The 71,281-nt window shown below is 42.7% G+C and overlaps 1 protein-coding gene across 2 annotated transcripts; it reads right to left on the bottom strand.

Annotated features, from left to right (window-relative positions):
• Positions 1-19,739: 19,739 nt before the first annotated feature.
• Positions 19,740-70,046, bottom strand: lmo3 (LIM domain only 3). Of its 2 annotated transcripts, none has more exons than XM_044022570.1 (4): positions 69,848-70,046; positions 63,406-63,619; positions 32,939-33,064; positions 19,740-22,001 (listed from the first exon to the last, which is right to left on the bottom strand). In XM_044022570.1, the coding sequence occupies exons 2-4, from the start codon at positions 63,609-63,611 to the stop codon at positions 21,896-21,898; spliced, it is 438 nt and encodes a 145-aa protein (XP_043878505.1). In that variant the 5' UTR covers positions 63,612-63,619; positions 69,848-70,046; the 3' UTR covers positions 19,740-21,895. The 2 variants fall into 2 exon arrangements, with proteins under 2 accessions (XP_043878505.1, XP_043878504.1); XM_044022569.1 differs by lacking the exon at positions 69,848-70,046 and adding an exon at positions 67,138-67,435.
• Positions 70,047-71,281: the final 1,235 nt, after the last annotated feature.

Here is a 71,281-nt window from a genome sequence, read left to right as displayed (position 1 = left end):
CTCAACACAGTCACTGTCAAAACGTACGAATCTGAACTTGTTTTGGCTCGTGCCATGTTGAGGTTGAGGTTTTGCAACTGGGAAATTCAGACGTTATTTGCGAACAGATTTCTACTGGACGACACCAGCTGTGATCATTCGTTACGGTTGCCAACCGTTCCGTAAGATGCATATTTGTTCCGCACTTGAAAAATAAAATACATATTCTGTATTGAACAGATAAGGAACACAATTAGTTCTTTATTTTTGATTATCAAGCCAGTGACAGAAAAATTACACTTAAATTGATTAATGAAGATTAGCGCGATTTATATAAGGGAACATTAAATCCTCCTCCTGCTGTCGAACCCTCTCGATCTGTCTGTCATTCATTCCTATACAGGAAAGGTCTACTTTTCATTGAGACGTGCCAAGATGTAAATGTAAAATGTAGACAGGAGGATACTGCTTAGGTAAAAAAAAAAGATTGCAAAAGTATAATAAAATTATTGTATCAATTTTTAAATTACATACATAGAATTACTGTTGTAAAACAGCAAAAGTGCCTATTTTACTCAACTGTGGAAGTGAAAAGGTGTAGGGTATGGGGATATTGTAGGGAAAATCAGGAAGTTCGCAACCCTACCACTCATACATGCAATACTTTTGGGAACTTAAAAAGCAAAATTGTCATAATTTCCTATTGAAGACCTGAAACTAGAAGAAGTAAGCTATTTCTTTCCATTGACTTCCATTCAAACAGTTAATTTTGCTTCCAGCAAAGTCGCCCCCTGGTGGATATTCAACATATTGTTACGTCCAGGTTGTCCTCAGCTATAGCAAACCATAGGAGTATGTTGACTTTCTATTTACGGTCTATGGTTTGCATGCAACATACTTCACATTTTAGGCAAGTTTATTAAATCCATGTTGTACACTACAGTGTGATTTACTGCTGAAATCGCTGAAAGTCTGTGGGCGATATCAGGCCAGCCAGTTTCATGACTCACTGAGTAAAAAAACAGAAACTCCTCAAATGGATATGCTAAAATAGTCAATGGCCTTCGTTTTTGCGTGTTTACCTGTTTATAAAAAAACCTGCGTAGACTTGCTTGTTTCGTTCGTACACGAGATAAAGTCCCAGGTAACCTGTGAATCCAGTGCTTATGGCGCTAATGGTGCAGTTTTTGACGTAGGGGTGATTTCTGTAGCAGCCTCACACTCCTTCTGACATCCCTCTGTTCTTGCATTTGGACGGATTTGAAAGGAAGCTCCGTCAGCCTCTGCAGGCCTCTGTGGGCCATCTTGGCCTTTCAGGTGGGGGCTTGCCAGGGTATTAGGGGTGTCAGCTTCTATGACGGGACGGTGAGCAGTAATTACAGCGAGGGCCTCGGCCCCCGTCAAGACAACCCCCACCCACCCCCAGCTTGGTGTCGGGAGGACAGCGCTGTGTTGGCAGGAGGAGCAGCAGCAGCCCCCGGGAGTCTCTAGAGGACCCATTAGGAACCGAGGCCCAGTGTCCTGATCAAGCAGCAACCTCTGTGCACCTCCACTGCACAATTACAGCTATAGGCCCACTCATTTCAGCAGCTCACCGCTGTTGTTAGCGTCTCCTCAGTCCACAGCCTCCTTAATAACACACTCAGAAACGAGAGGCAGCAGATCGGCAGTCAGCAAGGTGAGACGTGCAGGGTGAACTAATGATTAGGGGGGTGTTAAGGCTTCTGTGTGATGTTACATAAGATTTGATTGGACGAGAGAGATCCTGACCTTGTGCTGCACTAGACCTATTACTGAGAAAAAAAAAAAACAAGTCTGCAGGCTCTGTAATAACAGTAGTTTGGGTTAATATTCAATTCAGGTCACATTCTGCTCTGAATAGACATAACAGGTTACTGAAGGTTAGCAGGGTTTTTATTTATTTTGTTTGCTCACAGGGTTCCAGTCTTAAAGTAAAAGTGCATTGAGGCTGAAAATATGTAGAAACGAGTTCATGGAAGGATTTGTTTGTATTTAGCGATGTATTAATGTGATAATCACAGTTGGAACGATATTTCTCGATAGCTAAGGCTGATCTTTAAGACTCAGGGCAGCTGAAGGCTCATATAATGCAGATTATTATAGGTTTTTTTGTTAAAAATTAGAAGTTTATTTAATTAGTCATCAACGCTTTATTAACATGAATGTCTTTAAGTTTAGCTCAAACCAGCCACTGTGAGGATTGTTTTTTTGGTTTGTCCTGATGTCAAGTAAGTAGTACGTTAAAGGGACAGTTCAGGTTACTAAAGCATGGTTCATTCATTCGTTCATTGTCTACCGCTTTAGAGACAAACAACCATTCACTTTCACACTCACACCTGCGGTAGATTTAGAGAGTCCAATTACACACATGGGGAGAAAGTGCAAACTCCGTATACAAAGGTCCTGTGTCCATGGCATGAACCTGGGTCTTTTTGCTGTGAGGCAACAGTGCCAGCCTCTACTCCACTAAGTGGCTCTGAATCGTGGTTGTATGAGATATTGACACATCAACGCTAACTTTGCTGAGCATGTTGCCACTTATGTGCTAACCTGTGACCCAGACACAAACATTCAGTAAAAAAATGGCACTGGGAACACTATAAAAAAAAAAAACGTTGTTTTTGCCACTTAACCATAGGCTCAATTGATATAATCTATAGGGGAGACTGGGGTAAGATGAGCCATTTTTCATAGTAAGGATCACTACTTCAAGGCAATCATAGTTTTGTCGCTAACTAATATAACTGCATATATTTCAGGATACTGTGCAACCCTTCAAACAAACAAAATGAGTGTAAACTTAACTGTTTTGATAATATAGCATGTCCAAAAAAAGTGGTCTCGTGGCACAACTTACCCCGTGTATGGGGTAAGTTGAGCATAGGAGCGGGGTAAGTTGAGCCGTATGCCTTAGCGCTTATATACAGGAGGCATGATGTCCACTCTGTAATGCAGAATTTTGATTTAATATTGAAGACATATAGAATACAACCCAAAATAACGGTGGCTCAACTTACCCCAGAGCTACCATTTTGACTTTATTAGTCCCCACAGCTAAAATGGTGCACTTTTATGCTAGGTTTATGACCTCGTGTTGTAGAACATAGCGCCGTCTAATGGCAAGACTTAAACAGGCATAGATTAGGTCAGGCTTTTGCATGTTTTTTTTAATGTAATGTGTTCAGATCTATGCGTGGATTTGTAGTGTATGTGTTGTGCACAGATGGTGCTGAGGTTGAGCTGATGCTTTATGTGTTCCAGTATGACGGACAGATGTGTGACAAGAGCATTTGAAGTACTTGGAAATGTATAATAAAGTCTCTCAAGTAGCAACGATTAATAACATAAATAGTATCGCACTATCACTCACACAGCGCCTCCAGCAACCCCACTGGCTTGTTTATGCTTGTTTATGCTTGTTATAGCGCTTCATACTTCACTTGAAAACTTTATCTTTTTTTTTTTTTTTTACTTCTGCTTGATTCATGCAGAAACACCACATCCTCGACTGAATGGAAAATCCTTGATGACCTGAGTTTTTCTGACAGTAACCGTACACTTACTTGGTCTTGGTTCAGAAGGTATCAGTTTTAATAAAGGAGCAGTTAAATTAAATGTCACTGAGTTTTGTATTGTGGGAAAGACATTGACATACTTTTTTTGCTAACGTTTCTTTTTACTTCTCAAACCTGGAGCTTTTTGCCACAAGAAAACTAAATTCACACGGAAATTCACACCATCTCTATTTCTGTCATACTTTCGGTCAGTATGAAAAGGCAAGACAGACACCTGGCTGCATGCTGAGATTATATATTACTGCACGTGTGTTAGCTCAGCAAGTGAGAATGCAGAACAAACGGCCTTCATTTTGAGAAAGTATTCACATTGTTTTGAAGTTTTCAGTTGGAAGGACAAGAATATCACAGTGCAATGTACACTTTTATTTTCAGTGCTCAGACTAATGTGGAAAAGCTGATGCTCGTTTTGTTGACTGTAGAGTTGCCAACTTTCCGCAAGATCATCAATAATAAAACTTCACATGACTCCGTTTGTTTACAATACTTATCCACAGAGATCTAGCAGTATATTGCAGAGCTTAACTGACTGAATACTGTATCGCTGATCCTGATAATACCCCCAGGTGCTTTTCACAAGTATGGAAACAGCCAGAGCAGACATGATTCCAGACCTGCGGTATTTCAATCAACTTCCTAATACATTTTCCCTCAACCTACTCTGGAGAACACTTAGACATTGTAATAAAAGCACGTAAAATAAACAAGATATTAAAATTAGTCAGCTTTGGATTTTGTACCTCATCTGATGTGTGATCATTACACAAGTGCAATCCTTTCCTTCTTCCAATAGATTCATCTTCAATGCTTGTTTTGAGCATGTTCTAAGGCAGTGAGTAGTGATTTGAGGCACAATCTTTTGGTAATCCAGTAAATTCCTCTCCCAGTTTGCTTTTCCCCCCGACTGTTTTGGCATCCCAGGGCACAGCCGCTATTCAAAGTCTTCACTTTTAAAGAATACAGATGGCTAAGAGACAGTGCTGCCGTTTATATTGTATTGTCTATTGATTTGAACAGCGCAGCTCTCTACCAACATGGCATTGTTTTGGTTCACAGTGTTGCGTGACGGGATGACATGACGGCCACAGCTCGACATACTGTACATGTGATGTCTAGCAAGAATGGAGCAGTACTTGACGAAAAAAACAAACGCTAGAAACGGAGAAAGAAGATTTTTGAGTGCTTGGAATAAATTGTGAGTAAGAGTTTTATGGGCATGAACACACTGGATCCATCGGAATACTTTGCAGTAAATAACAGCTGCCAAGACATGCAGCATTGCATATATCATAGAGTTTAGAATGTTTGGCAAAAGTACACCAAGTTACCCTTCCGACAACACAATACAATTTGGTACTTTTCTGCAGTAATATAATTCCTTTAAAAAGTCAGTCAGTCATCATCTACTGCTTTATCCTCCACCAGAGGGTCGCGGGGGTGTGCCAATTTCAGCTACATCGGGCGATAGGCGGGGTACACCCTGGACAGTTCGCCAGTCCATTGAAGGGCCACACACAGATAGAGACAAACAACCATTCACTCTCACACTCACGGTCAATTTAGTGTGTCCAATTTACCTAATCCCCACATTGCATGTTTTTGGAGTGTGGGAGGAAGCCGGAGAACCCGGAGAGAACCCACGCACACACGGGGAGAACATGCAAACTCCATGCAGAAAGGCCCTTGTTCCAACCGGGGCTCGAACCCGGGTCTTCTCGCTGCAAGGCGAGAGTGCTAACCACTACACCACCATGTGGCCCTACTTTAAAAAGTATTATTCCCAATAACTAATATCTGAGGCTGACTGAGCAAAAGAATATAAATGAATGTACAATTGTTTACATCATTTACATTGTGTTTGTGTCTTTTTTTTTTTTCATTACAGTTGCTGCATGCCAGTATCTTTTTTGCTTAAACATTTTGAATGTCAGCAGTATAGTAGAGAACTCTCCACAGTTTTTATGGTAGTGGTGGTGAGGGTACAGCTTGATGGAAGGGTGTTGCTTCAATATACCAATGTTCTCCTATGGCTTCTCTTAGGAATAGAGGTCCGATCAAGGTCACAGTGCATTGTTTGCAAACTGTGCTCCTGTCAGCCTCAACTTACTTAGTTGACGTACATTTTGGAAAACGTATGCCTTTTTCCCCATCTCCAGTTGGAGTGCAATCGGCATCTCGCTGGCGTGACCAATGATGTCCGACATTGGCTTCCAAACTAAACTCTGCTGCACCTTGCCGCGCTGAACCTCGCACCTGACCCCATTCAGTGAACTTAGCAGAAGACGGCTTCATGCAGAGACTTTGAAAGCTGTCCTTATATCAACACCAGCCGTGTATTTCACAAGACCATACGTTTCCTTCACCTGTATGTGCATGAGAAGGACAGCCTCACCTCAGGCCTCAAGGTTCAGAAACGTGGCTCTCATTACCGCCCTGTAGCATTATACTCTTCTAAGCTGCCTCCTGCAGTGCAGGGGCGCTTGTTTCTAAGCTGTTGCAGCTAATAAGTAAAAAGTCACCCATTCAATGATTGGCTCCACATGTGCGGCTTTTGTTCCTCACACAGGCTCTGACCACCTGTGACACCCAGCGCATGACGGCTGCTTGTAAATCAAGCTATAATATGACCATTGTTTGAAGCCAAAACATTCCTCTTCATAGTCCTTGAATCTGGCAACGTTGCTCCGTTGCTTTAATCATGTCATTTTAGTTCAGTGTGATTGCAGGGCCATAGTTCAGTTGGAACGCAGCTGGGCCTGATTTGCGGACCCTTAAATTCACCACATCTTTCAGGTGATGGGGTTAATACTGGAATGTGTGTGCTCTGCTTTACCTTCAGGAGCATCTTCTCAAGAAGCTGAGTTGCATGCTCTGATATGTGCATTTATTTTGTAGGCCACATGGCAGCAAATTACTCTGGGCATTGTGTAATTTGTGGTAGTTGTGTGTTCTTTGTGCGCAGGTACATGTGTGGTTAAGTATGCACTATTTTATTTTATTGTTTTTTTCTGCATGTGTCCAAGACAAAATTGCTTGTGGACAATGAAGTCTATCTTAGTGGAAAGGGAACTTGGCTTGTAACCCGAGGGTTGCCTGTATTCAAATCCTGGCAGGTAAAGTGCTGTGATACCTCTGAGCAAGGTACCCAATCCCCATTGCTACCCAAAGATTGGGTTAATTGGACATCCTAATTGACCCCAGCCACAGTGGGGGGAACATGAATAGGAGGGGTTGTGTCAGGAATGGCAACCGGCCCAAATCAAATATGCAGACCGCACATGTGATTGTTGGCCACATGCTGGCACATTAGCCCAAAACCTAAAAAACGGCTTCATCTCACAGTTGAAAAACATGCATTGACTCAGCATGTAACTCTTCTTAACTGGCGATTATAAAATGTTTCCAAGGGCCCAAAATAATTCTTGCATTTGTGATGGAATTCCCAATCTTTCTGATTACAAAGATCAGATGCCAGTTGTTTTTGATGGTTTCTAATGGATAGTGATGGAGGCTACAGAGATGGTAGTCATTTACTGTTTTGTTGAAATATACAGTATAAATCATAGTAAATGCACAATTCTACCTGAACCACCATACTACATGCAGGAGAACCAATACTTAAAGGTCCAATGTGTAAACATTTGTCACGTGCACCCGAGAACTATGGCCTTCACCTATATGGATGAGTTCTTCTTCTTTTGTCTAATAAAGTTCTGTTTCAAGTCTCAAAATGCAAACTCTGTCAAACTCAGTCTAGTCAAGCTGCTGTAGAAGCATGGTGGAACAAGATGGCAGCCTCTGTAAGGCAAGATCTCTGCCTAAAGCAGTGGTTCCCAACCACCGGGGTCATTTGGTACCGCACAGTAGGAAGAAATAAATTATTTCATTTCCGTTTTAATTGTCTATCAGATTCTGAAAGAGGTTTAATTTTTTTTAAAAAGGATCCTCTTTTCATAGAATTAGATATTTAGAATGTTTTTATTTGAACTCATTGCACTTAAGAAACCAAATGCACTGTGACACCATCAGATCTATCAGCCATAGAAGAACCAGCCACACAAAACCAAAGTTGGTCACATTTCACAGGTGGTGGAATCCTGCTCATTCAACAGCAGTTGTTTATGGAAAGTGGATTGAATAAAGCAAAGAACAAGACTTTGTGTTTTGAAAAGCATGTTTAATCATTATCCTGGCCCAGCCGTGGTTTTTGTGGTTTAAGGAAGGATGTTCTGGATTGTTTAATATTCTGGTCCAATTTGTGTTTGAAGCTTTTCTTATATGAGCGTTGTGCAGTGCTGGATTTGAAAATAAAATAAAAATCCACTACTCATTTTTTTTCCTCCCTGCATATCATTTCAATACATGTAAGCTTGAGAAAACACAGGCCCGCATTCTGTATCTGCCTATGACTGCATGTACTTCGGTTCCTTCACCGTTTTCCTCAGTTATGTTGTCCTTCCTTCTCCCTTTTCTCGCCAGCTTTCATTGATACGCCCACATATTACGTAACAGTTCGGAAGAACGATTCAGGTTCTGTACCAATTTATTTTCAGTGAGGATTTTGGTTCGGGAATGGGAACCATGCTGGAGCCATGTCAGTGTGAGAGGGCTAAGCTTGTGCCAGCTCTAAACCAGCACTGACACCCTTTGGTGGAGAAGTGGGCATAAAAGAAAACAGGCGTACAGGTGTTCCACATACTTTAGTTCATTTATCGTACCTTTGATGCCCACTGCCTGCTTATGCATGTAACTTGAAACTTTGTGTGTGCAGGAGGCCTATTGCTTTCTGCAATTTTTTTTCCTTCTAAAACCTCCGTTTATCGCTGATACACACATTTCTACTCAGATCCCCATCTGCCCTGTTTGATTACACTCATCCTCTGGAGAGAGGGGAGGAGAGAGAGAGAAGGAGCAGTGCCTTTGAGTCTCCTCCGCCATTTCACACAACAAAATAAGATGTTTCATCACACAATGCTTCTCCGCCAAATGAGCTGGGCGAAAATTGCCTTTTGAATAATCCGCTTCTTGATTTTTTTTTTTTCTTTCCCTTTCCCTCTTTTTTTTTTTTTTTCTCCTCCTACTGAAAGGATTTCTGAAGGTTATTGTTGAGAATAATGCAACTCCTGCCCCCTGCAGATGACAATCATCTTTCCAATTTGTTTGAGATTAGGTCATATGGAAACGCCGCATCGTAAACACACAGCCGGCGATGGAGAATGGGGTGGGTGGCACCGATTTCCCCCCCTTGTTCTGGGCGCATCCAGCTCTGATTGCCATGACACTGGCAGTGGGAGAAACCAAGGCAACAAACAAACAGAAATCCACAGATCTCTGTCACTAACTGGGGGAAAGAGTGAATCCCCACAAACACACACACACAACCACCTCCACCCTCCTCCCCTTGAAGCAGCATGACCAGATTGGATGTTTGATTTGTGGCTGGATCAGTAAACACACTACAGCTTCAGCTGCTTCTTTTGATTCAACATAAATCATATCTGAACAAACAAACCCGAGTTCTCGGTGTTTGAGATACGGGTGGTATTGACATCAGCGGTGCCATCTGAAAAGAGCATTAATATTTCTCTTAGCACTACAAGGGCCTGACTTTTACAACTTGGACACTTAAAATAGCATTGCAGTGCGCGGCCTTTGTTGGTCAGCTGTGGTGTGTGTGTGTGTGTGTGTGTGGGAGGTGGATTGCAGTAATTTTCCTCGCATGGTTGAGATGCTAGACTGAGGCCTGAAAGGGCATCTGCTAGAGGTTAACCATCAAAAGACAGATTTCTGAGACCCGGGAAACTGGATGGCTACAGAATACTGACTGCATCGAGTCTTAATGGCAAGCAGATTACTCAGTGGCGATAACTCGCCTAATGCGCTCTCTGAATAGAATATCAGTAGCGACGGGGTCAGATTAGTGCGCGAAACATGTGTTCGAGATACAACTACACAATCAATGGGGAGCTAATGGTTTGTCACAGAGACACAGTTTGCTATCAGGAATGCCAGCAATCAGCGAGGTTGCTTTTTCTTAAGAAACAGCATGGCACCGCGAAGTATGTGGTTCTACAAAGCCCAACAATAAAGATGGGCCTGATGAATCCACACACAAGTACAACAACTCTGTGAGATGTAGAGTTGAGAAGCTGAGGTTTATATGTTACATGATACTTTCCTGTAAAGTGGGACAACTGTTTTTTTTTTTTTTTGAAGTGGCTTGAAAAACGATTATGGCTCACAGGTTGTTTGGACCACCAGCTTTGTTGTTTTCATTTGTGTCATACATAGACAGAAGCAGTGCCCCCAGTGGCTGAAATATATAACTATATTAAATCCAGACATGGTGCATTGTTGTGTTGCACTCCGCTGTACTTTCTTAATACAATAACCAAAGTACAATCCACATTGTCGGTTTAATGCTGTATACTGTGTGTGAGCTGTGCTTTGTTATTAGTAACGAGCATGCACTGGGGCCAGTTGTTAAGCTGCTGGTGAGAAAACATGTTTCTATTTGACCGTTTATCTCCTTTATTTAAATGATAAGCATTTCAATGAAAACTGCATTATTTGTGGTTAAATAATGGTGGTTGGTTATTTTTTTTTAGCAACACTTGATGTATGACGTTCCTATTTTCATGTGAGCTTGGCTCCTATGGAACTCAATCCCATCTTATGCGTAATTAAAGTGGTCAGAAACTAATTAAGCCTTTATCGCAAGCTTGGCGCTATTGTCTTCCATTGCTTTATGAGGTCGGCAGTCTCTGTATATCACACCACAGTAGTTGCACTGAGTACAGTCGGTCACACAGTAAATCATTGGCATTTGGATTGGCATGATGTGACAGAAAGTTGGTTTTCAACGTTGGCTAACTGTCAGTGAGTTCAACTCATATGATGTGTGTGTAAAGTTCAAGCATGTCTTCAATAAACAGCAGATATTTGTCCACATGAAATAGTAATTGCACCAACACAGAATTATTCCAATACAGACATAATTATACCGTATGGCTGGTATACCCTTGCTAAAACAACAGATTTCATGATGGCCTGAGACTTTTAAACAGTACTGTAGCTGCTTGCCATCATTTTCCCATTATTGTTGTTGGTAACGAGGAGAGATGAGTGACAATGATGAACTGTAGAAACATCCATCCATTAATCTTCTACCACTTTATCCTCCACATGAGGGTCGCGGGTCACATAGACCAACAACCACCCACTCACACTCTCACACCTATGGTCAATTTAGAGTGTCCAATTTACCTAATCCCCATATTGCATGTTTTTGGACTGTGGGAGGAAGCCGGAGAACCCGGAGAGACCCCACACACATGGGGAGAACATGCAAACTCCATGCAGAAAGGCCCCTGTACTGACCAGGTTGCGAACCCGGGTCTCTTCTTAATGCTAAGGCAAGAGTACTAACCACCACGGCAACCGTGTGGCCCCTGTAGAAACATTATGTTAAATATCTACGGAAAGAGAGAGAGAGGCCTTGACAGAACCTCAGTGTCCTGGAGAAAATTAGTCACACTGGCATTCTTCAACTTCCTCTCTGCTTCCAGATGTCTCTCCTCGGTCCAAGTCATTGTTCAGAGGGATGGTGAGGCTTTTTAGATGTAGTGACATTCAGCATTTATGACTTCATAATCTGCAGCCTGTGGTGTTCTACCGTCTCTTCTGGCAACTCTGGCAACAAACTGTATAATTGGTGGGTGGTCGAACCGACCAAACCAAAACTACTTCCCTCACAGAGAGTAATATGTGCAGCAGAGAAATGAAGTTCAAATAGTAAGAGTGGTTAAAAAATACAAATATTTATCAGAAATCGAACAAATTCTCAGTTTTTGTATATTTACATGCATATTTTCCAGATATGTTTGCTATTTATGGTTGTTCTGAACAATATGTTATTCCCAATACTAAGCACTCCTGTCCTTTTCTCCTTTTTTTTTATTCTAACCTTTATAATCAAATTATGTTAATATTGGCCTTGTTCTTGAAGCTGTGACGCTTATTCAACCTGATAGAATTGGCAAGATTCAGTCTACCACCAGTAGGCAATTTGCACAAATTTGAAAACTCTCAAATTTGCTCTCTGTTTATTATAACCTACTAGATGCACATGTTTGACACAGTGAACTATATTCAGATTGTGCTACTCTCGCCTCGCGTCTTTTGCAGAGTTCAACACTGGTGAACTCAGATGTGAATTTGCATCATTCACCAACTGCAGGCTGAGAAGTGGAGGAACATATCTCATTAGTGGTGCTGCACCATGAAATTTGACATAGCCTTTAATGCAAATAATATGTAATATTGTCCAGTTGGCAACGAGGAGCACAATTTGTAAACGACTACCTTTGCAAGAACAAGTAAAATTTTGCTATGTCAATGTGTTTCGGCTCTGCTGGGGCATTAACAGCGCTGATAGTGAGACTGTAGAGTACTGCAGGTTATCTCTCTATGCAGATAGTGTTCAGGCATCAATTACCAGAAAAGCTTGCTCCCAGATGGATTGATTTTATTAGGGTGGATTTGCCAGATACTAATAATGCGAAGTTATCTGGACATTGGGCACGAGCAGACCTGTTCAATAACGACCCTTAAAATAACACTTTTTTCTTTTCTTTTTTTTCTCAGTCAAAATCTTAAAATCACTAGTTTTGTGTTTGTGTCTTGCGTGTGTGAGGTTCAAAGGTTTTGTTCGGTAACACTTTATATTAGGGAACACATACGTATTAACACATTATTCTACATAACCTTATTCTACCTCTATTACAAAATTAATGAAGATTTTCCCTAAATAAGGTGCTAATATGTGCTTTACATTTACTAATAAAGGGCTAGTATGCCACCTAGTTGATTATTAGTTGAATATGTGTTCCATAATACAAAGTATTACCTTTTGTTCTATTTAATGAACTGCGACATAAGGACAAATGGTCTGTATTTATATAGAGCTTTTCTAATCTCCATGACCACTCAAAGCCGCTTTCCACTACAGTTGTACCATTCACCCATTCACACCCATTCACTCACACTTTCATACGGCGTGTCTACTGTATGTGCAGCACATTTTCTATCACTTATCTTTCATACCCATTCCCACGCTGCCAGCACAGCCGTCAGGAGCCACGTGGGGTTAAGTGTTTTGCCCAAGGACACATCAGCATTTAGCGCTACCCGTCACCCCCAATGTTAAATATGGTGCCATCTCTTTCTTGTCATTTGACAATTTTATATATCCTCTCAATGTAAACTGAACCTTTATTAAAACAACAAATAAATAATAAAAACAATCTCAACAAACAACAGGGGGTTGAAGAAGAAAGGAGCTGATGGAGATAAGATATGATTATATGATTTAATAGGACCTATTTATTGAATCCAGCTTTGGTGTCTCTGACGAGGATGCTAAAGAAGCTACTGTATGTTGACTTTGATGGCTGATGGAGTGCGACTGCTTTGACAGCCATGACTGAGGTGTATCAGCAGCTGCATTACCAATACTGCAAGTATTGCTCATAACATTAAGGAACATTGTTCGGAATTCGTTTTGTGGGCACGGTTTTAATGGCCTACACAGATTACCCGCACAGATGGAACATCTACATAAGTACTGATAAGCTAGCTCTTCAACAATACCTACAGTGAGCCATAGCTTTGGCACAAACAATCATTATTCAGACAATGATATATTCATTATTATACAATGTCTTTTCTTAAATAATTAATTTGTTTTGTTTGGTCAATTGGTAACGTTGACCTAAGGTTTGACCGTTGATACTGAGCACTAGCTTTCTCAGGGTTCTGCGCAGTTGGGTAGTTCCCTCAAATCAGACCAAAACTACAAAAGTCCATTATCCTTGCAATAAAGAGTTAATGACCCAACAGAGGGAATATATTTGCCAGGGCGCCCATCTCCTTGAAAGGGCCAAAGGATAAGGAGTCATTAAAGCAGTGTTATCTGGTTCAGATAGCATTGGCATGTCTGTGAAGATCATTATTTTTGCCCCTGGAGCCGTTTGGCAAAGGAGAGCAGGCCTAACTGCACTCCCAACGCTTACTCCAGGGTCAGCTGTGACACAGGGATGAAGACGCTAACGATACACAGCCTGGCAGTTAATGCATTTTCTAAATGCTCTTAATGACTGTGGATTCTAATGTGGGAGAGCTCCGGCTTTGTTTTTTGTTGTGCTTTGTCAGCTCACTGTAGCTGCCAGAGACACAGCCGAGTTGTTGCTTTCTTCGTTCTTTATATTTCTTTCTACTTTGATGTATTTTTCGCCTCTTCTGTAAGAAGGGAGTACGTGTCTCATGGCCTCTCACGGCTCATGGACCCACTGAGCTGTGAGTGGTTTATATTGTAATAACAACTGCAGTGTTTTACCTCCCAAGTGCAGTCTCCCCCCTTTGTTAAGCGGAGTGTTTACGTGAAGCAGTAACCCCATGGGATCATGAAGAAGTTTAACTTTAGCTCAGACGCTCTTTGTAGGCGATTATATGCAAAATGCGATGTCTCAACACATCTGAAGTTATAGAGCCATCTTTAGGTCAACAACATGCTGCCATTATGTAGAAATAGACATGCATATTGGAACAGGGCCGCAATAAAAGTGATAGACGGACAAGAGGCATAACAAACACATTTGGTAGAAAAGACCTCATACAGGGCTTTAAGTTTTCCTTGCATTATTGGTGGACGTGCCATCGTAAAGTGTAGACAGGAGGAAGGACATGTCAACTGTCATTACTGTTTACTTCGACTTCCGTTGAGCATTAAAGCCCCTCCTGCCCGTCAGTGATGATAAAAGTTTGGTGGAACTTAAGCTTAGTTGTGCTTAAGTGGTGTGAACACACGCTGGTTTGTTGAGAGCACCAAGGTTCTGGAACTAAAGCCATACCCATGGTACCCGTGTTGGTGCATGCTGCTGGGAAAGGGCTAATATTGCGTTCCAGATGCTTCACAAGTCAGATATAGTAAAATTTAGCATTATAGCTGGGTTCATTCACTGGTCAGCTAATCTGGACTGATAAACACATTACATGGTATTTCAAACATAGAAACACCATGGCAATATGTCCAAACACTACACTACCGCTGCTAGAAAAACCATGCTAGTACATATTTCCTCCAGGGCAGTTGGACAGTACTATGATCTATTAAACTAGACACACACACAAAAACAAAACAAAACACAAGTACGAAAAATCTCCAGCTTTGTGCTTGGAATTGCTATCTTGATTTGTAAAGTCAGAGCGTGAGAAATCCTTGAAATGACAACTTTAGGAGGCCTCCAATTCAAACATCCTATTTATTATAGGAAAACTGTGACATGCTGAGCATGACCCTAGGAATAATAATAATAAAAAAAATATTAAAAAAGAGCAATGTATTTATACAGCCCTATGGTGAGAGTAAAATCTAGATTAGAAGTCCAGTGCAAAGTAGGATTTGTATTTATCGTGATAACTTTGGGTTCAGCCCATAATTTTGATCGTATGAGGCTTGTTCACACTTAGTTGGCAACAACAGCCAAATTACTAAACAATCAGATAACTGTAAATCCTTCCAAAAGGAACCTGACAGGGTCAAATGAGTTTACAGTAAAGTGGCAAATAATAAACAGCAATAAATACTTGTCATTTTTATTTATGATAAACATTCTAGCTTCTGAATAATCATTTTGTAATCACAAATATTTGACTAATTACTTCATGTACTAATTATTCCAAGGGTAATATGTGAGGCGGTCCAATGAATGTACAGTATGTCTTTGGCTGGGAAAAATTGAGAATCTCTGCTTGGGGTGTGATTTCATATATCGTATCTTGCCTGTGGATAATTGCTGTGGCTCTTATTTAGGATCACACACCATGTCAGGTTTGACGGAAGAATTAAAGGTACCTAAGCTCATTCCTGCACTTTGCTACAAAAGCACAGCGCCTTAACCAGGAATCCCAATTCACATACCAGCAGTGTTGAAAACCAGCTTCAGTGAGCGGAACACGGTTCAAACTTGCCATCAGGTTCAGCACTCAACGCAGACACTTCAAAGTCTTCCCAGGGCTGTTTATTTTGTGATCGTGCAAGTCAAGGATCAGTGGATGTGAAAAAAACAAAACATGTTTTGTATGTTAGGCAATGGCATGACGCCATATTCCATACAAGTCAGGTGTTTCATGTAGTGTGAGTGGGATAAGGGTGAAGAAACTGAAATTGTGATCATAGCAAGTCGTACCAAAGTGAGCTCTACTGTAATGCAGGTAACTGGAAAATAAATTCGGCAGAAGCTACGGAAAAAAAAGGAGCTGCCTTCCACAGATGTTTCATGCAACAGTGATGATGAACAGTAGCTGTCAGCAGTGATGAGTGCTTCCTACTATTGGAAAAGAGAGTCAGGTGAAGTAGAGCGATTGTCAGAATCTGTTGAAGAGACCACCCAGATATCAAATCGGCTATGCGAAATCTGGGAACTAGAGTTCTTCTCAATGTTCTCTGTGAGATTCAGCTTGCATCCAGTTGTGTTTATGGCAGAAGTTACAAAGACTTCAGATACTGCTGATCAGCAGAGAGACGCCCTGAGTTTCCTGTGGTTCACAAGAGACTCCGACGCTGACATCAGCACTTGTGAATTTACAGTAATAATAATTCATCTATTTATATAAAATCGTAAAATGTACAAAGTGTGGTATTCACACACAGGAGCATTGGGCAGCACTTATCTGCACCAGGGGAGCAATGGGGATAGGGTGCTTTGCTCAGGGGCACCCCAGGCCCTTGACCCAGCCTGGGATTTGAATTACTTTTCTCTTGGCTGTGGGGCTGCCTTAAAGCTCAGTGGCCCATACGGGGAACAAACCTTGGCATTAGTAGCGCCATGCTCTTTTCAACTGAGCTAACCAGCCCTGGCTTTGTAAGTAGCATGACATCACATCAACACAACACTTTTCTGTGGTCAGATTGTGATTGGATGGCGCTTCACCACATGCATTTACACGTGGTATTAACATGCGTCTCTGGTGTCCACATCAAGATCTGATCGCAATCTGATCACGATAATCCCTCTACTACATCACCTCCCCCTCTTCCTCTCCAAAGATTTCCAACAGCAGACTATGGCATCACATCTTGTGAGCTGCCATATCAACAACAACAACATTAGCCGCACGTGAAGTTGCAATATTATATGGACGAACTGAACCAAACTGTACTACTTGAAGAAAATCAGGGTTTTTATATATACGTTGGGCAAGGGCCCTACTTTAAGGAGGTTGTCATCTTGCAGCAGCCTGGACAGACCAGCCGGAAACCAGCCAGATTCAAGCAAAACATTTAAAACACAAGCAAAGAACGTCAAGCATAGGGAGGTGTCAGTGGAGGAGTTCTCCATTTGTTACACTCTGCAATCTTGCCATCACATTTCACTGTTTCTTTCACACTGGGCCTTAAAAACTGTGTTGTAGACAAAAAAAACCTCAAAACAACAAATAATTGCATAACTTACATAACATGGAACAATGTTCCCTTAAAACATGAGGCCATACACAACGCGACAGTCAAATGCTGTGTTGTGACTGCAGTATATTGGATGTCCATGCGCTACAATACTAAGTGCAGTGTATGTTATACACTAAGTGTACCAATAAAAGAGTCTAATCCTGTTGTACAGTAAATTAAACAAGGACTTTTGCACAAGAGAGATGTAATCAATGCAGTGGCTGTGCAGTTTATTCAATTAGCAATGTGATGTGGTTCAGGAAAAGAATTGAACACCAGTCACAGGTCTGACTTGCACTAGTATCACACTAATAAGGGGGAAAGGAGAGAAAACATCATCTCAGTATTAGCTGCAGTTGCATGGCTAGTGACACTGACAGAGAAAACTACATCATGTCAGAGCTGGTACCTGGATCTCCTTCACCGAGATACGACAAGCTTGAAAACCATGTCAGCTCTTCTTTGGAGACATTTATACTCACCTGGGAAAGTCCACGGCAGTTATTCTGTTTTCTTCAGGTCATTATTACACTGAAAAAAAAGAAAATGGTTGACACACTTAAAAAAGGACTTCATTTCAATTAAATAAATCAAGTTTATTTAAATGAAAGTAAGCAAGTTGTCTTCAAATAACTGAACTGAGGCAAATCATGATGGCATTTTTTTTTTCAAACATGGACATAGAGTATATATGCCATAGATTACTTTTCTAAGAAAGTTTAAAGAAATAATTCAACACAATTATGGTTATTGTTATATGCATATTGGCAATTTCATTGTTGAGCTGCTATCATTTGCACCAGTCCCATTGCGATAAACCAGCAATGAAACCGTCATTACACCATCTGTCCTATACTGCTAAATGGTTACAGTGAAGCCCTGGACCAGAGGCATTCGTTGTAGCAACACCTCCCTCATTAATCCATGTGTGTTGTAATGATGCCATCACATGGCGTTGCATCATCCCCGTGACCGCAGACAACATGGCGGTAATGATGTCACGTGCTCGCCAGCAGAACTCCAGGACAGCTGAAGCCATAATGACACATGACACACGTCTGCCGTTAGTGAGGCTTCGTCTCATGCTTGCCACACTTTCTTTTAATTTGACGAGGCTGTAATCTCCATCTACTAAAGGACTTTCAACAGCTTGCGCCTAATCAAAGATTTTCTCTCTGCTTTGTGTGTGCGGATAAGGAAATTCAATTAGCTTAATTGGCCTGGATATTATGCTCTGTAATGTGGTGTCGACAAACTTCACAGGGCACTTTGGAAGCACCTCGCTAATGAGAGCAATAACTTTAATCCAAATGTTTTACCTCGACATTCCAGATGATTCTAAATTGAAATCCAGGTAATTAGCTGAAATAACCCCACAAGGAGATAGATGGGGCTCCTCCTTGAAGCTTGCTAATGGCAAAGTATAAATGAAGGGTTGCGTTTTCTCTCGCTCCATGTGTGACACATGACGAAATGCAAAAGAAAATCCACTTTTAACTCTGACAAGATGAAAGCCAATTGTGTTTTTTTATGGCTGAACACAAGGTGGAATTGAAAGAAATTAGCTGCCTCATTTGAATGAGTACTTTTAACCCTGAAAGTGTGGCTCTTCACTGCGGTGTTTTGTGCGCTTCCTATCATTTCACACGACTAACGAAAAGGGCATTTATAAAGCAGCAGCAGCAGCAGGGAGAGCAGAGGAAATGATTGCACTTGAGATCAATCCTGTATCACAGGCTGCAACATGCTCTGCTGGTTAGGGTAATGAACAGGGAACAGGCTCTTTCCAGCGGCTGGTTCATATGAAATGATGGATATTTAACCCCAGCTGCTTCAGTAAACATTGCAACTGATCAATTAAAGCTGGGGTAGGCAGGGTAGTTTCGGCATTATTGAACAATGATTCCATAATAACCTTTCAGCATAATGAATATCAAGTGGTCTGAGTGAGAACTAGACCTCCAGCCTTGAGGAAATCTGGCCTATAACAGGAGCAACTGACCAATCACAGGGCAGGTCACGGAGAAAGGGTGTTCCTTTATGCTGTCCCACTAAGAACAACCAGTATGAACAGGGATAGCTCCATGTCACTTTTTGGATGTGATACTAATATCACAACAATGAATTCCTACCAATACCAGTAACAGTTCAGTCTACAGTCTTTTACATCTTTTAAAACACTTGCATTTACCACCTAGCATAAAAGTCTCTGCCAAATCAAATATGCAGATCATCCGCTGTGACCCCTAGAAGCCCAAAGAAAAATAAAGCTATAACCAGCCATTTCAAAATGGAAGCATTTACATGTTCTAATGAAGCATTTACACCATTGTTAAGAGTTTAAGGATCATATAAATATTTTAGCCAGTGTGAACCCAGGCGACTCCAAAAATGTTTAATTCTGAGTTGTGCTGCTCACGGACAACATAATTCCCTTGGCAGAGCTAATTAAACCAGTGTCAACATTGGGTCACCTGTTGCATACCAACTGTGTCCATCTGTGGTCATCCAGTGGCTGGGGCACAAAGAGTCAAGAGTCTGAAAACAGACTATTTTGCCCACTGTAGCAGCAAAGTGCAGTTTGTTTCCAGTTATAAATGTCAGGCGGACAAATGTGGCAATGAGACTGGGGAAAGAACAGACACCACACTCACTGGTAACACAATAAAACTGTATTACATTTGTGCTTAAAATTATTACAATTACAGTATTTACAAGCGTTGTCCTAAAAATAAACATCTCATGCTGGATGACACATAAAAAGAAATCATTGTACAATAGCAAGCAAAAATGAATATTTCTTTTATGTACACCCATAATTTACAAATTAGAGAAAGGATCTCTTGTTTTCCAGCTGGGAGATGGTGCCGAGTGCTGTTGCACATGCTCTGATGCTGATGTGTCATGTTAAAAAATATGAACGGTCGTTGGAGAAGAACGTAGCTCCACTGCAGCAGGGAGCCATCACGGCTTAGATGGCCGCGTCTTTCATCCTCAACGTGAGCAAGTGATGAAGAAAACGTTACCTGGATTTGAGTACCAGCAGGGGAAACAATGCTAAATCTTGGACAACTGGTGAAGCATTGAACGTTTATCAAATAAATTAGTGTACAAAAAGTTACCAACCCGCCCACCATCCCGTTACGATCCCGTACACCCCTTACAGCCGCAGCGACAACCTGCCTCCATGAGAATTCCCTCATATTTCGGTTTAAACAGTGTGAAAGCGAAGGTTTTAATAAATAAAAAAGACTCTTTAAAGCAAACAAAAGACATTACACAGCCTTCCAGAGCCTGGTGTTACAGTCCGAACCCAAGTCATACTGCTGAAAGTGGCTCTGATGGAATGCATTTGAGGAAGGAAACTGACTCTCATGACCCCACTAAAGATAGTCTCTCACAGTTAGGAAGTTCATCTACAGGCATTTTGTCTGATCCATACCATTTAAAGCTGCTTTCTACACACACATTAAGTGGACACCTGGTGACTCGTAGCTCCTTTTTGGTCTCCACCACCTGCCGTAAAAGTGTCTGCCTCTTTTTGGTCACCGTGTTCAGACATGAACGGTTGGACAATTGGGTCCAAACGTTCTATGGCGTTGGTTGTGAATGGGCTCAGTCATTCATTAATTGGAGTGAGCTGGTAGGAGTAGTTCTAGAACAGAGGTCTTAAACACACGGCCCACCATTTAAATGTCTGTTTTTGATATTTATAGACTTGTTTTGGATCATAAATAAACACTTCCTGACCAGACTTGAAGTTCAAGTGGCCCCCAGGTCATTTGAGTTTGAGACCCCTGTTCTACAAATTGTCCGGAGCCACTTTTACGGACGTTTACAATTTCCCTGTGGACAGTTTACGGAACATGTGAAGACTTTTTGCATGTATGAAAGCAGCTTAAGTGTGAAATGAGTTTGGTGCTGGGCAGATTTGACAAGATACGGGTGTTTTCATTGACACTGAAAACATCCAATGACGTTTACTGGTCAAATCTGGACTGGTTCAAATATAAAAACATGTGATGCTAGTCATTAGGGTTCAGGTGTTTCATGTGTTTACTGACACAGCTTTGTGATTTGTTAGTGTCGTCAGCTTTGTTACTGTAAGCTTCTGATATGGACCAGGCCAAGCCTTGTTAGACTGCACTGTAGAGAAGTCCTCAACCCGAAGACACACACACACACACACACACACAATAAACCAGTCATCCAAGGGTAACATTTTTGCCGCTCTTCAGTTTACATTCACTGTGTATTTCATCAGATATCAATACAGTAAAAAGGTCTTCATCGCAAAATTACATTGATTGATAATACCTCAGTGTGTTTTTCGATTCAAGTAGAAGATGTTGTACTGTGCAGTCAGGTGGGACTCTGTCCTTGTCAGATTAAATGAGACAAGTCTGGTTTTAGGTGGGTTAGTTATTCTTTTTTCTTTTTTTTTTCCGTCTGGGAACACATGGTTGGTGAGAAATTGCTCTGAGACCAGTGTATGTTGGCCAGAGGAACAGAGGCAGCATTGATCAGTCACAAACAAAGAAAATGAGCAAATATTTTTCTTGTAGTTGTAGTTTGTTGTATGCTTCCAGGGCCTGTCTTTGCCATGCCGGCATCTCTATGGCTATTTTGTACAGCAGAATGTGTCCACACTCCCATGCAGGGAGGCTTGCTTGCTCAGTTATGTACATGTGGGGGACAGGAGATGGACAGGAGGCTATAGTGCTTTTTGTTGTGTGATTGCAAGCTCTCCTTCAGTCTCTCTCATTCTCCCACTCCTCCTCTTCTCTTCTACCTCCGCGTCAGCCTGCGAGGGTCAGCGGACCTGGGGAGCGTAGCCCTCCTTCATCAGCCCCTCCTCGTAGTCTGTCTGGCACAGGATCATGTTGTTCTTCAGGAAAAACTTGTCTCCCACACAAAACCTGCGCCACACAAAGAGAAAGGGAAAAAAAGGGTGAGGGGGGGGGTTTACATAAGCATCAAAGTGAGAATCTGATCATTAGTACTGAGCTGTAGGCTAACAGGCCCAGCTGGCTCTCTGACTATTGTGCTAAACCTCTACCTTAGCTACCAAATACACCCCCATTCAGCTGCAGCGGCGGGCATGTGCAGACGAGGAGTGCTCCTCTAGGACATAGTCAACTCAATTACAAGGGGGGAAATGCAGGGCGTAAAGGGGATGCTTGTCAGTTTGGGTAGAGGGGTGGGGGCTGTGGTGCATATACGAATGGCATTATCTCCATTTACAGCCAAGGTTCCTCTGCACCTGCAGCTACTACAGAAACATCCCCACCTACCACACTATGGCAATCCTGTCCTGGTTTATGTAAAGACACGGGGTTTGGGGGCACTGATACGCTTGACCTTTTGGCACAGCACCAAGCGGAGATTATGTTGAACACATAAGAGCGCTAACTCTCACTGTATTGTCCTGAGGGCTGCTTATCTCCCTCTGCGTGCAGGTTGGACAAGGTCGGGAGAGCAGTGGTGCTGGTGTTTACCGGCAGGGAAGAGGTGTAGAGCTGGTGTGTGTGTGTATGTGTTTGGGGCGGGGGGGGGGAGGAGGGCACGCCGCCGTTTAACTCCCCCCTGGATGTCGAGACTGCCGCACATTCGTACGCAGTCCCAGGTACATACCTGACAAGTCCGGGCTTTTTGTAGCATTTATTCAGTGCTGCAGGGCAGATTGAGAATTGTGAATTGTGTGGTCCATTTGGGACCAATTAGCAGGATTCAGATACACAATAGGTACTGGCATAAAATGCTAAAAAGTGTGTGAGTGGTATGTGTTTCTTGAAATGAAGCCAAATGTTCCAGGGAGGAGGTGACATTTATTTAGACAGAACTATGATATAAAGCTGCAGGCTCCATGGCGCGAAAGTTTTTTTTTTTTCTTTTCTTTTGTTTTCATTCATGAATGGCTAAAATGAGGACAACGTTGATGATGGTATCTAACTCCAATGCCAAACCATCCCATTACTATACAAAATGACTGAAGTGTTTTCCCAGGAAGCTAAAGAGCGTCCTATTAGGAAGACCTTTGCATTGTAAAGCTTCACCAGCAAGTGTTTTCTTTGCCATGAATTATCTCCAACATGGGTGACACTAGAATCTGACATGATCACTCCAAAATGGCTGCGAAGAGAGAACTAAGGAGATGACATTTACAGCCTGAATCCAATTTTAGACTACAAACCCCATTGGAGCACAACAGATTTATTTTTACCCTACGCAGATGCTTGAACATATATATATATTTTTTTTTATAAATCATACAAATGTGTATTTCAGGTCTAAATCCAACCTGTCTGACCAAGGCACCAACTATTAGGAAGAGTTAATGCTCCAATGTCTAACATTTGGAGGGATTTATTGGCAGAAATCAAATATAGAAATAATAATGTTTGTATAAATGCATATTTTTTTAATATTTTTTGAGTATAAGCCTTTTTGTATGTGCTTATTGTAAGAAATGTTTTAAGGAAGCTAACATCTTTAGCCGCCATGTTTCCCCAGCAGCCTAAACGGATGAAGATTTGCATTTTTCTAGTCTTTTGGGAAACTACGGTGGCCTTCATATACCTATTATTAAGCATCCACTTCAAAAAGTTAAATGTAAGATGACAGCCTCCATGAAGCAAAGTACATGTAAAAGGCTTATTCTAAGGCTTCTAAGTTTTATTTTAAGGTGACCCATGTGCATGTTGGTATTACACTAATCCCAACGTGGGTAGTTTATTAAATTTCAACCATAAAACCCCTCCATAATGTTATACACTGGAACTTTAATGCCAGAATAGCTGTTATTAGCCAACTAAACAGGCAACTCATCCTTCCATTAATCTGGACTGTTTGACACATTTGTCATTCACCCCCTTTAAAACATCAGTCGCCTGCTTTAAATGACATGTGCTCTCCCACAATCAGTCAGTGTCTGTCTTCACTGACATTGGGCCATAATCCAGTTCATATCAGTTTATTTATTTATTCTCCCTCTCGCTCCCCCTCCCCTTTGTCATCTGCGCTTATTTCACACGGCGAAATTGTTTCTGCTCACTGAAATGTCAGCAGCGTATGTGACATATGTGCACCAATTATGATGTGGATATTACACTGGGCCCATCACAGGCATATCTAATAAAAGACCTTGTGATGCCCTATCGTAGTCCCAATTTCTTAACAAAAAAAAAATCAGCTGCAGGAAACATCCTGTCCAGAACTCTCCAGCAGATTGTGCTGATATATTAGATTGCTGATTTCAGTAAATAAAAAAAACAGCCATTTTATGTTGCACACTGTTGATGTAATATGTTACTGTAGTGTGGTTAGCGCTGTTGCCTTTGCAGCAAAAAGATCTGGGTTGGTGAACAAGGGCCTTTCTGCTTGGAGTATTATACTCCCCGTGTGTGCGTGGGTTTTCCCTGGGTTCTCCTGCTTCCTCCCACAGTCCAGAAACACGCAGAGGTTAATTGGATACTCTAAACTGACCGTAGGTGTGAGTGTGAGAGTGAATGGTTATTTGTCTCTGTGTGGCCCTGCAAAGGACTGGCAACCTGTCCAGGGTGTACCGCGCCTTTCGCCTTATGTCAATTGGGATTTGCACCGCGTTCCTCATGTAGAGGATAGACCATGAATGAATGAATGACGCCCAAGCACACACGCAAACATGACGTTATTTGCCCAATCCTAGCCATCTCTGATGTCTCTTATGCCCCTCCACTCGGGTGAAGCTAATGGCTAAGCTAACAGTTGAGTCCGCAGATTTGTTGGACACTTTGCTGTCTACAACTGGTGCACCATTTGAGATACTTTCCGCACAAATCTCGAGTTTGCCCACTTCAAATCAATGCATGGGCAAATTATGCAGGTCCCATATGGTTTTAGTAACATGGGCCACGGGTGGGGTCACCATGGAAACCATGGACAAACCCACTTCGGACCTATGTTGGCAGCCCAAATATAACCCTTTAATGGGGCCCACATAGACATGCTGGGTGGGGATGTAAGGCAAAACTGCACTCAAAGCGCCCTCTGCTATACTGTGAAGTAGTTACTTCTGGACTGGTGTGCTTCTAGGCTGTATATGTTTTTCGGGTTCAGATTTGACCTTTCCAGCTTTACCAGCTTTAAAGTTATTTAACATATGTGTGTTGCCGCAATGCTATACTTTAAAAGTCTTCCTTCCATCCATAATCACAAACACCACATATTATTGTGTGAGATGATGCGTTTTCTGACTTTAGCTTCGACTAGGCCAGCTTCAGATGATGCCACCCTCCCTCTCCACCTGGGCTGCCATCATTTTCTCCCCTCCATCTTCCTTCCTGTACTTAGAGCTGACTGTGACTAATGAGTCTTTGGAGACCTATTGTTGTAGGAGGAAGAGAAAGAATGGCTTCCACAGGCACACACTTAAAAGATGTATTGCAATGCCAGCCATTTGCCTCCGGGGCTCGTGTTAACTAGAGTATTCATTTTCCACTCAAATGAAGAAACAGGGAGATTGTCAAAGAGAGGAAATGGTCTCGACTGCACCAAATCTAATTACTGTTAGGATGCATACAGGTTCAGAAACACTTGGCCCTATGACACTGATGCTTAATTGTAACTGTGTGTTATAAATCTTCTCTGGCATATTGCTGCCGGGCAACCACGAGGAGCAGAACAAGGACGCGCTGAGGATGAGTTTCTCTTTGGGGAACGTAACTTAGAACATATGATTTTACATTTGGTTTTTGAAACCATTGTTTTAAGGCCCATGCTATTTTTTTTCAATTCTGCCAATACTGCAACTTTTACATTTTTAGACCAAGACTGATTTATGTCCATTTGAACAGGTACATATAATATAACGTTGTGAATGTGACATTCAAAATATTGGAGTAGTGGTTCCTCACTTTCACTAATAGATTGGCTGACAACAGGGACAGAAAAAATATATATTTTAGCCAATTGACAAAAGGCTCACCATGCGAAATACACTTTTGTGTGTCTATGATATCTTTTTCTTGGTGTTAGAGCAGGGGTGTCAAACTCATTTTTGTTCAGGGGCCACATACAGCACAATTTGATCTCAAGGGGGCCGGACCAGTAAAAACAGTAAAATAATAGCATAATAACCTATGAACAACAAGAACTCCTTTGTTTTTTCTCCTTTGTTTTACATTTACTGAAGGATAATTTTACAAAATATGAAATTTCTTGAGAAATATAAGTGCAATTTCAACAATATCATGCCTACATTTACTATTTACACAGCACACTGGATCTATAAAGGCACAAACATTTAATCAAGGGTATCTGGAGCATTTGACAATATGTTTAGATTAGAGTTAAATTTGAACAAATTCATCCTGTGGGCTGATTCTGGCCCCTGGGCCGTATGTTTGACACCCCTGTGTTAGACCAAAGTCTTCAGACAAAAATGAATGATTTTACATCACAGCACACAAGAGTTATTGATCCACTGCTGCCTCCATTAATGAGTTCAAATGTGACTCTTGCGACTTTGGTGTTTTTAAAACCCTTTGTTCACTTTTACTTCAGTGGGACAAACTTACTTACTTGCAAAAGTTGTTAAGTTGTTGAAATCATGTAAAGTTATTAGGTAGGTCCAAGAAGTCAGTGTTGAAAATGTGTCAAAACCTTGTTCAACCATAGTTCCAAAAAATATAGCTGTCCCTTTAATGTGAATCATATTGTGCATTAAAATGTGCCTCCAAATTACTTGCAATATCATGCCCTTTAAGGTCCTTTAGCCTGATCTGGTTTAACTTTGTAATTTGTGTAACATATAAGGATATAGAGAAAGGGTGCATTTAAAAAACAAGTCTTTAAGTGCCTTTTGAGGCAGCTAGACTGATTAAAAAAAGGGGGGCGTATCCTTTCCGTCAAATGCACGTGAGACTGACGAATTGGTTGGAAACGCCTTCTGTGTGGACACATGCTTGACATTAAGCCAGTGGAGCAAACACAAATGTGAGACCTCAGTGTTCACCACGATAATTTGCACTCCATAGTGTCCTTGCATTCATATCCAAAGGCTCTTCCATGAAGAGAAATCTACCTCCAACCTAATATAGTCACTACTAGTCAATGCATTATGGGTATTATGAACATTATGAAGTATTAATTGTTCAAACCTAATCCAAATTATTTTAAAATGTGAAGAAATGGAAGTGTCCACCCCTGCTTAAGAGTAGGACCTACATGTGGAAAATATATGAACTCACCCCACGACTGGAGGAAAACTGACATGTATTTTATTTATAACATTTGTCTTTTTTACTTTAAATTGTGATTTTTTTTTTTTTTACTCCACAGTGTGGTATTGTGGAGTTGGAATTGTGTGTCTCTAGTATGCTGGCTGCACAGCCTCTCCAAGTCCTCACTACCAATCATACACAAAGTGACAACTGTGTCCCTTATTGCCTATTAGGCTGCTGTCTAACAAGGCGAACTCATGACATACAAGGCACCAGTGGTTGAGCTTAGCTGTGCTGAATCCAATTGGTGTCAGTTTCCCATCTCTCTGAAAGCTCCAGTAGGGAGCCTCCTCCCTGTATTTGCACTGACCTTCCCCTGCACTGTCACCCGTCCTACTCCCGACTACACTAACCTTCCTTGCAGCCTCCCTAGACTGCGGCCTCCAGCTCATCAGGGGGAAATTGGGCCAGCACTGGCTAGATGATGAGGCTGGACGACAGCCCCATCGATTAGCTGTCCCCCAGGGCTGATCTGTGGCTAACTGCTTGCTGGATGGAGTCTCATATCACTTTCCTTATTCCCAACACCCCCGCCCTCACTAGCACCCTCTCCTCAGAACCAGATACCTCCCTCACCCCTTTTGGTTCTAAGACCTCACTGGTGTGCTCGCTCTTTCCAGAGCTGTAGGTGTAGGGGAAAATAACAGGTCTGACTAGTGGGAAGGTCACGGCGATGGATTTATGTCCAGTTTAACAGAGTGAGGCCACAGTGGGTGCAGACATGAGCAATCAGAGCCTATGTAGGACCCTATATTTTCACTGATAGACCAGGGACAGGAGCTATTCACTCCCCTCGGCTTGATACAATTTCAAAGTCATGCACAGAGTGGAGAAAGAGGGAAAAAGAGTGGGGTATTGCTCTCTGGCAGACACACAAGTAAGATAAGTGGTCAGGCCCTTCCATTTATCTTCTTCTCAATTCCTCTTTCATGGCAAGGGAGAGATTGGTGGCAACTGTGATGGTGATGATGACAAAGAGCAAGAAAGCAGCTGCAGGTCATGATCGCAGTGACACGTCCACCGTCAGCTACCGAGACAGTCTTTGTCCACCTCTGCCCTGCTGCACTAATTAATCTGTCATTTAAGCGATCCACCGTTTTAATAGCTGCAGCAAGTCATTTGGTTAAAGTTAAATCGAGCTACGGTTGTAGATATCCTTGTCCGAGTATACAAGCGCTATCTGATCGACTGGAGTGTGTCCGGAGGCCACGCTGTTGGCCTTTCTGTATGGAGTTTGCATGTTCTCCCTGTGTGTGTATGGGTTTTCTCTGGGTTCTCCAGTTTACAGTCCAGACACGTGCAGAGGTTAACTGGACGCCCTAATATGACTGTGAATGTGACAGTAATTGGTTGTTCACTTCTACAAGACCCCGTGTGGAGGATAAAGCCGCAGACGATGTGTTTGTCTCATTAACTTTTTAAAAATGAACATCATTTTCCGGTTACAAAACAAACCTCTGTTTTGAAGCCTTAAGCGTCACGATTTCTGAGGCCGCAAGTTCACAGACGTCACCTGCAACCTATTGTCCAATAGGTGCCACTTAAATAATAAAAAAAAATTGGCATTATGTTCTGTTGAGGAAGATCTGAACATTTTAATTGAGACCATTAACACCTCAGGAAAATGTTTACTGATGTTATAAATCAAGTTAGAAGTAGACACTTCTTATAGACTTATTATCTCTTTGCAACCGGTGAAGTCGCCCCCTGATGGCTAACTGGAACTTCCATCTTACTTCTTGGGCTTGTCTATTTTTATATAATGGTCTATAGTCCGATTATATTACGCGCACTAAAGATAGGCTCCCTTCCAGCGTGTTCGTATTAGACGTTGTCCAGTTGACCTATGACGTCATGGACCGAAACAACTTTAGCTGACGGCTAGTTGTTAGCATGCCGAGCTCTTCCATCAACTTCAAAATATTCATCTTTTTAAACTGACAGAGCATAAACGTGTTGTCCAGGTCGGTCTAAAACTGTAGCAGTGTAGATTCGCCATGCTTTTCAGAGATTTTAAATAATTTAAGACTGAGTTTCAGTTGGATTTATTTACATTCATTTATAAGTGGGATTTTAGTCAGATTAACCGAGAAATAAAAACATTTCTGAGGTCAAATAAAGAATGATGAAATGTGTAAAATCATTTATGCTAGGTTCACTATAGTGAATAGGTCATACAAGCAAATATACGTGTATATATATGTATCTATAGATATATGTATACACACACACAGTGGTGGGGGCTGTATGTTCATACTTGATTGCTTGATTGTAGCAATTCCACCTTCAAAAACAACAACACGGGCTGCAGCTGACCCACAGGAGCAGCGGATAATTACACGGCGCGACCCCCAGTGACCTTGTGATTGCCTGCTCTGTTTATCAGATTTCACATTTTATGACAACGTTCCGCGGAGAAATCTCCAGGCCATTTGTGAGATGGATTAGATTGCTTTATCGAGAGGGCCCTTGGGGGGCAGCGGCGGGCGGCGACGGCAGTGCCGGGGAGGGGGGGCAGAGTCCCGGTTTTCATGTTTGTACGAGGCTCGGGAAACAAGAGAAAGGGCAGCGCTGGCATCGATGTACAAGGCTGTAGATCGGCATGCCAGACAAGCGGAGGCAGGTTTTTCAGCAGCAAGGCTGCGACAAGATGTTGAGAAACTAGTCTGGGAATCTTAAGTGAGATCCACATCTCTTGATACATTATATACTAAAGCTGAGAGCGTTCGTTCATTCATTTACTTTAAAAAAAATCTTATTTTTATTAATCAAGTTACAAATGTCCAGTTAACCCACTATTTTTTAGAATTGTATAGTGTCTTAATGCTGTGTCAAAGCCTTTTGGAAACTACGGCGACATCCTGGTGTGTTTCATTCCTGCAACATGTCATTTTATTGGCCAGGATATAAACACTTATTACCCATTAACCAGGAGCCCTTTGTCTCTAAACCTAACCACTGGTTAGTCACTGTGCTTAAATCCTACCTACAGCACCAGAAGCAGCTAATGCTGACCTGCATATCTGTAGACGTGTAGATAAGTAATGTCATTTTGGTTAAGAAACATGAGCTCACACACATCTGGCAAGCCCTGGTTCACCCCAACACATGTGGCATCATCTTTTTTTAATTCTAAGGCTATAACTACAAGAAATGTCGTTTATAATTATATCACGTGGATGAGTAAACAAAAATCATGCGAGCTTTTAAAGTCATGAAAATATAAGCCTAACCCCTATAATATAACATATAACCAGCTAAGACACACATCGTGCCAGAAAGTCAGCCTGACATTGGGCTGATTTGGCTGTTGTTTTTATTTCAGTGACTTTACGTGGGCACTATCGTTCCTCTTGGACTTCTCAGCCAAACATGAGTAATCCTCTAACCGTATACCCACACAGCTGCACAGATGTGCAGAAACAAAATAGAAAACAAAAGACACAAGCGAGCGAACGGCTCCAATTAAAGATGGTGCCACACCATAAATCTTGGCCAGGTCCTGGTGAAATTGTGATGGGCATCTGAAAGGTGCTCGCAGAGCCAGAACGGCCCTCGTGGAACACTTTAACGTCGATTTTATTCAACAGTTCAGCAGCTGCCCTAATGTAAAAAGAAAGATTTGCTCGCGCCTAAATGGGTTTTAATGTGAGAGAGCAGAGTTGGCCTGCCTGGGCCTGGCTGATGAAGATTAGCTGACTTCTTCCATTAGGAGAGGCTGTCTGGTGCAGCCGCCTGAAGTGGCAAGACAATAACCGAGTGCTAATTGTGCGTAACCAGGTCCTTTGCCTTGAGCATGCACAATGTGTCTGGTTTGTGTGCATGGCTGCTTGTGCCTGCGTGGCGGTAACAAACTCAGGGTTGGAGGGGAAAAAAAAAAAAAAAAAAAGATGAGAGAAACACAGGAACGGAGCCAACACATAACCTTCCCGATGTGTTCCCCTAAGGTTTTCTGATGGATAGTGTTTCTTGTAACCTTCAAAAAAAAAAAGAAGAAAACTTTGATAACATTCTGGCTTTGCTCATTAGCTCCAGGACTGTTCCCAGAAAATGTTTGCAGCGATTCTGTCATGCTAATGTGGAACCTGTGAGGGGACTTTCCAGAATGCTATACAGTATAAGATAGTGTTTGCAAATGTACCAATGGAATAGTTTAAGGGTTTTGAAGTGTGGTCACCTTTTGACTGTTCAATGTATAGTCCCCTGCGCCTACAACCCAGCAGGCAAGCCCTCAGTGCCAAGAGTTCTTGGACAGAAACGCAGCCTAGATCCAGATTAATGGCACATTCACACTACTAAATCTTAAACACAAAGCATCTGCGATCACTTTGTCTGCCATCCGCACTACCAAGGAGGTTTTGAGCGCCTAAAATGGAGTGTTAGGTGTTCAAAGTTCAGAAATGCTGCCGGCTCTGTGTTAGTTTTGAAACTCGGCGGCTGCTTCTTAACGAAATTCAGACATTTGGAGTTTGCTTGGCTTTTATCAGTCGCAACACTGAATTAAGCTCAACTGACATTTAATACAAATGTGTAGTCTTGCAAATGGACTAAAGTGTCCATTTAATGTGCAACAAGTGTTGAGCTTAACCTTGATTGTTTGCATGAATCTATAGCTGCTCTGTCTTCTCCCACTCGCAGTAGATTGTCTCCAGTAACTTTTTGAACCAACTTTCATCTCTGCAAGATTAAACATGCTTTTGTTTAGGCTATATTATGTGTTAATGACGCATTATATGTGTGTTTATATCAAAGTATCCTCCTCCTCCTCCTCCTCTACTGAAAACCACTCATGATTTAACTTTAATGTTGTTTCTGCATAAATGTCCATATTTTGGCACAGTTACAGACACTTGTGCAGACGAATGATACTGTTTTGGAATAAAAAGTGCTGGTGTACTCTATACCAGCACTCTTGAAATACCTCGTTCAATCAGTTAATGGTTTCTATCTTTTGTTGTAACTGGTAGAAATGAGCTCTTTACGCCAGCGAGAAGCTACAATCTATACATTGGTTGATCAGTGATAGTCCCATGTCACACCTAGCCACTCCATGACCACTGAGACTGGACAGTGTTGGAGGACTTTTCTTTTGGGTTGTTCTCAATTCTTCCACTACGCATTATAAAGTGAATGTTAGGCTGCAGTACAGATTCAGTGAAGGTGATACTGGAGCTTCTTTAAAAAAGCTTTTTTTCCCTCTATCACTCAGTTCAAAACCTCCAAACGGCTCCCTCTTTGGTGCTGTGGTCAGGAAGCAGCGTCCCAAAATCTCTGACCACATCCTGATGCAGTCACAAGCCCAAGTAATGAAGACTTATGGGAAGCATATGTATGGCCATGAAACTGCACCTGTAGCTCAAGGCTGACACGGCGCTGCAGTAAGTACAGGCTCATAATCACTGCGTCGGGCCCAGCAGGGGTCCTAAAGCCCTCAGATGTGTCCGCTCGCTCACTGGTTAGTGTGATAAATCTCTGGTGTGGGATATTTCTTTAACTACGGGCAGCACCATGGGCTGCAATCTGGGCTTCCCTGACCGGCCATCTGCCTGCACACGGGTGCGTGAGAGGAACAGGGGTGTGGTCCGATCACTCACCTCTGATTGCAGAGTTGACACGCGAAGCAGTCCAGGTGGTAGACGTTCTCTTTGGCCCTCATGACCATCTCGAAGGCGGGGATTAGCTTGCTGCAGGCTGCACAGTTCCCCGTTACGCCAAACAACCTGAGAGATCATCCACACACACACAAACAAACAAAAAAAGGTACAGAATATAAGTCACGGGTGCTATTGTAGTTTCATACTGCTTTCAGTCTTCACACTCGTAAAAGAGTTACATTTCTCATCTGACATTGGTTAAGAAAGTAATCAACACTAACCCTTGTAAAGTGCGGGCCAGTGGTTTTTAATTATCTCACACCACCCAACCTATTACAAAAAAAAATCGGCATTAATATGCCTTGTGCCGAGGTCCAATTACACCATCCTGTAGCTTTACGACACAAGTTGCTATATGTGCTGCGACGAGCAGGAGAGAGCGTGGCGAATGGTCAACAGAAGAAGTCGACGGTGGCACAAAAACACAAAGTTGTTACCATGTCTGACTTTAAGAAATTCTACATACAACGATTTCAGTCAGATGTGTTTTAAAGGTTTTTACTCAATAATTCGAATTGTTTAACCTCATGTAAACATACTGAGAGTCTCCCTCTCTAGGTTTAGTGGACAAGGAGGTAGACTGGAGTACCCAATTAACAATTAGCAAGGGGTACCTTGCTCAGGGGCACCCCAGCTTTTGAGCTGGCCGGTCCAACCCTCCGATTCCAAGCCCAATTCCCTTCCACGTGGCCATGGGCTGCCCCCGCCTGTGCCTCTCATTTCATACACCAAAAAAAAGCAAAAAATAACAGGTGCAGAACGCTGCTTCCACCGTTTCGTGGTGACTCTGAGCACAAAGTGACAGCTGTCAAAGAGATTGTGATCGGCGCACTAACATGCGGCGCAGACACGCTCACTGTCTCCGGATCAGTTACAAAAATAGGACGGACAGAGGAGCACGGTACAAGAAAAGAATAAAAGAGAAAGGAAAAAAAATGACAGGGCCGCAGCTTGTGCCATTGAAATAAATGGGACATGGCTACAACTACTGCCCAAGGAGGACCCTATTATTTCTCCGCCTGCTCCCGGGACATTAATGTGAGTATTCATTAGGGATTCAGGGCCGTTACTACACAGGGACCTGGGCCAGGCTGTAACAAGGGAAGGAAATATCTGATAACGAAATCATATAACAAAATAACCTATTAGGCAGACTTCTTGAGGCACTTTTAGCCGTCGTTGTTAAAATGATAAAACGGCATGCCACTCTCTGAGTCTGTAAGAGATCGCAATCTGATAAATGATCTCGGGGCTCGGGATATGCAGGGTTGTTTATTAACCTTCAGAAAGCATGTTTCCCAGAGGCAAAGGAAGCAGATAGATTGTGCCCTCATAAATACCTACAGAATTAAGGAGCACTGTCAACACACCTTGGGACAATGAAGGATATCTATTGGAACATGTAAGGTGGGTAAAAAAACCCACAGAGGGCCAATTGGATTGGATTAGTGCCGGCTTAATTAAAAGAATTATGCTTTTTTCCCTCTGAGCTATCTAAATTTAGATACATTTGTGCCGCTGCTTGTCTTTTCTCTTTGCCACACGAATGTGCGCAGCCTGGAGGGCTTCACATAAAATGGATGAACGGATGTTTTGGCTCATCTCAAAGGCGAATAATTGATCTAAAAATATAAGAATAAAGACCAAAAAGGACAAAATGATACATTTAGTGCGAGCTAATGAGTGTCTGAGGCCGACTGTGCAGGGGGGGGTGAGCATCCTTGTCTTCCAGTAACCTGAATCGTTCTCAAATAGCAGCGTACACTCAAGGCTCTGGATTATAAATGATGGAGGGCATTTTTGTAGAGAAAAAAAAGATATGTTTTAAGCTCAGTGCCTGTCAGCTTGAATCAAAAGGCCGTTCTGTTTCACTGTTCGCAATGTCTGTCCACGCTCCTCTCTCATCTCTTCCAAATTTGAGCCAGCTTGTGCCGCTGAAAAGAACTGTCACACTAGTTTGATCCGAAAAACATTCCGGGTGAAAAGTCCTTGTGTGTGTGTGTCTCCTATTTGGCACACAGTTGATTCTGTTCAAGCCCCAAAAAATGTTTTGATTTGGACAAATTTAAGAAAAACATACCTATAAAAACATATCTATGCTCAACTTTTAACCTTTTAATTGACTCATTTTAAAAAAATATAATTGTATTGTTTTATTACTACTACTATTATTATTATTATCATTATTGTGATCATAAAAAGTGTGAACATGACAAGCTCTATCGCTCCTTTATAATCCATCTTTAAACTTGATATCGTATCTGTATATGCAGGCCGTGCCCTACCCACTGAATCCTCCAACTACTTCTTAAAATTCAAAAAGTTTTTTTATTTTTTATTTTTTTATGTAATATTTAGATTTAGTCCCATTTGTCAGTTGTCGCGTATAAATTCCCCCCAAATCGAATCAGCATATTCTAGATTTGAGTCTTGTGTTATTCCTGCTCTGCTGACGGAACTGAAAGATTTAATTTTAAACTCCTGTTTCACAACTTGTGTATTTGTATATATATATGTATGTATATATGTATATATATATATATACATATAAACATATATATATATATATAACGTGTTACATTAAACCTACAAATTAAACCAATCTGGCAAATTTAAATCAAATTTAAATGTTATTAAATTATACTGCATTATGGGGACAGGTGTTTCCATTATCGTGCCCAATCCATTTATATCAATCAGGCTGAAGGCCAAGTCTTCCATATACACACTAATAATTCTTCCATAATCATGATGTAGTTGATGAACAGTGTGACATGAGGGCAACAGAATCCATGCGGAAATATGTTTGCTGCGTACTTGATTGCATGCTTTCCTGCACAAGTTGAAATGTCTAAACCTCCCAGCCTGTGGCGGCTTATGGGCATACATAAATCGCCTCCTTTAAATCAAACAATTTCTCCGGTGTCTCTGACAAGCTAAGCCTAAATATTAAAAAAAAAAAAAAGAGTGCTGATAACAGTCTTGCGAGGTTTACCAAAACTTAATCTGTGGCAGCCAAAGCACGGAGCCGGCTCAGCTTCTGCTGAGCTCTTGTGTGGCAAACACTCGTCAAACCGCCCCAGCTCACAGTGTGTGTGTGTGTGTGTGTGTGTGGGGGGGGGGCGAGATAGATGGAGCGTACCTGCCACTCGTCTTTCATCGTTCCGCCAGTTTGATGCCACAGACGCTAATGGCTCTCGAGGGAGGAGGTAAAATTAAGCACGGTTGGGTTCTAATGAATTCAAAGGCACCAGCTTAAAAACCCCATATGAAGATGGTGGTTTTAGAGACCTGGTGCAGAATCACCCGGAGCCTGTGACTCAAAGCTTTTAGCACTGGATTCTAATTTGTAATAAATGTCAAATGTGTCTCTCTCAGGCTGACAGTGCTGCAGCTGTCTGCCACGTCTTGAAGGCAGCAAACTGTGGGTCTGCTGGATTAAAAAAAACAAAAAAATAACATATGTAGAATAGCAGGCTTGACATCCACTTCATATCCATTGCTGACAAGACGGCATGTATATTTAAAGAGGCTCAAGATACAACATGAAATTAAAATTCATGCTTTGCTCAAATCTGAATTTGAAAGAGAACAGAGGCAGTGGAGGCCACAGCACCTTGTCTCTCAGTCAGAGAGGCGTTCACTGTGCAGTACAGCCCAGTACAGCTCAGTGGTACCTACTTGATGAGGAAACAGATACCAATTAAATTATTCCACAAGGCTTTAGCCCAGTGGACCCAAAACCCAGTCTGAGAGTCCTCCTCCAATCACCCACCACCAGACACCCAGTCTGCCTTAGGAGAAAGCAGTGGCATCGTGCCAGAGCTTTTTCCCCATCTTTGTCAATGTAATTCAAATATACAATATCCCCACCCCTTCCCACAATAGTGATTACTGGGGTGTGGGAAATAAAATGAATTATCGCTGACTTTATACATGAAGCCACGGCTACTGTTCACACGCGCTGGAGTCAGGATCTCATTCAGATTTGATGAGATCTCACCGAATGTAATCTTTTGTTTGTTTAGTGACTTTTTGTCATGCAGTCACATAATAACGGCCATTAACAACAATATTAGAGGCATGACAAAGAGCAGAAACAATCGAATGTCAAACACTCACCTCAACCAAACCACAATTTACTGCCTCTAACTTTAAGCAGAGCCTCAGAAAATTCGGGTCGGCCTCATTAGGACCAGGATTTTAGTTCAATTTAATTCAAAAATGACATGTTGAGGTGATAAGTGACGATTTCTCTTATGAAACAGGGACCGAGAGAGACGGAGCGTTACCTCTGTACAGCTGGATCAGTCTACAGGAAAGATGTATTCAGGTAAAACCCACCACGACGGTCTCTATACGGTAACACGCACCCTCTGTACGTGGGCCATTTCTATCAAGAATGATAGAAGCTTGACGGAAGACTATAGTAATAGTTTTGCAGACATTTTTTGGGGCCTCTGAACCTCTGAAGTTTGAAAAGTACATAAAACAAATCGTAGCGTGGGTGAACTGACCCTTAAAAAACGAATTGTTCGAATGGTGCCTTTTGAATAAACCTTGGTCAAACTCCAGCGTGTACCAATTCACACCGCTACACCACTCTCGTCGCCTCCTCCTCTCCTTTACCCGGCCCCTCCCCCCCCATCCCCATCTCTTCAGCCACCTCAATTGCTCCAAACCCTGGCGTGCATTTATCAGGCCGCCGGATTAGAATTTGTTTCCTCATAAACCATTGATCATCGGCCTATTACTAGGCAAATGACAGTTAATTACCCACTACATTAACCACAGGGACCTGGGGAGCGACTCCCCGTGCCATCAGTCAACATGATGAATGTGGCAAGTTCAGTAATGCACGGCCGTTCCCTCGTCTGCCTGCCATGCGGAGAACAACACCTGAATCTCACATGCAGGCACCCAGGGAAAATCTATGGCAATCTGCATAATTACAGGCTCGGGGTTAATAACGGACAAATGATTTGCTGCATGTCAACGTTGGCTTTTTTTTCCAAATGGGACAGCACTTTGTCCTTATGATGATCCTCCCTGACTGGAGCTGTGTCGCATTGGCGTCTCACTTAGAACTTGTGGCATCGGAGATTAAGGGAACATGTTAAACTGAAATTGTAGTTCGTTTATTCACAATTTATATTTTAATTTATGGGCTACAAACTCCGTTAGTCTGTGTTAACGCACTTTGTTGCACTTTGAAAACTGGGTTGCCAGTGAGGTCAGTGGTCAGAAATGCCTCTCTGGTACCAAACCTCAAAAGTACGGATGAGCCGATACGATACTCAGTATCGGTATCAGTCTGATACTGTCACTGGATCGGATATCGGACGGATAAAATCTGATACAATCCAAAACATCCTGTATACATGTATATATGAAGTGTACAGAATTTTAGCTGAGTCATGTTGTGGGCTGTTTATTTCTTCTTAATGGGTGAATGGATATTTGTTACACAGTTGGAGAATTTTAGCTTTGTTGTAAGGATGAAAATGACTGCATTGGACCGATATCATTTGCGGTAGTTTGTGATACCATGAAAAAGCGGTATTGTGCCATAACTACTAAAAAGCATTGGTGCCCCGCTCAAAAACGTCTCGGCCAGAGTAAAAGAAAAAGGAGATGCATACCCTTTGTCGAATATATGTATATATATATATATATATATATATATATATATATGTATATATTATATATATAATTATAAAAAATAAAGCACTTAAATTACTTATATAAATGACGCTCTAAGATGTTTTTTTTTTTTATTGTCAGCACAACAGTTCTTTTTTAATGCTAAAGCTCATTGTTGTACAGGTTTTACACAGTGCACCTTTAGTCACATGAAAAGTGATGATTAAATGTTAAGGTTTTGTCTATGAAAAGGGCCAAAAAAAACCAGAAAGAGTTTATTTCATTTGGCCAGCGACGCTTCATTAGATAGAAACAGAAGGACGGACACGAGGGAACGCACACTGAAATGTGTGCTAGTCAGAAGTGGGGGTGAGGAGATGGTTAAGGGTGGCAGATGTAATCAGACTCACGCGTTGCTCAATTTGGTCCTCCCCTACATGTGTGATTGTCAGTGATTAAACAACTCTGGGGGCAAAATTATTTCAATTACCGCGGGCATGACCTGGGAATTGTCTCTGGGATAAGATTTTCCTCCTTGAGTGCCCTGACTTGCCTGGCTGCCGGCTCTATCAGTTCTCATCTGCACCTGGACTCTGATATCCTAATGATGAATTATGGCCTGCTTTTTGAGAGACTGCCGACCATACAGAGGAACATTCCTCTTGACTGTCAGCCCCGGGAGCAGCCACAGAGCGCTGCCTAATTAGCTCCTCCAGAAACTCCTTGAAACACATCACACACATCGCTGCCTCTCTGAGGCTGCTGGTGGCAGTGATGTCCTGTGTTGCTGTAATCAAATACCGGCGTCACCCAAAACAAATCATTTCCTTTAAGAGAATATCCTTTATCAAGGTCAAAATGTATAAAAACTTCTTCCTGTCCACAGATAAGAAAAGAAAAAAAAAAACTGGCTTTCATCACAGTGCTCTTGAAGTGCAGATGTTTGGAATCCACTTTTATTAATATTAGCTTTACCCAGCTTTAAGCTCTTGGTTTAATGCTTTTATATTACCAAAGTGGGTGCATTGGTAAATCCTTTAAGACATTATCTCTCATATTTAACCTTTAAAGGGGTAGTTTTTTTTGTAAGTGTGGTTGTATGAGTTATTAAACGACTATCGACACTGACACTGGGGACAGAAGACACCACAGACAGTCTGTGTCTGCAATATACGTAGATAATATTGACCACTTTTTCTCTTCGTAAACCAATGAAATGTATTGTTCTGATTTACATAGAATTTGTGACCTACAATTTCTAAAAGAGGCAGCAGTAGATGAGCTGTTCCTTTGTCCCTTTCTCAATGGACCTTAGTACAGATAAATGAGCACTTTACAATCAGTGTGAAAAAGCACCAAATTTATTCTTGACCAGGTGAATTTTATTCGATGAGCTTTTGTTTGTTGGCTAAAAGAGTGTTTTTAATGTGAAAGAAAGTCCGGATTACAGGCTGTTTCAAAGTCAGGTTGATAATCAGTCAATACCTTAGACAATCACACTTCAAAACACCCAAACTATCCCTTAAACCCCCTTTCCTGGGCCACACATGAAGCATAGTGAAAATGTAACCAAATTCTCTTAAAAACTCTTTAAAAAATAAAAAGTGGACTCCAAACAAAGTAACACAAAAAAAGGCTTTCAGCAGAATATTTGGCAGTGCCTGTGTTTGCGTCCATTTTGGAAAAGGGCATGATGGAAAATGTTGACCCTTACAGGTCCAGATGTGCAGTTTCGATAGGCACTTCCCCGCGCCAGCCCACCTGCAAATGCCGAGCCGGGTGCCAGGGTGTAGCACACTAGCCCCGCAATTATCTGCACCAAACACACACGGTCCCACGAGTCATTGCTCTTCACAGTTAATTTAGCAAATCTCAACTGGAGGGGATGGTCCAAAAAAATAATATGTCCAGCTGACTGAGCTGAAGCATTGCAGTTGAAATGAAAGTAGCAGCAGCAGCGTGTCCCGAGTGGAGACGAAAAAAAGGTAGAAATGTAAATATTTCAATAGAACAGGAGCATTGGGGCGATGTAGTTTTTGTTGGACATACAGTAGTGAAATGAGACAAAAACATCACAGCCAAGCAGGTTCAAGTCTTAGTGTAATTCAGTGATTCCTGAAGTTTGTGCTGCAGCCGCCTGCGGCTGGGCTGTGAGGGCTGTTTAAAACACAAACAAACTTTTCACTAATTCAGTTTCAAGTACATTTTTTCCCGAAATGAATTTCAATTCGCTGCTTTCTGTGGACGGCATGGACATTTGAAATAAATAATACATATGGTAATACTTATGTCACTGTATGTGTGTTGGCCTGAGTTGCATGTATCTTTATTTGAACAAACAATTCTAAAGAAACTTAGCCTAAGATGAAATGGGATCATAGATCAGCCTTTACTCTCAGAGCTTTCATTTTATGTGAATAGCTCGGGTCGCCGAGTCAACATTGACCCAATTTGAGTGACATTATTCTGAGGCAGCTGCATTTGACAGAGCAGCTCTACAAGAGCGCCGCCATCGTGTTTCCATCGTCCCCCAACTTCTCATTGATTCAGCAGATGTTTCCAATCATGTTTCTAGCTAAGACAGCGGGGTGTGCCGTTCTATGGATCCCACTACATGCCCGTGCTGTTACAGATTTATAATGTATGACAACAGAGGTCAGAACCTGTTGCTCAGATGGACCCATTTTAACCTTTAAAGCGAGGTTCTACACATTGAAATCCTCTTCGACCATCAATAAATGACGTCAGGGATAAAAAAAGCACTCTCATTTCCTTCAGCCCACACGGAGTGATTGGGTAGTGCACTTATCAAAAATCACACTTGACCAGATCTTACAATCCAAACTGGGGAAAAAAAACTGCAACACATGGGCGACTCATTTCAGCAAACTATGGTGGCCTTCACATACCAGAAAGGATGTAAAACCCCTCCAAATGTGACATGCTGGACCTTTAAAATTGTCAATTTCGGGATTTTATGACTCAGTATCAAATCATCAAACTGGAGATTTTAATCAGAAAATTAACATTTTGAACCCTGGCCTAACAAATGTGAAGAGGTTTTTTTTTTTAAATTAGCTGGCCACGTTCATTACCTTGAGAGGGCTCTTATTCATCCATTAATCGTACAGCTGCTTTACTCGGATATTGAAAATGACAAAGGGCTACTGAGCTTTTGTTAAGAGCTTTCTCCTTAAATCATAAAGGCGACACTTCAAATGCAGGCTAAATGATATTTATACTGTGGGCCTATAATTTCCTTCCATTAATTCGCATTCCTCCTGTGCTTATGAGACACAAAACAAAGGCACCCCACTCTTAACCTCTCCTTATTAAGGAAACGTGACCCCCTTCCTCTCGTCGGGACAATTAAGTGCTGAGGAAAACAGTCTCCTCCAGTCGGTGCGACCCTCCTTCAGACTCAATCACTCGTGATTACTGACCCCTTAGCATTTTCAGATCACATGTGAAAAGCCCAATTTAATTACAGATCTTCAGAACACACGCATTCACAAGGCCGGGCATTATTGGTGAGGTAATTGCTGGATGAGTGAAGAGAATGGTGGTGTTGGGAGGTTAATGGCAGCCAAGCTTTCCTGAGCACAACATAACAATTATAGTGTGCTTTCAGAGCTTTTAACATCTATGTGCCATCTCATTAAACTGCAAACTGAGATGGAAGCTGCGCGCGCACACACACACACACACACACACGCTCCTTTGTGTTCTATTTTCTGCCATTAAAACCTTTAAGAGACACAATTGACAGCAAATTTAGAGACGAGTGATACAAAAAAGGCAACTTCCTGTTTCTTGTTGTTTTGTAATTCGACGAACAAAATAGCTTTAAAGGAAAAGTCCAGGCTTTTTAAAGTAGGGGTGTAGGGTGGGTTAGTGTGACTGAATTTGTACTAGATCGAATTTCTAAAATTCGGACTGACACGCCCAAATAATGCCGTTAGGCGTTGAATCCTTGTTGCATGTTGCAAACTGCCCTGCGCATGTTACACACTTGCCAAACCCAGGGTTTGTACGTAAATAATAGACAAAAAAAGCGGCTACACAGAAGACAACAGCGAGAAATACTTGGTGAAATCCAGACCTGTGTATTTTTGGGCTGATGAGAAGACTTCTATTTTTTGAATTGAATTGGTATGAATGGTGCTTGATATGCTACCAACTAGCTGCAAGCTAATGCTGTTTTGGTCTGTAACATCATAGGTCATAATACTGTCGAGCAGAAAGGGGCATATTGCTACCTACCCGCCAAAAATGACCTGCAAAGTTTTGTAACTGGGAGGCTACGTCCATTTTTATATAGCATTATCGCCACCTAGCGTATAGAAATTCCAAGCTAGCACTTGTATACTGAATGGTGAATGCTACTATGGGATGGTAGTCCAATTAAATGGTGTAGTCAAGCTACAACTAGCCTATTTTTCCCTTTTTGTTTGCATATATAAACCTCCTTCAAACGCACCCCCACTTCAAAAACAAACAAAAAAAAGCCTAAATTATCCCTTTAACAGAAAAAAGGAATGTATCGCTGCTGACAATCACTGGTAAACACCCAAAGCTGAACCTTGTTATTACGGCTCCAAATCAGCATCCAGAAGATGCTGACATGACACATGAGCCCATCAGGTGAAATAAAGTTGACTGACATGTTGTTGAAACACTGACATGGATGAGAATATTATAAATATTCCCATCGCTGCTTCCACAAGCTGTCAGCGGCAACAGCTTTTCATATTCATACCATTCTCTTGTTACGCTACCTGACAATGAGAAAGCCTTCTTTTATTCATCCAATGATTTATTAGTGACCCCTCGCTTGGGCCTGTCATGATAATTACTATATTGAGATATCGTAAGATATATATGAACTCAATAGGTTTACCGGCTTTGTTTGCATAAGTCATTCAAGGTGCATCAAAGGCATGCCCTCCGTCTCCGTTAATGGTAAGAGACCGAGACTATTTGAATATGTCAAACTTGAATAAATAATCACGTGAAAATAAGATGCTCACATGAAAATCTGCTCTTAAGATTAAAAAAAAAAGTTACAAAAAAAGGTAATCGAAGTAAATGGAGTGCCATAATGACACAACAGTGTTCCAAAATGATCTGTGTAAGAGTTGTTGTAAAGTGTAAGAAAATGGACCAGCCATCTTATAAAATTGCAAGTGGCAACCAGAGCTGAGAGGGTACGTTCATTTCAGGTGCAGTTTCTGACAAGAATCAGACAAAAAAGAAAAAAGAAAAGTAGTGAATATTAACACTGCTAACTATCAAGTATTGTACATACAGGTACATGGCGGAGTCATTACGGTCAGGAACACCTACATTCCCTGTGGCGTAAATGGCTCTTTATTGTCTGCGAAAAATGCGGCGATGGGGCAGAAAACGGGTGAAAAACGGGAGCCAGGCAGCGGAGATTGTGATAATGAATGGACTGAGTGCAGCCAATTACATTAATGCGAGCCCACAAAGCGGCGCAGCCAAACCCCCCAAAAATTGGAAGACCATTAAAGTCGACGCAGCTTTGTGTGGCAGCTGTTATGGAGCAACGTGCAACGGTTTTGTACATGGAGGAGAAAGAGGAGAGCTGCTACACCATGAGCGATAAAAAGCACGAGTGTGTGAGTAAAGCCTCTTTGAAACTGCTTGTCCTGTCAGACCGTAAGGACGACGTGAACGAAAAAGTTACCGTCCTTCGATTGATTGTTTCATGGTCTCAACTGGGGAAACAAACCAGCAACCTTCTTGCTGCGAGGCAACAGTGCTAGCCACGTGTCCCTCTTAAATATTTCGGAAATTGTAATTAGCTGAAGAAAACCCCTGAATGTTAGCAGGAAAGTCCTGTACAAGCCAGATGTTTATGAGTTGTTGAGTAATATGGGTAATTCAACAGGCTTGCTGATGGGTGCATATTGTTTGATCCGTCGTCGTCATTTTTCATCCCTATTACTCAAAATGCTATTACACACCATTTCCAGTCAAACCATGTGGTTTGAGGGGGTTGTCTCAAACCTGCAGGGTGAGTTTTGTACCCAACTTCTGAACAAACAAGGCTGATGCTGATAATTGTAGTCATACCTTTCTTCCTTCCTTGTAGTTAAAATGTGTGTAAATTAGGTGTTACAGATATAGCCGCAAATGAGTCATGTTGTACTCTTTTATTACTCATTTATCCCTCGTTGTACTTCATTTATTGTGTTATTGTGATTTGGGTCATCTTTAAAAAGTGGGTTCCTCAGAGGGTTTGGTCAACTAAGGTTTAGAAGAGCCCACTTGAAAACTCCGCCGACATATTCACGAGCTGCTCTGTCGGGGGCAGGAAGCGGTTTGAAGCGTTCGGCTGAAGGTGACTCTCAGGATTCACTTCCAAAGAGATCCCAGTCCGGACACGGAGAGAGGGAACACAAGGCTTAACGTCTGGTCCGGCATTTTCGTCATGGAGAGCAATAACACCAACAAAGTGTCTACACTTTGTCTTCATTTACACCAACTTGTTGCTGTTGAGCGTTTGTTATTGACAACCTCATTACTGAAGCATGCACAGATCCTGAGATAATGGAACGAGGCAGAGCTGGGATCCCCACAGCCCACCACCTCCGCCTGTGTGCGCCGCCTCCCCCCCCTCGCACCCACCCGCTGATCGGCCTTTCTAAATGCGATGCAGGTGGCTGAGGAATCACCTGGACACTGCTTTGACAACCTCCCGCTCTGATTGCCGCTTTAGCATTTCACAGATTAAAAGCGGACGGGAGGGAGAAGTGGTTGGAAGGGGCGCAATCAATGCCGCCGCAGAAGCAACAGTTGCCTCTTGGCCGCCACCATCGCCGCCATGCGCTCTCAGGTACGCGTCAGATAAACGAGACACAGGCGTGACCTCGGCAACACATTGATTCTTCTATGACCCCCACACACCCCACCCAAAACCAATTATAGATTGTATGTCTTCTCGATGATGAGTATGGATTTACCCACAACAATTCCTCGCAGCGCCTTGGCTCGGACAAACATTGTGACGCTTTAGAAACAGTCATTTACTAACGTTGTTCTTCCATATGAAGAATGAGAGATTATTCTCCTTGCTCCATTCCGTAACCGAATAGTCTTGCATCAGCCACGCAGGCTTAGATGCTGTCAGGTAACTTAATGAAGTTGTTAATTCCTCTGCTGAGTGACTTGTTTGTCGATGTGTTCTGGCCAAGGGCAAAGCATTGTGTGTAAAGAATTAGCATTCTCCTCTTTTTTTTTTTTTTTTTTAGGCCCCCCCCCCCCCCATGAATAAATCAGGCTTTTAAAATTGCCGCATTTACATCTCATTTTACACGAGCGAACCAGTGGGCGCTTCAGTGTTGCTCGCGCCGCGCCGCGGTGGCGCGCGCGTTATCACAGAGCTTCAGGTTTGACCTGTCACAAAGCATCAAACGGCCTCCGTTTGGGGCGCGGCGTCGGTTTTTATCACGGGAGACGAGAAGAACATCAAAACCTGCGCATTGCGTCCGCAGATGCTTCGGTGCAGCAAAAACAACACTGCCTTTCAGCGACCTGAAATTTCCCAATGCTTACGCCAGATTGCTGGAGATATCTGGTTGCCGTGCAGCCTGTGAGGCAGCAGTGGCGGCTGGATCACGGCCGGGTGGGGGTGCACAATGGTGTCTGGCAGTTCCGCTAGGCCGCCCACTAATTGAGAAGTCGCTCAGGGGTTCAGCGAAGGCCTCACCGCTCTGCCCATGTCGTCCAAATAAGGCCTGTAAGTGGGGCTGACACCAACCAATCAGCTTTCTGAGATCCCTTTTACCACAGTGCTGCTCCGGCTCCTCCCCTCACTGTTCTGTAACAGCTGCAGCCCAGCTCCAGTTCCCCGATATCCTGCGCTCCTGCACCCTCCCATCTTCATCTCCATAAAGGCCTCATTAACCATGGGTGGCACAGAAGCACTGGCTGAAGCCCCTGCACACACTCACACGCTCACACCTGTCAGCTGAACTGACTGACTGCAGCTCACGTTCAGTGAACAACAACAAACGCGAGACGTTCACTTCTTGCCCGTCACGAAGTTTGACTCCTTCACTACACGGCGCTCTTCTAAAGCCCCCGTTTGCACGTGGGCGGGCATTTCTAAAAACGGATATTTTCCCACTGTCATTTGTCAAAAAAATCTTCATCCACACGGGTTTCATTTTTAGCCATGCTAGCCAATCAGAGGCCCGGAAGAACGCCGCAGAAGAGGTGTCTTCTGTCAATAAAAGTGTCTGCTTGTGGAAGTCTTGTGTGGACTGACAATAAAAGTGAAATGCCGCCTCATACGTAAGTGCATCGATCCAGCCTGACAGCCAATTGTCGACGCGCCTGCATTGCACTGTACACTTTTGGAACGAGGAAGTATTAGTGATGTGAAAGTGGTACAAAGGTCTTGCCTAAAGAACATGTGAAAGGCTTTTTATAAAAGCAATTATATAGAAACACGTATGGCAGTACTCCGATAAGCAGAAGACCAGGCTGACATTTGGCCAGTCGCAGTGTGTTTTAATGCTGCTGTGAGGTCATCTGATGATCTCTTTACATGGTAACAAGGTGTGTCCTTGTCTGTTTGATCAACCTTTCTGTTGTGCACTTGCAGATTTCTCCAGTGCCGCAGGCATGGATCTGACTCATTGTTGCAGACTCACTTCTCTGCTAGGAACCCGTTCAGGGTTCAAACTAATCCAGGACCGACTGAAGCCTCAGCCCACAGCTCTCGCGGAGAACATGTTGTGTGGACGACTGTGTGGAGGCTGAGCTCTAGACAGAGAGGATGGAGGGATGGAGAGAGCGAGTTCTCAGCTGCTGCGACACCAGCAGCAGCCTCAGCTGATCCCAGACCAGCCCCCCCCCCCGGTCTCATAGCTGCTCTTGGCTGCTTGTGTCTGAATTGTGCGCCGCAAAAACACATGCAGAGGTTGAAGGTCACACACAAAGGGTGTGAGTCTTTACCAGGTGCTCATACATACATCCCTCCATCTCTGCTGCCCAGTGCCCACTTGTCTGCTGGAAACACACCTGCATTTGTCCCTTACAACAATTTAGTGAAAGAGAAAAAGAGGTGAGGTGTTGAACAGGTTCCACCTTCACTGCGTTCAACTTTCTAGGGAATATTTGATTAATAAAAACGTGGGATCGCAAAAAAGTGACGCAATTTACGGTAGTTCTTGAATGCATCCTACAGGGTCTGACACCAAAACTAAATACTATAAATATCGTATCAGTAGCAGTTGTATGAGACTGCGATTATACAGTACATACAAGTTGACCCCAGAATGCAACAGAACCAATCTGTGCCAAAGCTAGTTACAGCCTGGTAGAAGGGGGAGGTGTGTGTGTGTGTGTGTGTGCTGTGTCAAACAACTCAGGTCTTATCATGCACTCACATGCCTGCAGAGGAGGGTGGCAGCCAAATATGTGGTGGCGCTGCAGCCAGCAGTGTGTTCCAGGACCAGGCATCGGGCCCGCGCTGCAGAGGCAGTGCACTTTACCCACATTTGCACATGCACACAATGACAAATCGCAGCACACTGCAGGGCCTGCTGCAACTTTTTTTTGTAAATAAGAAAACCACCTTTTTTGTCATCGTAAACTGACGTTCAGGTGTCCAAGATTACGTCCACACTACTCTGTTTTCTTTTAAACAGACATACATTTCGATACGCCTGCTGTCCACACGACCTGGGTGTTTTCCAGCCCACTCCTTGCTGTTTTGTTTTTTTTGGTACGAAAATTTGCTTCCTGATTCTTACTAATGCTAATGTGCCGGCGCGGCTATTCCAGCAGGCCATCAAGCAAAAATACAAAACCTAAGGTTTGCATGAAATGACTTATAGTCCAGCTGCTTTGTAGTGCTCTCCATCACGGAAATGGCAGATTATAATAATCCTAGTCTTATATCTCTCCTTGTCTGAAGCCTTATTTAACCAAAGAAAGATCTTCGGAGGTTAATCCAGTGCGAGCTTTGAATTACTCTTCCACTGTCTACTACTACTCAACTGCTTGCCATGCATGGCTCTTAAATAGAACTTGTGACATACACATTATATGTAGACCGTCCTTAACGCCTAAAACTGTTGTTTGGGGGGGAGCGTTCAAATGCACAAGCTCATTTAAATGCAGCATATTTATATATAAAGTGTCTTGCATTTGTGACAGTTCTCTAATGTGACTGTCAAACTATAATAACGACACACAGAACGCCACACCGGTTTTTCTCTGACACGGTGTGGGGCAGAATGTTGCGTATCGCACCTTTAATCGCGCGCTTTCAAAGCGCATAACTACTTCCTTTTGTTAAAGCACACACGGAATTGTGTAGGCGAGCGTAGAGGCGTAAAGGTACGAATAAAGTAAGGGAACAAATCGCGGTTCAGGGCGTCAACCACGTGTCCAATGAAAACAAAATCACAACCACTTGAAATACACCTCCCCTCAATCATTTTGCCTTTTCTCTTATCAAAGAACTTCCCACGTAACAGATTAAAAACAGGGTAATACTCGAGACCCAAACCTCTCCTTAATCTGTAAAGCCTAAAGGATCATTGGCTGAGAGGGAGAGGAGTCATTAATATATGCATGGAAATGACCTACAATGCCCCCCGTCAAGAGGGGGCACCACAGGTCAAATAGCCTCCAAACTGCACTGGAGTTTAATTAAAAAGACAAAGACGGGCATAATTTAGAAGTGGACAGCCACGATTACTGTTAGGTGAGGAAGCTTGGGCTCCGTGTTTTTCCCATAAGGCACTGCAGCGGTGCCATCTTCCCATCCCTTTGATGTCAATACGGAGCATTTATTAGGGGCATGAAGGTTAATCTGGAAGGAGAGAGGATATCAAATAGTGGAGATGAGGAGCGAAATCCACACTGCGGAGGGAAGTTAAATTTAGCGCCTGAGTCCAGTCAGCAGGTAATGCAGGTCCCAACATCAGACTCTGTACTTTTTTTCTTTTATTCTGCAAAATTAAACGGAAACCTTGAGGGGGGGGGCAGACATTTAAAAAAGAGGCTTGATTTGCTTGAATGAATTTAACGCAATGCGAGTCAATATTCATTATAAGGAGGTGTGCCTGGTTGTTGGGGAGGGGAGGGGTGGTTGTGATTCGCACCCAGTGCGGGGGCCATGTGATTTACAATATTGCAAAGTATCGGGGGGGGGATGATGGATGTGTTCAATTGCACAAAGTAACTGACACAATGAATTTTTCATTACCCTGGTGGATATGTTTGGGACGAGCCGCTGCGTGAGATAAGGCCACTGATGAAACGCAGAGCTGAGGATGTGTATCAGCTGCTCCTCAGGGCCGTATCAAGCCCAGTCCACATGTTGGGCGGGTATTTTTGAAAACTTGAAAGGTGTTTGAAGGTTGCTAGCTGCGTTTTGGCCTTTTATACACGCGCAAACTCTGGATTATGTATCTGGAAATTCTTAAAAAAAAAATTTGCCTTAAAATATGGAAAAAACATGTATATGGATCAAAAAGAATGAAAAGCTATTGGAAAAAAGACGGGCCCCTCGTACATTAAATACATTTGGACAAACTTAAAAATATTTCAACTGCTTAAACTAGCAGCGTAGTCTTGTTTATATAGTAATGCACTAATTCCCAAAGACTGGGTCGGGACCCACAGATGAGTCGCAGGAAATTATTTTTGGGTCCCGAAAAACAAATTTGCAGACTTTGGAGATTGACGTGTATGTTTTAAATAACATGTGACAAATGAGCATGTCTGGGAAATTATGAATTTTCGAATGCCCTGAATAGCTACCAGAAAAAGATACCAGAAGAGACTGATCATACATCACACGTATACACAGACACTTCTGAATGACACATACACTGACACTGTGGCCTTCAGTATGTAGCCCAAGGACTGAAGGAGGAGGAGCTCCACATCTTCACACCAACAGAGAAAAAAAACACCATATACTGGAGGTGAAAGGGAGAATGAGCACACCTGAAGTGTCACCACTGATTTGTCATGTCACAGGGAGAATGTACACACACTGTACTCTACTGTAAGTACAACAGGTCAAGGTTAAAGCGGGGAGTGGTTGTGCAAACTGGGCTGCGGATGACAAGGACAAAGGTTGTTCTTCACTGTAATTCCCTGTACTCATAATTCTAAGATGAAATTATGATTTTAAAGCTGATTCCACACAGTCTAATGGCAATATCTAGCGCTCTCAGCTCAACGCCAACTGACTACAACCTCCTCAGCTTTGGCTCACACTCGGCATGAAAAAGCGAACCTTTACTTTAAATAGTAATGCTGTTTTTATTCGTAGAGCAGCTTCAAATTGAGATAACAAAGCGAAGTCGAACGATGACCACGTCTAAGAGCAAACGAGAGGAAACTGAAGGTCAAGCTAAGTAAGAAAATGATCAGAGGGACCATTTCAATTACAATTCAAGTACAACTGGGGGCGGAAATCAATTCAGAAATATAATTTAAGGAAAAATAGAAAGGATTATTAACACATCAAAATCAAATCAAAGTCATCATATAAGGTGGGTCAGATCCAAACAAAAATTTAAGATCAAAAGTGGGTGGGTTGTGAGAGAGTGAGATAACGCACAATTAATAATGACAACATTAATCAGTGCTTAAATTATTTAAAAAGAGAAGAGTAGTAAAATGTCAGTGCTGTAGTCTAAATGCACTTCATTTCCACTATCATAAACTTCCAGAGATGTATATTAAAGCCAAATCACACATACAGTAATAGAATAAAACAAAGCGTCGCTTGTACTCATTTATCAGCTGCAGCACACGGTTACATCACTGCTCTGGTTACGTGCCAAGACGTTTTAGCAGCAGCGGAAGATACAAGTCCAAATACGTATCTGACAAGAGGATCAGCTTTCTTTCGCTGGCATCTCGGAGGTAAGAGAATCTTAATAAAGAAAGACACCGTCCTCTCACTGGCTGTGTGTGGGAGAAATCATTCGAGCAGAGCATCAAATTCCCATCAAATCCTCCCAAAAGCAAACAACAAACGAAAGTGCAGATGAATCGTGTCAGGCCTTTTCATTGAGGCATGAAAATAACAGAGGTATAGGTGTGATCACTGCACACTCCGGTTTCTCAACTGTGCGGTTGTAGGTTAAAGGTCCAATATGCAACACTCAGCCTTACCAAATGTGATGAAACGCGTACTTTTGGTTTGAAAAAGCCCAGGAAATAGCCACCAGGGGGCGGCTCTGCTGGTTGCAAGAAGAATGGAATTGAGTTTGAATGGGAAATTAGCCAATATCTCCACTTCGCACAGCACACCGATGTGCAGCAGGAGCAACACGTGTCCTGCCCTCAGGACAGATCAGCGCGGAGACTCGCGGAGACGGGACTCAAAAGATGAATCGCTCTCAAACCGTTGTCCACGCGATGTCAGTAAACGTTCTCCTGAGGCGTTAATGGTCTCAATCACTAGTGTTAGTATAGTATATGAGCATTTTCTTTCAGTTTTATTTGTATTTATTTTTTTGTATTATGTATTTAATTATATTTTTTATTTTTTTTATTTTTAATTAATTAATTAATTTGAAATATTTAAATTTTATTTCTAGGGCAGATTCAAAGCACTTACAATTACTATAGGAAAAAACATTAATATAATTGACGGTGTGACCTGACAAAATACTTTCGCTATAGGAGGACGTTTGTTTTGTCTAGCGTTCTTTTTCCTTTTTGTGTTCCTGTGGCAAAGTTGACTTGGAGCTGCTGTTTCTCACTCCCTCACTCAGAAACATGTCGGATTCAGCGCCAGAATTTCAATCTTCCGTGGTGCCTTCAGGTCCGTATTGCAAAGTGTGCAAGCCGGCTGCACTTATCTCCACTTCCTACCTGCACAGCCAAAAAGGTTCTATAAAACCTCACCGACTCATAGAGATGTCCCATAATTTGACTGCCGATTAGCATTTTCACCAGTTCCCCCCTCACACACACACACACACACACACACACACACACATGCACCCACCGGCTCTGGACTCACCAGCCATTTGAATTTAATGCTGCCATCACACGTTTAACGACAACGCAGGGGTGCAGAGAAGGGGGGGAGGGGGGGGTTGAAAATCATAGCCCTGACCTGCTCATAATCTAAGTTAGGTGGTAAAGGTGTGCTCAAAAGCACCGGGTGGTGACATCTTAATTTTTCACCTCCTTAGCATGTCTCTCTCTCTCTCTCTGTCTCTCTGTCCCCCCCCATACATTATTCTTGCTTTAAACAGCAGCATGTCTGCTCAAAGGGAAAAAAAAAAAGGCGGGGCTGAGGGGGTGGTATTGTTTTACAACTCAGACCGTCGCAGCCTACTTGCCTTGCCCCGGGGTTCTTTTCAAGGAGCAGTCTTAGGTGACCCCCTCTCTCTGGCAGTTATTAATAATAACATGTGCCGGGGAATAGTTCACCTTGTAGCGCTGAGGCTGCCTCGCCGCTCTGTGCACCTGTACATCTGGCCTCATACGGAGGCGTCTCCAGGGGGATAGAGAAGAGGAGTGAGCTGGGTAAAGATGGTGTGTGTGTATGTGTGTTTTAACCAGGTTGTGAGGACCACTTCCCATTATCGTGGGAACATGTTTTCACATTATCACACCTTGTAATGGCTTTTTGTATATTTAGGGTTGGAATTAGATTCGTCCTGTTTTCGCAGGAGATTCGATTCGGGTCACCAAAATAAATGTTCAGTACATTTTCACGTCTTTTTTCCGTATAACTGCTATGACAGCCGTTTTTTTTGGATGCCAAAAAATTTGTTGTACGTCATTAATTAAGAGAGACGGCTGAAAACAGGCCGGACTATGAGTGTGAACACAGAAACACGTCCATGAAAAGTTTTTAAAAGTGAATTTTACGGCACAGAAATAATATATATTTAAAAATAAACACAACTGTAGAAAGAGAAGTATGTGTATAATTAGATTTGTTACCTCTTTAGCACCTTTTCCGGCATAAACAGTGACCTTGAAGACCAAAACTTGGTCCTAATGAGGCAAAACCTAATTTCAGAGGAAGCGGTTAAGATTAGTTTTAGTCGGTTAGTTTAAGGTTAGGGGTGGCCATTAACTGGTTATGGTTAAATTTTGTTTGGAACTCAATGCACAGACCTAAGTAATTGCGTGTGTGTGTGTGTGTGTCACGGTGAAAGCTATAGACACACAAAAGACATCAAAGTTTCCCCTCCTATGAACTGTATGTAATTAGCATGAGGTAATCATCTATGCGCTTTCTAAAGTGAAGGAGAGTCTGATTAGCGGCATCATAGAAGGCCAATAGGGCTTGAGAGGGAGATGGAGAGGCACTGTGTGTGTGTGTGTGTGTGTGTGTCAAGATGAAGGCATAAGAAGGTAAAGTGGCAAGGCTGACAAACCGAGTGCCGCATTCTCCACCTCGAGGTCCCATTAAAAGCGCGCGCAGGAGAGGGCCCTTTGTGAATGCTGAGTGCTCCATTGTAATAACAAACAGCGGAGACAGGATTCAATCTGGTGCCTGAATGAACCAATGCGATCCAGGCGAATTCCCCCCCCCTGCCGAAACCTCCACCTTCCACCCTCCTCGAGTGCTCCGGGGATTCAAATAAATTAATGGCTGCTTCTTGCCGAGGCCTCGGAAAACATTTTGTCCTCCGAGGAGTCTTTTGAGCTGAAGATGAGGATACACACTCGATTCATCGCACACGTCACACAACTTAACCTCCAGTGGCAGATGTGCCACGCCGCATAATTAACAGCGCCGGCATTAACAAATGGGAACGCACTCGTTGTGAGGAATCGCACAAGTGGATTAGTTGAGGCACTTCTTTTTTTGTTTTGTTAGATTTATCCAGCGCACTTCTGCGCCCAAACAAAGAACAAAACTGTGGCACGGCACAAGGACAGAGTAAGTAATGATGGTGGCATTCACTGGCACAGTTGGCACTGTAACCTTTTTGGAGAGCCGCATCCTTCAACACAAAATACTCCTCCTCCTCCTCCTCCTCCTCCTCCCTCAGAGAGAGAAAAAGACACAATTAGAGCCAGGTGCAGTCGGAGGAGACGCGGAGAGAGAGACGCCATGCGCTCGCTGAAGTCGACCTAGTATCCGTTAAACAGGCAAGTGAAGAGCTAAACAGGTCCTTCAGCCAACTAAATTAAAGGTGTCCTTGATTCACCCAGCAGCTTTCATGACACTTCTGCTGCTGCTGCTGCTGTTCCATTCTTCCTTTCCCCGGCGATACTTTATGTTCTACACTGTTTTGTTTTTTTGGATCGTTAATATTACTGGTCTTTGTGAAGAGACATGATGACTAGACAATGAATGACTGTAAACATTTAAAAGTGACAAACGACAATTTGAAGTAGGAATAGACACATTTTTTTGGCCTTCACTTGTCATTATGATGTTAAAACTGATACCGGACAATCCCGTATGAGCTTTGAGTATGAGTTTTTCTTATTTTCAACTCGATTTATGTCACAAAGGAAGACCATTTTTCGATCGTCGAAATACTGAAGACAACACCTATCGCTCAAGATTTTCACGCTGCGGTGCTCATTAGCATCTCTGAGGTCTACGGGCTTCTTGCTACTGCCACGTCTTTACAGCAGTGACCAAATATGGACACAGACGTTGTATGTTGCCCTTTTAAAACAAAACCATTGTTGAGTTTTGGGAGAACAGTGACGAAGGCCCTGGAGTCGGTGATGAGTTAAGTTGAAAGAATTTATTTGAAAATACGTGGCCAAGGAAAACGGAGGCAACATCGCCTGACGCTAGCGCCGCATCCAAAGTTTTCAAGATGACACGTGATCATCTGCCTTATGACCTTTCACATATTTACTTTGAATCGGAAAGACACAAACTCTCTCTGGAATAATCCGCTCTTGTCTCCCTGGCATTATCGGTGTTTTGGTTTGCACGAGGCTCTGACTGGATCTTTACTTGGCAAAAAAGAAACACAATCGCTTCAACCTTGGAGCTGGGTCAGTGTGTCCAATAACAGGTTCTCCTCACTGCTCAGATGTTCAACCAGCAGTGGTTCAGTGTTTATTATAAATATCTATTCACGCTAAAGAGGAGGAAGTCAGGTACTGAAGGACCTCGGGCTACAAAGTCAGCCTCAGAAAGAGCTAATGGTGACAGGGTTCGTTAAAGTGTGACCCCTGTACATACAGTAATAAAATACTTATTTTAAGGCTACACGGACCAACGTTGTTTTACTTAAATCAATCATACACTTGCACAAATATACAGATGGGTAGTATATTCTCCTATAACGTGGTGAAGCAGAAGTGAAGTAAACTCTGGTGCCACTGACCAGTGTTTTGGCTGACGATGTCCTCACGCCCTTCAGTGTTAGTTGGGAAGAGAACAGAACATCTGCGTATAGTCATTAGAGAGAGAGGCTGCCCTGAATCTTTCAGCCTGCAGAGAATCTGGGAGGAGGAAGAGCCATGACAAACTACACCCAGCTTCCCTCAAGTCTCCCTGGAGCTCAGCTACCATCAAGTGGGTGGAATCTTTGCAGTGGAGCCATATTATTATCACAATTGGCTTGTTGCCTCAATATTAACATAATGTGAGACTTTGATGTCGTGATATCCGTAATAACAAGTCTAAGAGCAGAAAATGAATGTATTATTTTGATGGTGTTGGGTCTCACCGGTAATTAGCAGTCATTTATAGATAGGTAGGAAACTGTCTTGTCTGGTCAGGTTTTCCTCCCAGAGGTGGAAAACCATTTTTGACTCGAATTATAGAGGCTAACTCTGCGCTTGAATAATTAACGTGTCTGATGAATCAAAATCTCAGACTCAGACTTGCACTTTAACAATATGCATCCATTTATTTTATTCACAAAGCTTCGTCGTGTCCTGTAAAAAGTACATAATTCTGCTCTTACACTGAATCTAGTCATCAAATACATTACAATATTGCCGAGTTTGCTGAGCAACTACAGTAAAAAAATGAAAAGGTTTGATGGATTCACTTAACGGACTAACGGAATTTAGCCTGGCTGAGGATGAATCTGGAGAGGGTTTAAAGGGCGCTCTTTGGTGGCCGCCATGTTGGATGTCTAGAAAATCTGCTAGACGTTGTTTCTCTGAGGTCGTCGGAGGTTAAGCCCGACTCTCGCGCGCCACGGGCAACAACACACTTGTGATTGGAGATTCTGCAGTTGGCCAAATCAAGCGTCCTTGCCAGACGTGTTCGCAGAGCGAAACCAAAATCGTTTCGCAGATTTGGCTCGGTGCACCCAAGATAATATGAATTAAGAGTTAAGTTAAGGACAGAGTGTTAGTGTTAATCCGGAGGTACATGGATGGATGAATAGATAGGTACGGAGGTAGATAGGTAGTACCATGGCTGCCCATTGTAGATAGTAATTGGGCTTTAACCAGAGGATTGCCCCTTCGACTGCCTGCCAGATCAAGGGCTGGGTAACCCTCAGCAAGGTACCCAATCCCCAGTGCTCATTGTTAATTGGACAGTGGGGGCCACATCCAATGTACTTTTAGTGCCGGTCCCAAGCCCACATAAACGTAAGTGTTGTGTCCGGAAGGGCATCTGGCTAGAGATGTTCCGATACCATTTTTCCCCTCCCGATACCGATTCCGATACTTGTGCTGTGGGTATCGGGCGATTTTTTTATCATATTACGCCTGCATGACTGTGACTGTTTCAAGAGCGGCAAAGAAGAACTGTGTCAGAGCTAACGGAGCTCTAATAAATTCCGTGATATCGGATCGGTGCGTGGACTCCAGTGCTCGCCGATACCAATGCCCACATTTTCGGCAGTATCGGAGGCATTTTCGATACCGGTATCGGAATCGGCATCTGGCATAAGATTTCTGCCAGATCAAAATATGCAGATCATCCAGAGAGAAGGTGAAGCCGAGAGGAAAATAACTACTAACAACTGACTCTTCATCAAGTCTGTGTCTGTATTTGACTACCTCGCGAGTAAACTCACCTTTTTCTCGCAAAAGGCTATGACGCGTGTTCACGAGGGCGAGAACGCATCTAAAGAGACTTCAGGAAAGGACAGATGAGCGGCCGACAGCCCCGATGCCTGTTCCCTTCACTCACTGCTGGTCCTCACAGATAAAGCTTGACTTGATGTCACGTCCGTGCCTGACGCCGACAACACAAATTGACAATGCTTCACAAGCCCGGCGCGAGATGAAGAGTAAGATACATTTTTTTTTTTTCCACTCACATTTACATATATGGTTATACAACGTGGCTGTGGACCGCAAAGTTGATTCTGGAGGAGAGAAAATGTGAGTTATTACACTGAACCATGCTCAACATGTTGGTTATCTCTCGCTGATAGCCAGCTTTCCGTTAATACATGCAGCCATGTTGACAGCTCTGCCAGTTTGCTTGCATTTACAATCTTACAAAAACCACTGTAGAGGAAAATTGAAGTTGGATTAAAGAAAAAAAAATGAATGAATAGATAGATAAATAAATAAGTGTTCTCCTAGTGCTGTCTTTAAAATGGATGTGTGGAATTTACAGTTTTTCATTAACTGATGCCCAAAAGCTTTTTTAAAACCATGGCCTTGGAGCTAGCACTGTGTATATATGTGTGTGTGTGTGTGTGTGGCACTCAAGCAGGCCCCTGTACACCACACAGTCCTCATTTTCTTTTTCTTTTTTTTACTTAAATGTGTCTGTCTGTCTGCTCTCCTGCCTCCTCTGGGCTTTCAAACATTATCACTGCGTGCTGTGAAAATCACACATCAGCATAAGCAGCAGCAGCGTGGCATCATTACTGCCGTCGTCAATGGGAGTTTTGCTTTCAAGGGGCTCATTTGTCGATTAAAAACGCTCTCGCTGAATTTGTCCACTTTCAGACGGAGCAGCAATTCACTCGAGTACACCTTACCTGTGATTATGTTTGTGGCTGCGTGTTTACAAGAGGCACGGCTCCGTTTTGGCACCAACACACCAAACCGTGTGTCTCCTACAACCTCGTGTTCCCACGCAAATGAAGTGCATTCTTGGTTATAAGGAACCAAACATTTTACACAAATAAAACAATCTAATACTGGGTTATAATGGGTTTTTCCACCAGTGGTAAATGTGTTTGATGTATGCAGATGATTATCTGCTGCATCTCCACTTGCATCAGTGTGAATCTATAAGACCAGGGTGAACACAGTAGTTTCTTCTTGGCCTACTCTAATATTGCCAGAGATGCTACTATGTACATTCATCTTCTGGCCTTTAGCCTCGATCATAGCAGTGATGTTTATCAGAATATCTAAATATGATATATGACATATGATAAAGTATGTTTTGAACAGGACATGCCTGTTCACTCCCTGAAGAATTAGAGCACTTTTGTGTGTGAGAGGCACGGATACCCATAGATTATGCACTTTTAAAGGATTCTCATAATGTTGCCCTTGCTGTGGATTAAGTTAATCAGCCATTCTTGGGGCCCCTCTTAGCTTGGGGGCCCCAGGCAATTGCTAGCTGCATGACAGACTCCATAAAAACACATGTCCGTGTGTCCAGTGTGGCAGACATCTCCATCACGATTTGTAGTATGTCAAAAACCGATGTAATCTAGGGGAAAATGTGATACTTTCCAACTGTAATTGAGAATGGCGTTTTGAGAAAATAGGATTCAACACACACACACAGCATAAGTATAAATGCTTCTCTTTCCTTCCTATTTGATGACAAAAGGACTGTCTTTCCTTTCCTGTATCTAGTTCACCTTTTTCTCCGTGTGCCTGGAGGATTATTATTATTTCTCTGCTGGCAGATCACGTCCCTCATGGTTGTAGACCCCTGAAGAATTCTGTTACTCCTGATTATGCCAGGTCTAATAACACGCCACCATTCTAAGCAGAGTAGGATTGACTCAGGGCAGAGGGTGGGAGGAGGGGAGGGTGCATAATGAAGGTCCAAATAATTTCCTTTTAAGCCAATGGAATGTAAAAAATAGGGCTAAATGTGAAGTCATCTTTTTTTTTTCCCCCTCCTCCTCCTCCTGTCACTAACCTGGGCTGACAGACTCAGATAAACATAAGTAGGAATAATATGTTCCATGTCGCCTTTTTAGTGACTGTGTGTGTGCGCGCATTGTGATGTTGCTGCAATCGACTGGCCCGCGTGACAGACAGAGCCAGGCTGTTCTTTGTTGCTCTGCAGATCGGTTGAGGATGGCCGCCGTTTGCTACACTCGCCATTTATTAGCCGGCAGTGAGAAGATGTCAGAGTATCGTTCACGGGTGGGGCCCCACGCGTGCGACAGATTGCAAAAGTCAAGTCGATTCCATCTCCTTGTACTTTGGGGATGAAAGAATGAACGTTACAGCGACGAGCAGGGCCAGAAAAGACTTTGTGTTTCACTGGATGGACAAACACATCCTGGATCGACATTACAATGAGACGTTGAAGCATGATATAGTGTCCAGAGCAGCAAATTTATTAATAAATGCAAACGCATAAATATTGTGGGGATGATACCCCAACACATAGTCCCACTATTTGCAAAAAAAGAAAAAGAAATGTTCCACCATTTCTCAATGATTAATATAGTATTTGTTTGAGACTATTGTCCCTGGTGGATTAATACACATTTATCGATTTATGATAGAGCTATATCATATGGTTAGGGGAAAAAAAAAAAATCATATTGATCGTATTATTTTTTAAAGTTGATCAACATGATCAAACTATTATTTTTATGAAGAATGAATTGCATACTATCTTGATAATCATTTAACATAAAATAAAACAAAAAAAAACACTATTTTGTGTGAATGCCATGTAATATATATGTGTATATATATATATATGTATATACAAAATCCAATGACTTCCATGTTTGTCCTCCATAAACTACACAATCACTCAGCAGATGTCTCACAACCAACTACAACATCAGCCCTCAGGAGAAAAATGGTCTCATACTCACAATCTGTAATAAAGCTACATTTTCCCTACTCATGTGAAAAAAAACAAAAAAACAAACACTTTTGTTAACATAATCTGTCAACACAGAGACACGATTCCCTTGATAACTTCTGCGAAACACATGTCAGTAAAATCTGATAAGACAGGTTGATTCATTCAGGGAATAATCTCACCTGCTGTTCACAGACAGTGTTTTAATGGCTCTATCCGTCATTTTGACCATAGAAACACAATGCATAGTCATAACACTAAGAGTTTATTATTGGTGTAAATAAAATAAAAAACACCAAAGAGAAGTTTAATTCAGTGTAGTAAATGATATATGAAGAGACCCACATTTGTTAAATAAAGGAGTGGTCAAGTGTGATGTTCATTTTAAACTTTAATTAGTATAGGCGTGGCTATTATATGACATTTTTACTCAGTTAAGTGTTTAAGTATTGAATTCATTTAGCTAAATGACTGGCATGTTGTTTTCGTCATGACTGTGTTTTGAAGCTAGCTGCTTAGCATTAGCGGTTTACCACCAGCTAGGTTTGTGTGCACTTGTGTTGTTGAACATGCTAATGAAGAGACATTAGGTGTAAGCGTCAGTAAGTTCTCATTTTTTATACATTTATCCTTAATGTGTTTTTTCTTAGCGTTAAAGTGCAATTGCTTTCATGTCTTTACAACCAAATTGACTACGCTACTGTTTAGCCTGGTCGCTAAATATAAGCTAGCTCCTTAACTTCCAGTTGGTTGTTGGTAAGGGGAAACTTGAACTTTGTAATGATAGCAATTAAAAATGTACACTATCAATTGTAAATGTTTGTTTTTTTTTCTTTTGTTTTAGTAGTTAGCACTGAGGAATTCAACATGGCCAGAAATGAAAAAGTTTGTTTCAACTTCAGCGACTTGAGGGGCTATAATTTGTTTAATACTTTTGGTAACTTCTGCAAACACAGACTGTAATCGTTGGCTGACAGCTTACCAAAATAACAAAACAAGATGTGACCGTGCATATAGTCACATATTGGTTGTGTTTTTATGGAGTAAATGTTGTGACCATAACACAGATGTTCTATCATTATATCATCATCTCTCTATCTCATACATATGGAATATGTAACAGAGTGGAGAAATGTTCCATTCACTCAGGGAACCAAGGTTAACATTTGACTCAGAGTGACTAAATGGAATCACATCACAAAACACCTAAAACACTATCGTGTTGATACAGACGTCCTCGTGATGGGTCACTGTGCACCATTTTAGTACAGGTGTGTCTGTGGTTTGCAGAAATGTACGATTGATTGTGGGTTTCGTTTGGTCTGTTTTAATGTGCATTTTGGATTCTTAAATGGAAACTCTTAAAAAATCTTAAAACGTCACTAAAAGGTTTTGACACTTGAGGGGGGTGAAAAAGTTGTTGCTTTGATTCAAGGTAAACGCAAACAAGAAACAGATTCAGTGAATCAAATATCAATATTATAATAATAGATGAAAACCGCAATAAACGTCGGTCAACAGCTACTCCTAATTCAAGTTGCTTATTCTTATTCTAACCTGTTGCTCATCATGTTTATCTGACTTTACCAAATATTTGAAAATAGAGTTCACACTTAAAGCGTATCTCATGCATTTCAAATTTAAGTTGTCTAATTTGTATAAAGAAAGTTGAGATTTGGTGTTATTTATTTATTTAATTTACTATATATACATATATATATATATATATACATACATTCTGGTGATTTTCTAGACTGCATCGCAATGGCAATTATATTTAACTATTGTTGACACAAAAAAAAAGCAATAGGAAGATTCTGTTTCAATTTGCGATATTTCCTTGTCCTCGATCGCAGATAATGAGAATGACTAACTGTACTTTAAGACGACAAAGCTCTGCACGCCCACCAAAAAAAAGGATATTTACTTGTATTTACACAACAACAACTCACTATTAAAAGAAAAAAGAGAACAGTTTTGCATTAAATTCATTCCACTCAGTGTCGGCAGAGATGCAAATGAAAGCGTTGACTTTACTCCTACAAGCAGCAACAGGAAAGGCCACGATCACTTCCTTTAAACGCTGAAAGAACCAGATCCATTCCTCACAGTGGAGTCAGAACACGTGTGATATCACTTGACACGTCTGAACCTACACTGTGTTGATATTTATATCAACATTTTAATGGCACACAAAGAAGGAAGGAAACAAAAATATACCGAGGTGATTTAATGAGTCAGAGTAAAATGCCGCCGTTGCCACCCACTGTCGGTAAAAAGACGTCAGTTCCACTGAAGAAGAAAAAATCCCACACACTTCACTGATGAGCTGGATTTCTCTCCTGTAACCAGCTGTCATATTATTATTATTTTAATTTTTTTTTAAATGTTCCTACATGTATATTTTACACTCCATTAAAATCTTGTTGTCTATTATATAAACCAAACCTGCCTTTATTTCCAAAAATCCTAGGGAAAAAATAAAAACCCAGGTGCTGCAACCAGGTGAGAAACTAATTAGTGACTTTGTGACGCAGGTAAACAGAAGATGACACAAAACGTGTTATTTATGGAAATGGGGTCACACGACACGAGACTCCAGGGGGATTGATACTGATCTGAGCTAATAGTGGAAAATAATATGTTTCAAAGAAGTTAACTAATTAAAAAGAAGTCGCGTAGAGTAAACAAACACCTATGTGATAATGCACGTGTCGCAGGGTAATTGCTGGATTACGGGCAATTCGAAAACACTTAAGTTAAAATGTGTGTGTGTGTGTGTGTGTGGCGTGGAATAATCGGCGGCGTCTCTTACCGTAGGTAGTCTCTCCGGCACAGGATGAGGTTGGCTTTGGTGTAGAGCGTGGAGCCCACCTCGCCGAGCCTGCAGTCGCAGCAGGCACACTTCAGGCAGTCCTCGTGCCAGTACTTATCGAGGGCCTTCAGCAGGTAGCGGTCCTTGATCTTCCGGTTGCAGCCGGCACAGCCTTTTGGCTTGGTGTCCGGCTGGACGGAGAGCATTTGTATACCTGGGAGGAGCAGAGAGAGGGAGAGCGGCGGGTTTAAGTAGTCAGCCAACACCGGCGCTGACGCTGAGGCTGAGGCTGAGGCTGAGGACAGGCAACTTCCTGTTGGAGACGCCGTGAAATACAAAAGCAGAAGAGCACCATTGTTGACTAATATTGTTTCAAAATTGTTCATTATTTTAAATCATGGAAAGCCAAATATTGTATTTTGCATCTAAAAAAGGGGAAATCACAATATGTCATTTTGTGTTGACTCATTCCCTTTGTGAATGATATGAAAACGACAACGTGGAAGAATAGGACTGTAACGCTGTCACTCTTATTGTCGCACTATTGTTTACATTTATAAATATACACCTGTCCATAATGAGGGGGCAGGATTTATGCCTAAATATTTACTTTGACTTTCTTGCTGTTTTCTATTCTTATTTTGTGTTAATCACTTGTTGACTCTTCTTTTTACTGCTATAACAAGTCTTATCTAAGCTTGTCTTCCTGTCCTTCCTTTTTGTCGTAGTGGTGAACGCATTTTAATACACAACACAATTAAATAAATAGTATAGTTTAGTGTACTAAAACTCATGTACTACAAACTTAGTGGTATACATATTTCAATACACGAGGAAATGGCCTATCGTACAAGAAGACTTTCTTCACTGTGTTTTCACAACCGTATTTTCCCACAATGCATTTCACAAAAGAAAAGGAACAGCTTTAAGTTATTTTCTTTCTTTTTTTCCCCCTCCTGCTTTTCATATTTATTTCTGTTTGAATCCACAAACAAACACTAAAACAGCATCACTTTAACATAAAAATAAATCCGCTGATTCGTTTCGTCCGACTGTATGTGTGCGGCGTGTATTTTCCCACAATGCAGTGCGCAAAAAGACCTTAAGAGAAGGCTCACACAGCTGCATAGAGTCTAAACATAACTAAAAAGCATTTATATATACGTACGTACGTATATATTATTGATGGAGTGTGAGGTGTATGTGAAATATAGCTATTGTTGTGGAAGAATATGTGGGACATATTTCTGCGTTTGACACCTCACACCTGCTTCGATCTAAATCCGCAAAACTTTCGCGCGCTTGTGGAGGACATTTATAATTCACATTAAGCAGCAGCGACGTGAAAAAATAAAAAAATAAACACAGAGAGCAAAAAGTCAGTTTGATCTGGTGCGAGTGAACACCTCTCACTAGTTTCTGTGAGACGAAAGTGTGATGGGTGTGACGACGAGAGAAGAGGAAGAGAGGAAGTGGGGGAAGGAGAAGTGCTACACTAACAGCCCAAGTGTCCACGTGTTCACGGCACCACGCGGACACAAAAAGCCACAGTTTCCCTGTTTGTCCTTCTTCTGCTTCTCTCTCTCGCTTTCTCTTTCTCTTTCTTTTTACATGTTGACCTTCTGTGTTCAGAGGGGGCGTGGCCACAGGCGAGGGGCTTTGCAGCGGGCCGTATTGTTTGGCCCGAGCTGACCGTGGAGAGCCTTTGTGGGCCGGTGAGGAGGAGGAGGAGGAGGAGGAGGAGGAGGAGGACTCGAACCCAATGTGGCTTTGCACCAGGCTGGAATTAGTATTCTCCTACTATTCCCCGAGGACACACACACACACACACACACCCCCCCACTCCCCTTTGTCCTCCTTTCACACACACACAAAGTACTTCTTACAGTATAGTTTCAGTTATTTTCCAAACACTGAAACTTTTGCGTTGAGTCTACGCTCAGCCCTTTAGCAACAGTCTGAAATATTTACACCACAGTTTAAACTACAAGCCGTACATTTACGACTGAATCATTCTTCCTCCTTTACCTTGGTTTAGACCACACTTTGATGATTATTATTATTTTTTTAGTGTATGGTTTTCAGGTTGAACTGCATCCCGTCGAAACAGTTAAGAAAATCATGAGTTGCACACTGCAACTCATGATTCTTTTCGAATCGAGGGACTTGTGTGGGTCGTAAAATATCAGAAACGGTTCAAAAGTGTTGATCAGTGGTTTCCAAACTTGGAACTGATGCTGTTCTTATTAAGGAGGAAAGAAACTAAGAAAATATTCACATTTAAGAAGCTGAGAAAACAGCAATTATCAAAATAGTTGATTCATTTAGTGGTCGATTAATAACCGAATAGTCGTTGCATCATTGAAAACAAGAGGCGCCGATGACCTCCACTGCATATGTTGTTTTTAAAAAAGGGAAAATGATTGACAATGTTTACAAAATGACTTCTCAGTAAATGATGCAGCGTTCAAGGTGAGTTGGAAAAGAAAATACACTCACGGTTAGTGTTAAGTTGAACTCGATCAGTGGTGTGTCACACGTATCCAGAGTGTATGTGGTCCTAATAGAACATGGCGGTAAGTTGACCCTTTCTGTGTTACTGTGACACTGTTTTCACATGTGCGGGAACACCAACAATATATTTATTTTAATGACATTCAAAGCTAAGTTTTAAAGTTTGTCCTTTTTTTCCCCGTGTGGGTGAAAACTATTTTCCTCACTTGCTGCAGTTTCCGTGTTTGCTCAGTCAGTATCCCACAGTGCAGTCAGTGCATTGAGCAGCTCTGGGCTGTTGATCTGTTAATTGGCTGGATTGGAGACAACGCCGCGCGCGCCGCACGCGCGGCAGCCGCGTAAGTCCCCCGCTGACTCACTACCCAACCAAAAGGGAGGACGACCTGCTCTACATTTTGTACTGTGTAATCAACTCGGCGGAGAAGGAGACAAGCATGGCAGGAATTCGGCCGCTTCTCCTCTCTCTTCTCTCTCTTTGCCATGCAGGAGGAGGAGGAGGAGGAGGAGGAGGAGGAGTCCGGAACAAAAGCTTCATTTCCCATGAAGGAAAAGGAAATCACAGCTGCTCATTGCCTTAATGGCTCCGATTCCATTTGCTCCCCTTTCATTCCGCTGCCGCGTCTGCTGCCGCGCGTCCTCCGCCACATGTATCACCACCATCCTCCAGATGATGATGCTCATCATCTTGAAGATGATGATGGAGGAGAAGGAGTGTGTCTGTGGGGGTGGGTGGGGGGGGGAGAGAGAGAGAGAGAGAGAGAACAACCACCCATCTTCTCTCAGCCCCAGCTGTTTGGCATGAGAGCGGGGATGCTGACATTTTCACCCTATCAGTTTAATTACTGTTGCCATGGCAGCGGCGCGCTCGTAAAGGCCAGTAACGGATTTAACAGAGAGAGGGAGAGAGAGAGAGAGAGAGAGAGGGGGACTCAGTTTGCCGTGCAGCTCTTTCAGTTGCTTTCTCTCGCGTGCGCACGCATCAGCTGGACGACCACATTGCATTCACAACACAACAAACCGGCGCGGCGCATCCATGTTTTGGCGAGAGGTTATCGGGAGGTGGAGAGAGCGAGAGAGAGCGAGAGAGAAAGAGAGAGCGGAACGTGGGTCACAAGCAGAGGGATGCTGTAACTTGGTCGTCTCACACTCTCACACACACACACACACACACAAAACGTGGCGTTCACGCGCAAGCCTAGAAAACAGAAGGCGTCTTACCGAAACTTTTCTCCCTTTTCTGCATTTGTTGAGCCGCTGAAGCAGCCGAAGCACCACCATGCAACCCCCGAAGCCGCCTGGGAAAACGTCCGGAGAGCAGCAGCTTATGCAGCTATGTGTGTGTGTATTTACAGATATATATGCTACACATATAGATGTCTATAGACCTATATCTGCAGACAGACAGGCAGGCAGGCAGGCAGGCAGGCAGACAGACTGGGGATCGGGGCTTTTGTTGAGCGAGAGAGAGAGGAGAGAGGGGAACAATCCAGCGCGGCGATCAGAGGCGAATGAAAAGGAGTCGGGGAGGAGGAGGAGGAGGAGGAGGAGGGTGGAGGGGTGGAGGGGTGGAGAGAGAGAGAGAGAGAGAGAGAGAGAGAGAGAGGCACCGGCCAACAAAACGCAGGCGGTGTGTGTGTGCGTGAGAGCGACCAACACTTCCCCTCCTCTCCCTCTCTCTCTCTCTCTCTCTCTCTCTGTGTGTGTGTGTGTGTGTGTTTTCTCGCCGTCGGGCGTCACAGAGTTCCGCGCGCGCTTGGTGCGGAGAGACGCGCGGCGGCAGCGGAGGATCCATACAGTTAAAAAGAAAGAAATAAACAAATAAATAAATAAATAAACAAAATAACGGTAGCTCGTTATATTCCATTCTAATCGCCCGCATAATCATCACAGTGGTTTTCCCGCCGTGCGACAAAAAAATAAAAAATAAAACGCATCTTCCTTGACGCGCCGCCGGTCACCGCGCGTAAGGGGAAGGCGCGGTGACCGGCGACCCCCAGCCCCCCCACCCCTCGCTACACACGTACACACACATACATCTCCCATTCATGAAATCCGAAAGCGTAGCAGCCCATAAACCCGATTTAACCGCAGCGTTTTGTTTTGTTTTGTTTCCGAGGCGCAAATGTGTCAAAGGACACGAATACGAACGCGTCTCCCGTCCTCACCTGCTCGCTCACCTTTCTTGCCAACTTTTAAGCGGAGGTTCCCGGAAGATCCCAGCTCTCCTGCGAGGATGTAAAAGTTTACCCCACACTGGCACAGGCGCGTCGCGGGGCGCACACGCAGAGCGCAAAAAACAACTGTACAAGGGATCAGAGCGACCTGAGACTATACTCAGCTACAGGTGTGCGGCCACCCGGTGTGGAGCATGCAGGGGGGGAAAGTGTGCGCGGGGCTCAGGCTGGGCGTCCTCCATTCTTCAGCGAGATGAGACACAGGGGGAGGGGCGTTGTAGTATTTCAAAAATGACATATTTATATATATATTTTTAAAAACTCACTTGTGAGTCATTACCATGATGTCAACGGAGCGCATTCATCGCGCGCGCACTCCGTTCGGGGGCGCGTGGCAGACGCACCGTACAGTGGAGTCCCAAGTTTAAGGTGGACTTTTTTTTTTTTCCACGCTGCTGTCCTCAGTTATTACAACACGACACCAGAGTTTCACAACAACAAATCAGAAGGTCTCCAAAACAACGCGCTAAAAGTGCGCCGTTACCATAGCAACTGATGACACACACACACACACACACACCTCATGGCGTGACTTGTGAAACCATGAAGGCTTATCACCCATGCAGTCAGACGGTTGAGGGTTTAATTGGCGTAATCGACGAGCCACTCGCACAAATCTGCCCGACAACACAACAGCAGAGTCACAGTCGTGGCTCATTCAGGGGAAAAGAAATGATATTAGAAGTAAATATGCAACAGAAAACGCGCAGTTTCCTTAGCAATTAAAACATTTTTGTGTCTGGATCTTTCCCGAAATCTAACCACTTCTCTCTTGTCTCTAAACATTTTCATTTCAATCTGTCCTTTACTTTGACTTTATTCTTCTCATAACCAGACTGAAAAACTGACATCACAACACAAGGGGAAATAGTTTATCCTCTCAGGACACTGGTTTATTGCACGCACACACACACACACACACACACGGGCGCGTCACGTGAGGTCCCGGGTTCCACGCCACCGGTACCAGTGAGCATCTCCTCTCCACACAGTCTTTATTCAAATCATCTCTTTAATTAAAGGACACAATTATTCCTCTCCCCATTGTTGCGCCGCGTCTGCACAGCCGCACTGTTGTGAGAGGATGACACACACACACACACACACACACAGCTCCAGTCCACAGCCTGACAAGTTAATAGTTGGCATGCGGCTCCAGCCTAAAATGCAGCGATAATGAGATGGGTCATAAAATGCTCTCCGCGCCATTATGAGTGATGAGATGCATTAAAGTTGACAGGGTATTACCTGCCAGTAATTAGGTTTTGTCATGGATTGAATTATTTCAAGGCGGCCTATCTTGGTAATCATGCAATTTGCTGCGGTGTGTGTGTGTGTGTGTGTGTGTGTGTGTTAGGCTGCCACCTCTCTCCCGGTGCCCTTCCACTCTCCTTTCACTCACTGCGTTCCGCGCATTATACTCAGCCAGTGTGAATGGAGGCTGCAGACACACAGGAGTAAAGGATGGAGGCTCTGCGTCCTTACAAGTGCGCAAACGAGGATTCAAAGAGGAGAAGCTTTGCTTTGTTTTTTATTATTATTATTATTATTTTTATTCTTATTCTTATTATTATTATTATTCTGTTTATATGACCATAACACTCTAATAATGAAGACATTCTGACGAGTCTCTGATGAAGAACACGCTGTTTTTGTTTGTGTTCTGTGTGAGGACCGGGTGCACGCGCACGTACCTTGAAGTAGAGCCAGGGATGATGAAAAGAAAAAGTAGCACCCAAAAGTGTGTCCACACAAGCCAACTTTCTTCTCGAAGTTCGCCAAAAGTCCTGGTTCTCTGTAGAAAAATGTGGAGGTTTTGTCTTTCTTTCTGTCTTTTTTTCGTTTTAAGGCAAAGTTGCGTCTCTTGTTGAAGTTGTTAGGATGTCGGGGATCCTGGAGTTAAAGTTGCATCCTTCTCTCTCTCTCTCTCTCTCTCCCCCCCTCCACACTCTCGCCTCCTCTGTCTCGCCCTGGCTGCGTGGTGCGCGCGTGTCTGTGCGCCTCTCTCTCCCTCTCTGGCAGTGAGAGAAGAAGAAGAAGAAGAGGAAGCAGAAGAAGAAGAAGAAGAGCGTCGGAGAGCCGAGCCTCCTCTCCTATTTAAGCCCCTCCACCAGGTCCCCAGTCAGCAGCGCACTCCAGCTCATCCAAGAAGCTGACAAGCACCGTTAGGGAAGGCAGCGCATGTTGCTCTAATGGACCTCATTAAGCTCTACTTACAGATGTTCTCTTAACATAATTGATCTGCAGCGAGTTGAGAGGACGGCAAAACCTATTCCCCAGCCCCCAATTATGGCCCGGTAATTAGATCCCCAACCTCCAGCTCTCCACACTCACCCTTCTAACATTCCGAAATATCAAAGTATCTTTCTCTCAAAGCGACCGCCCTCCCCCTCCCTCCCACTACCTCACCTCCATGTCTCCTCCTCCTCCTCTCCCTCCCTCCCCACCCACAAGACACTATTGACAGTCAGATCTGCTAACCTTTGTAGTGTAGCCAGACTTAGCAGTGCACTGACTCCAACTGACAGAGCTCACTCACTCTTCTTCCCCCCCCCCCTATTCTTTCTTCCTCCCTCTCTCCTGTGAGTGAGTGAGTGGCACAGATGGAGGAAAAGAGAGAAAGAGAAAATGAAGAGGAAGAGACAAGGGGAAAAATAAGTTGGCACTTTCCATAACGGTTGTAATGATAATATCTGTCAGGGGAAAATCCTTTTTTCCCATACTGTCTTTTATCTTAAATAATTCCTGTGATGGCAACTTTGAATGAGTCCGGGTGGGAGGAGTGGAGTGTGTGTGTGTGTGTGTGTGTGTGTGTGTGTTGGGGACAGGGAACAAGGCAGGGCTCATGCCACTCTTTCGAGCTTGACGCCGATATCAGTACGATATGCAGTCCCGTCACAAATTACACTCGTCTGTTCTACTTTCATCTTAAAATAAGTCATAAGTCATAAGACGTGTGCATTGCTCATCCATATTCTGGTCACATGGTGCACTCCTCCCAAGCACAGCCTGCTTAGTGGAGCATTTATGTGATATTTAGTGTTTTTGGGGATAGTGTTAGATTTCAGGCTTTTCTTTTCCTGATTTTGATTTATACTAGGAAACAGTGAATTATGACAGTGATATGA

This window comes from Solea senegalensis, linkage group LG3 (assembly GCF_019176455.1).
Source record: "Solea senegalensis isolate Sse05_10M linkage group LG3, IFAPA_SoseM_1, whole genome shotgun sequence".
NCBI lineage: Eukaryota > Metazoa > Chordata > Actinopteri > Pleuronectiformes > Soleidae > Solea > Solea senegalensis.
The sequence above is the reverse complement of the archived record's forward strand: the minus strand, read 5'-3'. Positions and strand labels throughout refer to the sequence as shown.

Excerpts from the sequence above, each read along its gene's own strand:
- lmo3 (XM_044022569.1), bottom strand. The coding sequence starts at position 67,162 with ATGCAGAAAAGGGAGAAAAGTTTCG. Across the intron at positions 33,065-63,405 it reads TGCCGGAGAGACTACCTACG|GTTGTTTGGCGTAACGGGGA; the intron begins GTAAGAGACGCC and ends ATGATCTCTCAG. Across the intron at positions 22,002-32,938 it reads TGTCAACTCTGCAATCAGAG|GTTTTGTGTGGGAGACAAGT; the intron begins GTGAGTGATCGG and ends TGTGTGGCGCAG.